At 40.2% G+C, this 72,089-nt stretch overlaps 2 protein-coding genes and 1 long non-coding RNA gene across 3 annotated transcripts; 2 read left to right on the top strand and 1 right to left on the bottom strand.

Annotated features, from left to right (window-relative positions):
* Positions 1-1,457: 1,457 nt before the first annotated feature.
* LOC113017449 (butyrophilin subfamily 3 member A2-like) lies at positions 1,458-6,341 on the top strand. Its single transcript, XM_026160601.2, has 6 exons — positions 1,458-1,605; positions 1,820-2,161; positions 2,924-3,202; positions 3,292-3,411; positions 4,451-4,888; positions 5,030-6,341. Exons 1-5 carry the CDS (start codon positions 1,500-1,502, stop codon positions 4,882-4,884), a joined length of 1,281 nt encoding a protein of 426 aa, XP_026016386.2. The 5' UTR covers positions 1,458-1,499; the 3' UTR covers positions 4,885-4,888; positions 5,030-6,341.
* Positions 6,342-41,033: 34,692 nt separating this feature from the next.
* Positions 41,034-43,657, bottom strand: LOC113017462 (low affinity immunoglobulin gamma Fc region receptor II-b-like). Its single transcript, XM_080293491.1, has 4 exons — positions 43,407-43,657; positions 42,790-43,228; positions 42,466-42,711; positions 41,034-41,930 (listed from the first exon to the last, which is right to left on the bottom strand). Exons 2-4 carry the CDS (start codon positions 42,932-42,934, stop codon positions 41,788-41,790), a joined length of 534 nt encoding a protein of 177 aa, XP_080149617.1. The 5' UTR covers positions 42,935-43,228; positions 43,407-43,657; the 3' UTR covers positions 41,034-41,787.
* Positions 43,658-63,532: 19,875 nt separating this feature from the next.
* LOC145422301 (uncharacterized) lies at positions 63,533-70,083 on the top strand. Its single transcript, XR_013903594.1, has 2 exons — positions 63,533-64,404; positions 64,630-70,083. It is a non-coding gene; the product is annotated as an uncharacterized LOC145422301 (long non-coding RNA).
* Positions 70,084-72,089: the final 2,006 nt, after the last annotated feature.

Here is a 72,089-nt window from a genome sequence, read left to right as displayed (position 1 = left end):
ACTGCTGAAACTATTTTGAGCTCATCTTTGTTTTACACATGATCTGTACTGATCTGATTGATGAAATATATGCAATTAAAGGTAACTGTCCCTGTGTTCATAGTGCTCAGTGTTTATCTAATAGATGGAACACTAGAAACTGATCAGACAGGAATGTCAGGTTTGCAGTGACTCATTAGTTCCTGCTTCCTGCTCAGCTTCAGTGACTCATTTCACTTCGACAGTGAAAGTTTGGATCACTGTGTCATAGTCTGGAGTCTTCATCTGTGGTAAGTCGTTATCTTTTTTTTGTTTCTTTGGTTTGTGCGGTTTGTGTGTGTGTGTTTGTTTTTGAGACAGGGAACAAACAAACAAGAACTTCATAACAAAACACTAAAATTTGTTGTCAAAAACTATGGCATTATTTTTTTGCCACTATTCTGAGCACATGTAAAAAAAAGAATGAGACCACGTAAAAAGAATTTGCAAGTACACGTGTTGCATTTTGAGGAGAAATTTATTTTGAAAGAAGAAAAGCTAAACTTGAGTGAACAAAATTCATTGCTGCATGCAAAAAAATTAATTTCAGTGTTTGCTATGTCCCTGGTAGTAACCAGACTGAAAAGCAGCGCACATTTCGGTGCTTTATTTCGGTGCTTTATTTCGGTGCTTTTTTTTCCTGAGCTGTGATACACTTTAGATTCTAGCCAATCATTTTACGTTTCCGAGGATAGTAGGCGGGGCCAGGTACGTACGTTCTTTTAGAGCAGAGCTACAGATTAAAAATGCCCAAGGCGAAGCGGTCAAAGTCTGGCTGTACTTCACAGCAAAATATGCAAACTCAGCAGCCTGCAACAAGTGCTCGGGTCCAGGGCAGATGCTGATGGCTCAACAATCCAGTGAAGGATGACACAGGTCCGCCATCATAAATAGTGCTCCAAATCAGCTGGGATTGGCTGCAGGTGTGACGGTGAGCACAGGTGCGTGGGCCAGGGACAGGAGCCCATAATGAGCACCGCCCTGGCAGAGGAGAGAGAGAGCACAAAGGAAAAAAACAAACAAAACACAGAGTCAGCCGGTGAGGAACGGGGACCATCACAAAGAAAAAGTCATAATTTTCCAGTTTGTCTTTTAACTGAATATCCATATTTCCTGCAATGCAATTGATCTGTCTTGTAACTGTTTGTCTGGAGAGGAGTACATTTTAAATGATTACCTTTTAAGAATTTTATTTTAAAATAATGGAATTTTTTAAGGGCATTTTAGCATGAGAACGGCTTAGTGCAGGGGTGTCGAACTCCAGGCCTTGAGAGCTGGTCTCCTGCAGGTTTTAGATATCACCCTGGGTCAACACACTCGACTCAAATGATTAGTTCATTACCCTGGAGAGGTTCAAGACATGTTGAGGAGGTAATTTAGCCATTTAAATAAGCTGTGTTGGATCAAGCACACATATAAAACCTGCATGACACCAGCTCTCCAGGGCTGGAGTGTGTGTGTTGTTTTTGCAGATTTGATATATGCCCTTTTTTTTGCAGACATCTAGAATGAGTGGTATAAAGGATAGACATCGCTTGGTTTTGCAACATGTTGTGATCCTCATTTTTTTAACACAATCTTGTGGTGGTAAGTTGCACACCAACATTTAGAAAATCCACAGTTTAAAGTACTTACCTTTAGTTTTTAACAGAACATGAAAACAAACACTGTAACAACAACAGTTTATGTTGATTTAGTTAAATAAATCAGTTACATATCTTACTCAGCCTGATCTTGGAAACTCATGAAGTCTCCAGAATTACAAAACTGCAGAATTTGTTTGTGTGCCTAAATTTATTAGGTCAACATCAGATGATTGGTCCAACTCAGCCAGTAGTGGCCATGATTGGTGATGACATCATTTTGCCATGCCACCTGGAACCTGCTGTGGATGCTGTTGACCTGACTGTGGATTGGTCCAGAAAGGACCTCAAACCTAGATCTGTCTATGTGAGGCGAGAGGGTGTGGAGCTTCTGACTGAGCAGAATCCTTTGTACACAGGAAGAACATCACTCTCTGTCAACAAACTGCAGTGTGGAGACGTTTCATTGAAACTCTCCACAGTGCAACTCTCTGATGCAGGAACATACAAATGCCTTGTACCTAAATTTAATGCAGAAAGTGTGGTGACGCTTGCTGTAGGTAAGTTTCATTTAATTTAGATTCATTTCTTCACTTTGCAATTTAGATGTGAAGAAAGACTTTAAGCAACATAGATATTGAGGATCAAAGGGCACTCAGAATGACAAGTAGGATAAAGGAACACTTGTGTCAGCTCCAGTAGAAAGTGGATCACAGACATGTGAGTTGAGAATAGAAGTGCATTTATTTTGGGTAACCAAACCAGCTCTGATTTGGGCTAAAAAATGCTTCTTGAACATATATTTGGACTGAGCATACCGACACAAACTGACAAGAGGGAATCCCTACTGAATCATTGGCAATCTAGTATTCTGGCCATAGGGGTACACAACCTGACCAGTGTAGCACATGGAACAGCTGGACAAATAAGAGAGGTGCATAACAAAAACCAACAGTATTTATAATTGGAGGGGATTTGTGCACCCACTAAATGGGCGTTTAGCCAACCGAGGGGGAGTTGGCCCCATGATAAAAACACTACAGCCAAGGAGGCCCTTTTAACGACCAAGAGGGACCAGAGGAACGTTGATTTGACAAAGGAAATACTTGGATAGGTACAGAGTAATTTCAGCCTATATACAGGAATTTTGACAGGAGCAAATGGAATAAATAAGAATATTCGAATTTTGTCCTGCCAGATTGGCAATGTTGATTTCACATATCATTGGGCCAATCTATAAGTCTCTCAGGACAAGAACAATGTGAGTTAAGATTGATCAGAGATAAATTTGGGCGAACAGTAACTATTTCTTTTCTTTGCAGGTTCAGTTTCCTCACCAGTCATAGAACTCACTAATGTCAAAAATAAAATGGTGTTAGAGTGTAAATCTAATGGCTGGTATCCAGAGCCTCAGATGTTGTGGGTGTACAGTGAGGGAAAACCCATTTCTGTTGAACCTACAAAGATTGTCAGAGGTTCTGATGGCCTCTATGCTGTCAGCAGTAAAGTGACTGTGGAGAAAGGACAGAGCTACAGCTTCAACTGCAAAGTTCAACAGAAGAATATCAGTCAAATCAAAGAGACACACATCCATGTTTCAGGTAGAAATGCCTTTTTTTTTATATCACTCACATTAATTTTCAGTTACAGAAAGTAGAATCTAGAACATTTTGTCTCCTTATATTCACAGGTGATCTCTTCATGGTCCAGTCTAATACTGCTGTTCACATTACCATCAACTTGACTGTCTGTTTAATAAGCGTCGGGACAGCAGTAATCCTAATATGGAAGTGTGGACAAAATAAAACCAGTAAGTTCAAACTTCATGGTACTTTTTACCCCAACCTCAAATTATCATCAGACCTTTTTAATGTCTTGTTTTAGTGTAACTGCCTTTAAAATAAAGGGCTAAGAAGTACAAACGTGATTCAAATAAAAATGACACAAACACATAAACAACAATGTTAAAGGCACCCTAGGGAAAACAGTGGATGGAGATTGCAGCATGACCAAAATTATTACAGCAGTGATCTTGTAATCTCATTGCCTTTGTAATTGTTGCTTTGAAGATGCAGTTCATGTAATTGCTGCAGGGCAGCGGTTTACCAGCAAAATTGAAGGCTCTCAACAACTTTACTTTTATAAAAGAATATAACCAGCAACCTGCTGAATGTGTAAAACTTTTCCTATATTGTGACTGAGACATTTGGGGGGGGATAGGTAAAGATATTTGAGGAAATCACCCACTGTAAAATTATTGTTATAGCAACAATAATAATAAAAAAAAAAACTTTTTGTGCTTCATCCTGATTGTAAGTATTGCCATCAAAATATCATGTTCGCACTCATTTACTTCTATAAACAACAAAGTGAAAGGAAATTAAAATGTGAGAAATATGTATAAATATGTATGAATAGATATGTGATTTTGAATAAAATTGGCAGCACTTCTCTAATGTAATAGTAATGCTTCAAACTATCTTTATTTACATTTTAATACTGGTATAGTAATTTAGAAGTGCCAGCACATGTGTAATACATAGAAATTACCAAAATTTTATCCCTATGATCTACATACTTGTAGATAAATACAGTTAAATACAGGGTATTTATGTTAACCCTTATATTGATATGTATGTGGATATAGATTCCACTCAAGATTGTTTCATGTTTTTATTCATTTTTTAATTTAAATTAGTATTATATTATACAGTAATTAATCGTCTTGAAGAGTCTAAATATTTTGGTTTGTTTGTTTTGTTTTGTTTTAAGAAGCATCCAAGTATGTGTTTTAGCTCTCAGCGATATTAGGTTTAAACATTTTTTTTCCTGCAATTTTATTCTAACAGAAAACAAAAGCCTTGAAGATGAGTTTCAGAACAATGAGGAAGACTTAGAACATGTCCAACAAACCATTAAAAAACTCAAGGAGCAGAAGACATCTCTGAAGAACCAGAGAGAAAAACTCATCACACTGATTCAGGAGGACAAGACAGAGAAGAAAGAAATCATGAATATGTTGGAGACTTTTGTCTTTACCAAACAAAGGCAAAAGCTTACAAATAAAGAAAAGGACCTGGAAAAGAGAACAGAAGTTCATGATGAACTGTTAAAGATGACAGAAAAGCTAATGGAGGAAATAGAGAACATTATAATCCAGATCACAGAAAGAAAGGGAAAGTTAGAAAAAGACAAGGAACAAATTATTAAACACTTGAGAGAGAAACAAAGAAATGAAAAAGATTTTGAAGAAACTGTCAGAGAAACAAGCGAGAAACAATGAACAGGTGTGTAAGAACCCAGGATGAGTTTTTCTTTAATATGTCTCATGCTAAAATCACACATACAAACTGTCATGTTGTGTTCAGTTTATGTTCCCAGTGTCTTCAGTAGTGAACCTAACCCTATTTTTTTTCTTTTTTCCTCAGCAAGCAACAGAGTAACACGATAAATAAAACGTGGATTTTGCATTGCTGTCATTTTGCGATGCGATACCTGATATGTCTTTATTTATTTGCTTTAAATACACTTAAACAAGACATTTTGACTGTATTTTATCATAGGAGATTTTGTTATGATAAAATGTATCAATATTTTTGTAATCTTTTTAATCTTCTGTCTGTGTGAAAGTAAGAATTACACTGTGAGAGAAAGAAGAAAATATGAAAATATGCTGTATGTATTGTATTGTTGTGAGATCGCAACTTTTTCTCTCCGTTTTGGCCTTCAGTCCACACTGAGACGGCGTTTTCAGTCAAGAAAAATGGAGCGTTTTGAAGATGTTCTTCAAAGTGGATACATTTAAAAATGGTGTTTTCGCATCGCAGTGTGGACAGCGTACCTGGAGCCTTTTTGAAAACCATGATGCATTTTAACCATGTGATGCAGTCATGTGACCAATTAAACTAAGACAGCGGAGGGCAGTTGTTACAGCAGTTGTTTTGTTTGCTCTCAATTTTGAGAGCTCTATTAAAGATTAATATCAGTTTGTACATGCTCCAGATAGCTTTTCTTCAAATTCTTTAATTCTCACTCGCTTTTGCAACTTTGTACTTTTGTGTTACTCGCAGCAAAAACTCCACCTAATTGTTAGTCCATTTAAAAAACTTGGTGCTTTTCCTCAACATTTTGCCGCAACAATTTTTGGACGTTTCAATGTGCACTCACAGCTCTGTGAAAACGACTGAAAATGGTAGTGTGGACGCGGAGCGTTTTAAGATGAAAACGCCATTTTCAAATTTATCCGGACTAGTGTAGACTAAAAGCCTAAAAAAGTTATCAAAGTCAAAGTTCTAAAACGGAGCTTTCCCTCTATTTCCTTCAATGAAGCTTTTTTAATTTTAATCAAAGATGAATCAAAATATAAGTTTGATCAATATTAGATCACTATTTCAATGAGAAACAAAGTTTGATTAATGGAAATAACTGTTTTAATGTCTGAGTTTTGTGGTGGTGTGTAAGTGCTCATGAGCAACTTCAACCTTTACAGTTTTGTGTCTAATTCCTCACCAAGAGTCTGACCTTGGTGTGTGTGTGTGGGTGTGTGGTGCAGGATGGGGGGTGAAAGTGACAGCCTGGGGCCACTAATTTAAGAAAATGTCTGACTACAAAATGTATGATTTAATAAAAGAAGTTTAATAAAATAAATCATTTTTAAAAAGTGAATTAACAGAGTTTAAAGATGTGAAAGTATTCCTCTGTGTTTGAATTATGTTACAATAAATTTTCATGTGAAAATGTGCTAAAGAATGTTAAGAAAAACAAAGGATGTAATGAATTGATTTTAAAGTTTAAAAGTACAAACTTTGTGTTAAATCATATTATAATTCAGAGAGACAGAGAGTGACAGATAAGGTGGACATAGGGTGATAAAATATCAACCACTTGATTGGATGTCCAAAATGTGAAGATGTGACGCCCAGTATGAGAAAGGGGAGAAAGGGTGAGCAGGTAAAAAATGGGGTATAAACAATGTTCCCTCTAATTTTTCACGTGTCTGAGCGAACACACAAACTCCCTGAGCGGCCCCTTGGACCACTCTGAGCGACATCAGACGTGTGCACTGTGGTCATGCCAGCATTGAATCCATCCAAGTTACATGGTTTATTTAAATAATCAAATTACAGCATTTACGTTTATGTTAGACTACTTTTAATTAACTGCTTTAGCCCACTTACAATGAAAATGTAAAACAAAAATGTAGTCATTGACCTGTGTAGTATGTTAACACTATTGGAAGTAAAAATAACTTGAACTCAAATTTTGAAAACACAACTTTCTTCTTTTTTTTTTTTTTTATAAAGCTCTGACTTGTATTATGAGTCTGAGTCTGTGGTCTGGGAGCGAGTCCTGTAACTCTGTCTGCAAAATACAGCATATAAAGACCAATGTTGGGCAATTAATTATATAGTTATTTCTTCTAAAAAGTAACTCAGTTTGGCATCCCAGCTATTTTTTAAATGCAGCCAAGGTGTTTTTTTTTAAATAAACATTTCAAACTATTTACAGAACAATCAGGTGTTCTGCATCAAATATATTGCCATACAAATCATTTGTGCAACTCCAAAAATAATTTCTGTCCACATAAAGGAGAACATCACAAGCCTGATACCTGCAGGCCTGACAACAGGAGATGTATCACTCCTGTAAAACCTGTAACATTCAGCAGTCGCCTCATTTTTCTGACACACACAACAAAACTATTGACTACACTACACACTAACTACATAAGATTTGCGCTATGTTGCAAATCTCTTACATCTCAAAACACCACCGTCACTCCTAAAACTTCCCCCCGTTTCTTAACAACTAGATGCCATGTTGCCATATCATTTTTTGATTGGTCGACATGGTACTTTTTTCGACCAATAGGGAAGGGTGGGGGTGTTTTTGGTTTTGTTTTTGCTCACAGGAGGAAAGCGCTTTCGAGCGTTTTTTCTTATAGACCGTTTCTTCCCGTAGTAAATATAAACAACGACAGTACTCAGGAAGGAAACCAAACATTGCAGATATTTTTATCATAACTCTGGTTTTACGTGGCCTATCAACACAATTTAAAAACTGGTATAAAGTTCACACTTTCTCCATCAGTTGTTCCGTCTGTTCTGCTCACATCTCCAATGGTTGTACACGTTGTCATTAACGGGGCTTCACTCCACATCAGCCACGCCGCTTTGCTAGCTAAAACACCGGTGTCGGCACATAAGGACGCTGTCATAGCCTGTCAACAACGTTGATTAGCTGCGTATATACGAATGTGAATCGCATTATTGGCTGGACTATGGGATAAGGTGGCATCGTTCTAATCCCATACGGAGCAGCCACTGACTAACACTGCAAAACAGAATTGTTGAAGTTTTAATTTAAATTCAGGTTAGATTTTTTTGTGCGCAACGCAAGTTTTCTGTGCGCAGAGACCGTGCCAGCAGTGCGCAATTGCGCACGTGCGCAGCTTAGAGGGAACATTGGGTATAAAAGAGATTTTGGGTTCTTCCCCTTTGTCTTCTGTGAGATGAGCAGTTCAGAAGACTCGAGGTGAAAAGAGGGGAAAATTCTAGCAGGGACACTAAAAGGGGTAGTGGAAGTCCAAACTTTGAACCTGTGAATTGATTGTGGAATTTATATCTCTAATAAAATATTCTGCAATTAAAGTCTAAATTGTGGACATTTTAACTTTAAACAGTAAAGATAATGGTCTGAGTATTACTCTTTATTAGTGCAAATATCTCTTACATGTTACCCTGCCAATCAAAACAGTAGTTGGTGATGACATGGCATTTTTTTTTTTCGAATCTGCCATCAGTGTTGTTTCTAAGGCTGAGAAGTGGACCAGATCTAAGCACAAATAGCACAAGATGATAGAAATTACTTTGTGAAACACAGTGGACTTTGAATGTGTTGGATGCATTTTGTATAACAGTCTGGATAAAACAATATTCAATACACTGTTGCTGTCTTTGTTCACCATGATTAATTATCCCAAAAGGTTGATTCTGTTTAATGAGGAAACTTATGACACTCACCAACTTTTTGATCATGTGAACACAGCAGGATCATGAGTCATCACTGAAGAAATCAAAAACAGCTACAACTTACAAAAATTCCTACAGCTGCTGACAAATGTATTATAAAATCTCGTAATTGGTACAAAAATTTGTTGAGAAAAATTAACTATTAAGTCTTTGGAATTTAATAATTGCTATTATTGAATTGTGACTATAATGATTAATAAATAAGCTGAAGCTTATTTTTCATGTGGAAATAGACACTTACACAGTCTGATGCACGGAGCTGTGACATCCATGATGTAGTGTGGACAACTGACAGTGAGCATGGGATGTTCTACTGTGTGGTTTCTTTCTGCAGCTAAAGCGATGCTAAACAAAAACAGTTTTCAAAGAAGCTGCGTTGCATTCAAGTTACCCACAGTGTTTCAGAGAAACTATCTAAGAGAAGAAGGGAAAAAAAGCTTCAATTTTCCCACAGTGAAGGACTCCCACTAGATGCAGAAGAATAATCACCATCACCATGATGCAAGAGAAAATATGGTTTAAGAAGGAAACTCATTGACTCTGTGTAAAAAAAAGAAAAAGAAAAATGGAATCAAGGTAGCAACAAGAGAAAATTGAAGGGAGCAGTGGGCATCTTTGACATTAATCTCAATGCCATCATTAAAATGCTTTTTAACCCTCTGGGGTCCAGGGTATAATTGACCGTTTTTGACTACTTTTGATTTTACCTCCATATTTCACCTTTAAAAACTTGGAGTTATTTTTTCATTTTGGCATACTATATTAGAACAAATTGATCTAAATTCATACAAAAAAATTAAAAAAGTGGAAAAAAGTTTTACAATAAAATTCAATAAATAAAATAAATAGAATACTTGAAGTGCTGAGTGGCGTGATGGACATTTTTTTGTAGCAGCATTCAGGCATGTTATTACAGTTGGATAAAAGCTGTGTTTGAGTCTAAGAGCTGTGTTTGAGTCTATTTGTCCTTACACTGAGTGCCTGAGGGCAACAGTTTAAACAGGGAGTGGCCAGGATGTGAGATATATTTTATAATGTTTTGGGCTTTTTTAAGACAGTGAGTATTGTGTAGATCTTCCAGTGTGGGGAGAGGGCAGCCAGTGATCTTTTGGGCGGTGTTAATGATCCTTTGGAGTGCTTTCCTCTGGTCCACTGTGCAGCAGATGCATATGCAATAGGTTAGTACACTCTCGATGTTGGCTCTGTAGAAGGACACCAGCAGTCTCTGTGTGAAGACAGGATGTCCAAAATACTCGCTGAAAAGCCTTCAGCTGACCCAAAATGCTGCAGCAAGAGTCCTGACAGGGACTAGAAAGCATATTTCTCCTGTTTTGGCTTCCCTTCATTGGCTTCCTGTTAAATCCAGAATCGAATTCAAAATCCTGCTCCTCACATACAAGGTCTTAAATAGGCCCCATCTTATCTTAATGACCTTGTAGTACCATATCACCCTATTAGAGCACTTCGCTCTCGCTCTGCAGGCCTACTTGTTGTTCCTAGAGTATTTAAAAGTAGAATGGGAGGGAGAGCCTTCAGTTTTCAGGCCCCTCTTCTGTGGAACCAGCTTCCAGTTTGGATTCGGGAGACAGACACTATCTCTACTTTTAAGATTAGGCTTGTAGTTGCCCTGATGCTTATCTAGAGCATAAATTATCTAGAGCAAAAAGAAGAACAATAAGTACTGGAAGTTATGGTATGGCCCCAACAGAGCTCTGATCTCAACATCATCAAGTGTGTCTGGGATTACATGAAGACACCGAAGGATGTGAGAAAGCATCCATCCACAGAAGATCTGTCGTAAGTTCTCCAAGATGTTTGGAACAACCTACCAGTCGAGTTCCTTCAAAGACTGGGTGCAAGTGTGCCTAGAAGAATAGATGCTGTTTTGAAGGCAAAGGGTGGTCACACCAAATATTCATTTGTTTTAGATTTATCTTTTGTTCATTCACTGCATTTTGTTGATTGATGAAAATAAACAATTAACACTTCCATTTTTGAAAGCATTCTTTGTTTACGGCATTTTTTCTCACCTGTCTTAAACTTTTGCACAGTACTGTAAATTTAAATAATATACTGATAATGAAATGATTTTTAACTGGCATCATGGAGATGCTGCACATCTCAGCTAAACCTAATGAACCTAATCAACATAGTCAAACATACAAACAAACTTGTTGCTATAACTTTTTACTATATTACAAAATCTGAATGTGAACAGAAATATATAGGAGCTACACCCTATTAATTATGCAAAAGGTTAATAACATGAACAATTAATGCCAATTTCATTTTGTCATGTATGTGTTCTTACAGTTCAGCTAAAATTCCCTAAAGGACCTTTTTCTGTCCTGACTAAGTGTTGTCCTCATGAACATAGACTCAGCTATACAGACAGCTAAACACTCTCCTCATCAAAATCAAAGGAACAGGCCGATGTGTTGAGTTGGATGATTTAATAAGGAAAAAGTGTGAAACTGTTGACAAAACCAGAAATAAACCAATAAAAATGTTGCATCAATATAAAATATAACAAACACATATTCAAAAATATAAGAACACTATATTTATCTGCTTAGTGAGTGCCCGAATAAAACATCAAATGAAATCACGCTCATGATCAAAATGTTAAAGAAACCTCATGGCATATGAGCTAGCTTAAACTTACTAGCTTAGGTTATACATGCATTCAAATTAAATACAAACTACAAACTATATCACGCCTTCACAACAAATAATAATGCACACAAGTCGTCTCAGTGATAACAAACAATATTACTTACAGATGATGCCGTTTATCAACTTGTGAAGGCATGGATGGCAACAGGTTAACAGGGGTGAAACTGCCTCTGGCTAGATCTTGCAGTGTAAAAAATACACAATAACAACCACTAGAGGGCAATCTGCTGCAGAACAGAAAATACCTAATGCCAGCATAGACCTAAAATAACTACAACCTGTCTTGATTATCTCTAGCTGGCGATTATGATACAATTGTGTACCATTCTGTTAATGATGAAGTAAAAGTTCAGTCATATTAGTTTTCAAACTTATGAATACTACAGAGATTAACTGAATGATTACTGCCTGCTAGACCTAACATGAGCATACACTTTAACTTTAAAGCATCCTGCCGACTACAATTGGACAACAATGAATTGTACGTACGTACACACAAAGCACATACAAGAATTGTACAAACAATAAAGGTGATTTGTGCTGTCATTTGCATGGCCAGCAACCGTTATTCTGTAAGGGAAATGAAACATTTGGAAGGCAAATAATTTTGTCCATTTTCCCCAATTCAAATAAGAATGAAAGCAATGTGCTTAACAATCACTTCAATCCACAATCTTTATCAAAAGGGTGAGATAACTATAAGAGCTGAGGATGTCTATGATTTCACATCTAGTAAAATAACAAGTGATGGACCCAACATGTATCTTATAATCTCTTTCTTTTGTGAGCAGCTGTTGAAATAGAGCTTCAAAATTTAGGTTCATCTTCTCCAAGACTCTGTTTTACATGGAAGTTACTCTGCTGCACTTTTCAGTGGTCCATAACTCTCAAATGTTGGATTAACAAAACAATGAAAGTAGCACTGCTACATCAAACTTAATTAGTGTGCACAAATGCAGAACAACCTTTTGTGTTCTGCAAATAAGCTTTTCTTTTAGAAAAGGAAACGTAAAAATTTTATGATCATGTATGATCCATCCATCCATCCAAACTGAAACATTTCCAAACATTTTAGCATATTATATAAATCATTTACATCTCTCTGTTGTACTCAAATTCAACATGAGAGTTTTCCTGCTCTATGCAGAAACAGCAGAGGTAACACCAAACAATTTGGAAAATTAAACCAGATCATGTACATCAATGCTGAGCACAGGGCAGTGCTGCTCACTAGACGTGACATGTTGAGAGCATTAAATAAAAGCACCCCAACAACCCACAGCCACACAGCACAGGTTATAGCCATGATGGTGTAGAAAGCTCTCAGCTTTGATTGGTCAACCATCTCCTTTTCCCCACCCCCTTCCCCTGGCCTTGGGCGAATCAACACACACAGAACAGAGAGGCTGCAGAAAGTTATGATTATTATGGAGAGAGCCAAAACAAAGAACAATGGGGCAGGTTTGTAGTTAGAGGGTAATAAAACTTTAACACCTGACAGTCCTAAACTCAGCAGCCAAACACAGCCAATGCTGATGTTTCTGATCCTGACCCCACGGGCATTCCTTAGACTCATGTAGGTGATGGGATGAACAACAGCCAGATAACGTTCTACACAGGTCAGGAGGTGGAAAAGTATTTCTCCATAATAAGCAATGCTACAGGCATATGATCCTACAGTCTCACTCACTAAGTGATTAGTGTATGCACCACAAAACATGATCAAACATGCTAAGACCCAGATCAGCTCCATAGCAGCCATGTGGTAGGTGAAGATGTCAGAGTGGCTTGCTGTTTTAAAGGAGCGCTGCTGCCGCCATCTTTGGTGACCAATATAAAAGATGATGACAGAGAGAGTGAGAAGGAGGATGATTCTCACTGTATAGAAGGGAACCATTTGGGATGAATTTGCATTTGTGGAACAGAAATAGTCCAGAAAATTGGTGGAAGTGGTGTTAAGTGACATATCTGCTGTAGGTCTGATGGAAAAAAAAAAAAAAAAAAACAATTATAGGCACAAACAGGGGAGGGATCGACAGTTCACAATTAAAATGCATCTTATCAAGAAAATGTACTCCTAGACAGTCATAGATCAGTTACTATATCTTTGGGAGCAAAAGTGTGAGTAATAAACTGCTTCCTGAAATATTTTTTAAAAGGAATTTTACAGGACATATAATCTTAAATGTTAACTGACTTTTTAATACAAAACCAAAATGAAAAGAATTATTGACACTGGAAAAAATCTACCAACAAAGTTTGTGATAAAAACATAGAACTGATCATTATCATTGTTATCTATAATATCATTAAGTTGTTGGTTTGTTCACACTGAATAAAATTTAAATAGTCAGAGCCAGTATCTATGTTATTACAGAAGAGTGACTCTCTATATGAATATATGTTCAAACATAAAATATACTGTCTCTCTTATGATAGCATATACTTATGCAATCATAGTCAGTGTTCTTAGATTCACCTAATCAAGTCTGATTTAATCACGGAAAACCAACACAAAAACATTTGTGCAGTGGATACCATTTTTTTTTTACATGTTAGGGGTGTATAGGCAACATAGATTCATGTATGGACAAGTGTCTATTGTCTGCCTTTAGAAGGAATGAGTTAATTGCATAGCCCCTAATATTCAATTTATAATTAGTTTTAAAAAGATAAATAACAGCTTAAATAACCAAATAAGGCTTTTTAAATGAAGTTCTCACTATAATAAAAGACATTAAAAAGCACCTTTTTGGCTGAATTGTTTCCTCTGGCTCGCGTCTCCAAACTGATTGATTGCTCTTTAGACTAAATGTGCAGCGATGCTTCTGGGTACTCACACTGGGTAGTTCACACAGCAGCAGAGTGATAGGAGCTTTTTGCATGACTCAGTAGGTGGCACTTAATGCAAATCAAGCAGCAAATTATACTCTAGCCTTTGGAACACAGAGTCATATCACAGGGTACATGTGTATTATCAAACCATATTAAAACAGAATTCTTATTTTTACTAAAACTAAACTAACTAACTAACTCAACCTAAAACTAACAAAGAATTTGTGTAAAGAATGCAACTGGTTTAGACTCAGTTTTTTATATGTGACAGGTAACATGCAGTTTGGGCTGTCAACAATGTGGAAAGAGTAGTGTTAGAGTTTTTTAATGTCTACGTTTCCTTCACTCCATTACATGTGACCATATTCAAATAGCCTGTGATCAAAAGCAGGTGTTCATTCAAATTAAGCAGTGTCAGGCAGCCTCTGTAGCAGCAGCTAAGTACTAATCCTTTCCTATTAAAAAAAGGAAAGGAAGAAAAATAACAACAGCATGCTTTTTTAACTAAAGTCATATCCCTTTTACTTTCCATAAATACAAAGACAAAAAAATAAAATAAAAACACAGGTAGGAGATTTTTAAGCAGAAGTCAGCTGCACGATCACATCACTGTGTTAGAGAATGATGGACCTTTGGAGCTGACACATATAGTTAATCTCACAATTGTGGGGAGGAATAAAAGGGTCAGGGTAAGTTAAATCATTTGGACATTCAATTGCAAGAATCATTAATTACATCAACAGGTACCATTTGAATACTGCGGTCAAATGTACTAGTCCATCCATCCATTCGCTTCCGCTTATCCTTTTCAGGGTCGCGGGGGGCGCTGGAGCCTATCCCAGCTGTCATAGGGCGAGAGGCGGGGTACACCCTGGACAGGTCGCCAGTCTGTCGCAGGGCCAACACACAGGGACAGACAACCATTCGCACTCACATTCACACCTAGTAGTAATTTGGATTATCCAATTAACCTATCCCCACAAGCTGCATGTCTTTAGACGGTGGGAGGAAGCCGGAGTACCCGGAGGAACCCACGCAAACACGGGGAGAACATGCAAACTCCACACAGAAAGACCCCGGCCTGATGGTGGAATTGAACTCGGGACTTCTTGCTGTGCGGCAACAGTGCTAACCACCGTGCCACCGTGCTGCCTGGGGACTCGTCGGGGATGCAAAGCTATATGTGGAAGGAAACTGTGACCTAGGACAAGCTGATGGCATAAGATGTAAGTACAACTCCTCCGGTTTCATATGCAAAAAAAAATTATTGCGCTAGCTTACGTGGTTGCAGTGCTACCGGGATTTAAAAGTAGTTGCGCAAAACGGAGCGTGCCCGCTCCGACCGGTTTTAAAGGGTTAATGACTTTTTTTCTAAAAAAAGCAACCAGCAAGTAAGTAAGTACAATTTTATTTATATAGCATCCTTCTAGATAAAATATTGCAAAGTGCTTCACATAGAGATAACAAAGTATAAAACAAAAACAGACGAAAGTTAATAAAAATGCAATTCTAAAAACTGCATTTTTGTTTTTAGTTGTCTTTTAAAAGAAACTACTGAGTCCACAGATCTTAAGCTCAGTGGGAGAGAGTTCCACAGTCTAGGACCCTTAGTTCTCAGCCTTGTAAGCTGAATAACAAGAAGGCCCTGATCACATGACCTCAGGGACTTGCTAGGGACGTAGGGCTGTAAAGGTTTAATGATATAGGCTGGTGCTTGTCCATGAAGAGCTGGAAAGGTCAGAACCAAAATCTTAAAATGGACTGTGAATTCAATGGGCAGCTAATGCAGCTGTATTAGCAACAGTGTCACATGTGAGTACTTTGAGTATTTGGTCAGAAGTCTTGCTACTGTGTTTTAAACAATCTGCAAACGCTCCAGGGAGTTTTTGCTTAGACATGTAAACAGTGAATTACAATAGTCCAATCATGATGAAATGAATGCATGTATAACAATCTCTATTTCAGTGTGTGACACAACGGGGCTTAATTTAGAAATGTTTCTTAATTGATAAAAGCAGGACCGAACCAGAGATTTGACGTGAACATCCAGGGTAAGAGCAGAATTAAAGGTTACCCCTAGGTTCCATGAACACCCAAAGTGAGAGCCGGGTCAAAAATTAACCCTAGATTCCTGATAGACGATTTCACAAATGTTGAAAGGGGACCAAGAGCATTCCTTATCTTAGGTACATGCCTGTCAGGAGCACATAAGAGAACTTCAGTTTTTCCTTTATTAAATTGGAGGAATTTTCAGCCATCAAAAACTAAAAGAAGATGCACATTCTCTGTCATATAGGCCTGCATGAATAACCTTCGCCTTATTGGGAGCCGTGGGGTTTTCTTTTCTTCTTTCTCTCACCCTCTCTCTCGCACTTTTTTCGGCTTCACTCCGCACGTGAGCCTTGTGCTTTGCGCTGGGAAGAATGCGGAGGGGCGGTAGTTACACTCGCTGTAGCACAGGAACAGAGCGGGAGGAAAAGAGAGAGAGAGAGCCAGGGACAACAACGTCACATTAGAAAGGTATAGTAATCATCCACAACTATTTGCAGTTGCGGGTGATAAAGGATTCAAAAAGTTTATTCATGCAGGCCCATATGACAGAGAATATGCATCTTCTTTTTGTTTTCATATTTTAATTTATATTTAATTGTGTTGTGGTTTGAAGTGTTTTGTGTTGTTTCACTTTAAATATGTTTAAAAGGAAAAAGCTGAAAATTTAAATAGTTAAAAGTTGAAATGTGAATAGTTGGTTTTTGTATTATATGATTTATTTATTACATTTTATGTGGCCTGAATAAATAAAAGTATATTTACGGTGACCCCTAGAGACAAAGCACGTACAAACTCCAAAACACGTTTCGGAGTTTGTACGTGCTTTGTCTCTAGGGGCCACCATATATATTTATATATAAACATATTGTGGCGTGTTGGGGGAGCAGCTAGTTCTCTCCCATCATGCCTTGGGACACATGCTACTGTTTAGATGTTGTTTTATTGTTTATGGTTACGCTACTTTTAACTGTTATCTTGACTGTTATGTTTGTACTGCGGTTCAAAGTCACTTACAGTTATTGTTTTATAGAATGAATGCAGTACCATAAGTGAGTTCTGTTATGCTGTTAATGAGGCTCGAAGCACAGTGTAGCATCAGCAAGTGTGTTTAATAAAGAGCTCCCCCTATCAGCTTGGGGTCAAACAACAAGCTCCAACAAGCTTTCTGTAGTGCTTCTTTGCTAAGATTTCTTTGTCACAATATATAAATAAAACCATGTTTTTTTTTTGTTTTTTAACATATATTAGTAAGTCTTTTTGCAACAAAACAACCTGAAGAGCCGGTTGGGAGCCAAAAGAGCCGGTTCTCTAAAAAGAGTTGGAAATCCCATCACTAGTAACTACTGCCCCTCCCCCCTCTGTCCAGCGCAAGCACAAGGCTCACGTGCGGAGTGAAGCAGAAAAAAAATGCGAGAGAAAGAGGGTGAGAGAAAGAAAAATAAAAAGCACGACTCCCAGAGCCATTTTTGGGAGTATTTCGAGGTGTTATACATTAACACAACCATTATATCCCACATTGTAATAATATGCATGCATTAAGTCCATAGTAATTACATAAATTGCAAAAAAGTGCAATAAACTACAAAAAGAATGAAAATGATTTTTGTTTTGTTTTTTACACATATTTCTAGTTAGAGAAATTTTGGAGGTATATCCCTTAAAACTGTAAATGCAAAAAAGTTGCACAAAATAGTTTCCAACCACAGGAAATTTATTTTGAGTGTCTTCATAGTTTTATTTTTGAAATACACCAGATTTTATGTACTGCAGGAAAAAATATTTTAATGCAAATTTGCAAAGAAAAAAAGAAGAAGAAAGAAATAGCATGTGGATCAAAATAAACTATTTCCAACAGTTTAATTTGAGTTCTTAACATCACAGGAACTATACAGAAAGGCATAAACTCAAACATAAATTTAAAAAAAACACCTATCTTTGTAAATGCTCTATAGGAAAAAACTACATTTTCTGAGAAAATGACGTCACTACAGGTAAATAATTATCTGTAAAGTTTGGGATCCAAAAGCACTATAGCCTGCCTGAAAAAGCCCTAGCTTTTGAAAATATGCTAATGGTAAAGTGAAAGCTGTCATAATTCAGGCTTGTAAGTTTCCAAGCTCATGAATGATTACTACCTGGCAGGCAATATGTTTGTACACAGTCATGTGACATGTGTACTTCTGAAAGACAAATCATTTATTTTGTTTTGCATGCAGGGCAGCTGGGATATGCAGCAGCCCAGCCGTGACCCTGACAATAATAAGCGGGAAATAATGGATGGATGGAGCTCTGAAACCCTTAATAATCATCTTTGTAAACTTTGAATCTCAAGGACTAAAAGAAAAATAGTATTCTGGCGCTAGATCAAATTAGATCCAAATATTTTAGCATACTTTTTGTTTCTAGATCATGTAACTCTATATTCTCTTGTGTACTCAAATTCAATCCTTGTCTTCACTTGTTGGTATTACAGCAACAGGAGAGTTTTCCTGCCCTGTGAAGATATAACAGAGGTAACACCAAACAGCTGGGCAAGTTAAACCAGACCATATACACCAACACTGAACACTTGCTAGTGCTGCTCAGCAGAAGTGACTCCTTGAGAACATTTGATACAAAAAAGCCAACAACCCATAGCCACACAGCGCAGGTTATAGCCGTGATGGTGTAGAAAGCTCTCAGCTTTGATTGGTCAACCATCTCCCTTTTCCCACCTCCTTCCCCTGGCCCTGGGCGAATCAGAACAAAGAGTACAGAGAGGCTGCAGAAAGACATGACTATTATGGAGGGAGCCAAAATGCAGAACAGTAGGACAGTTTTGTAATTAGGAGGTAATAAAACTTTAACACATGTCATTCCTAAGCTCAGCAGCCAAACACAACCAATGCTGATGTTTCTGATCCTGACCCCACGGGCATTTCTTAAGCTCATGTAGGTGATGGGGTGAATGACAGCCAGGTAACGCTCTACACAGGTCAGGATGTGGAAAAATATCTCTCCATAATAAGTAATGCGAGAAGCATGTGATCCTACAGTCTCACTCATTAAGTGATTAGTGTATGTGCCATAATAGATGAGGAAGCACCCCAAGACCCAGATTAGCTCCATGGCGGCCACGTGGTAGGTGAAAATGTCAGAGTGGCTTGCTGTCTTAAAAGTGTGTTGCCTTCGCCATCTTTGGTGACCCACATAAAAGACAAGGACAGAAACAGTGAGTAGGAGTATGATTCTCACTGCATAGAACGGAATGAATTTAGGTGAATTGTAGGAGCAGAAATAGTCCAGAAGATAGTTGGAGGTGGAGTTAAGTGACATATCTCCTGTATGTTGTAGGTCTGAAAAGAAAAAAAAACACAATTAGAGAGACAGAAAGGGGACGGATTGAAAGTTCAGTTATGATGCATCGTTTTAAGCAACTGTACTTTAAGGCAGTCATGGACCAGTTAGTATAGCAAATATATAAAGCAAGATATATGGAATTATGTAGCAAAGGAAAATAGAAACATATCACCAAATGTTTTATATTTTAGATTCCTCAAAGTAGCCACACTTTGTTGACAGCACTGCAAACCCTTGGCCTTCTCTCAGTGAGCTTCATTATGTAGTCCCCTGTAATGGTTTCCTGTCACAAGTGTGCCTTGTTGGCGTTCATTTGTGGAATTTAACAACACAGTGTTCTAGTAGCAGACACATTTCTACAACTGTTCAGAGGAGACTGCACGAATCCAGGAATGGACATTAGACCAGTGGAAATCTGTGCTTTGGTCTGATGAGTCCAAATTTGAGATCTGTGGTTCCACACATTGTGCTTTAGTGTGATACAGAAAAGGTGAACAGATAGTTTCTACATGCATGGTTCCCACCATGAAGCATGGAGGAGGAGGTGTGTAAGGGCTACTTGTCCATTAAGTATAGTGATGGAGTGCTGCACCAGATGGCCTGGCCTCCACAGTCACCTGACCCAAACCCAAGTGAGATGATTTAGGGTGAGATGGACTGCAGAGTGAAGGCAAAAAGCCCAACAAGTGCTCAGCATCTCTGGGAACTCCTTCAAGGCTGTTGGACAATAAGGTGCCTACCTCGTGAAGCTCATAGAGACAATGAGAGAAAGAGTCTGCAAAGCAGTAAGCAAAGCAAATGGTGGTTATCTTTAAGAATATAAAATATAAAACGTTTTGAGTTATGTAGTTAACAAAAAAATTATGAAATAAATTCATGTTTTCATTCATAGTTTCCATGCTTTCAGTGAAATAAGAAAGACCATTAAATGAGAATGTGTCTCCGAACTTGACTGGTAGTGTATGTTCCAATACAAAACACACTGTGTCCCTCATCCATGATATAATATAATTATGTAATCCCAGTCAAAGTTCTTACATCTACCTAATCAACAAACAAATATTAACAAGATGTCTGCTCTAATCACACATAAAACAACACAAAAACATCTGTACAGTGGACAACATTTATAAAAAATTAGTTAACACAGAATAATTTATGGCAGAGCATCCTTTGTCTGTGCTGCTGTCAGAAGGAATCATCTAATATCCCCCAAAATCTTCAAGATTCATCTTTTTTATGCCAGTTGCATCAGTTTAAAAAGATACATAACAGCTTAAATATATTTTAAAAAGAAGGCATTTAAAAATTAAGTCACTAGAATAAAAGATATTAAAGAGCACCTTTTGGTTGAATTGTTTCCTCTAGTTCACGTCTCCAAACTGACTGACTGCTATTGACCCTAAACGTGCGCTGATGCTTCTGCTAGTGTTCAGGGTGCTCACAGTTGACACAGCAGTAGAACTATGCGAGCTTTTTGCATGAATCATTAGGTGACACTTAATGTAAATTACAGCAGCAAATTGTACTTCACAATTTGGGTCACAGAGCAGTGTAGTAGGTACATCTGCATTTTCTAACCATGTGGAGACTTTATGTAGTGAAAATAGAATTCTTATTTTCACCCAAATCAAAACTAACAAGCAGTTTGTTTAATTGATGAAACTGGTTTAGATTCAGTTTTTAAATGTGACATATAGTAACATGTACTTTGGACTGTCAACAATGTGGAAAAAGTAGTGTTAGAGATTTTTAATGTCTATGTTTTCATTCATTCATTACATCTGACAGTGTTAAAAAGGGCCTGTAATTAAAAGCAGCTGTTTATTCAAATTAGGTAGTGTCATGCCACCTGTGTGTACATAAAGAAGATTTATGGGATCTCATTTCCATTCTTTATGGAAGCGGAGAACTGCCACCCAGGCCAAAGAAAAAAAGAGCTATATTGCATTATAATGAGAAGACCTTTTTGTTTGAACAATATGCTTTTCATGATAGTACAATATACTTTTCACATTCAACATAATATCACGTTGTTACAATATACATACTCATCATGTTATAAAAAAGCCTTTCACGCTCTTACAATATAAATATTATATTGTACGAATGTGATCATGTACTCTAGAAGTATAAGTATATCCTATCCTAATCCTATATAAAAGTATAGCATTATAAGGCCCCGAAGGTAAAAAAAACGACATTTTCCTGAGGTCACTTTCAGTTTTAGGCAGGTAATGGTGGAGGAAGTGTTTTGAACAGCTGATCAGATCCTCAAAGCATGCTTCTGGAATATTATGTTTTTGTTGCTGCAAGTGCTTTTTGTGCAATTTTTGCAAAGCTATGTGTGGAAGTACAACTGCTCCAGTTTCATATGCAAAAAAAAAAAAAAAAAATCATTGCGCTAGCTTATGTGGTTGCAGTTCTACAGGGTTTTAAAAAACTACTTACTGTTCCAACCTTCTGTACCTCCTGATTCTTTTGATTCTGAACTGGTATAAAACACACGACTCGAGACATCATACTTCACTTCCCGTGTTCTTCTTTATTTACCCATGCACATGGGGAGATGTGCACAGCACGAAGCCTCCTGCAGATCTGAAGGCCGCTCCTTCAGTCATGTACATTTATAACTTTTGTCACACAATACATTTACACACTTTGACCTGACCCTCCACATGTGACTGTGATCACTGAATCCATACGCTCCATCCCATGACCATGTATGTGTGTAACTGTCGTGTCTCTTACCGCTATATGTCCTGGCTCCCTGCTCCTCCTGCTATGAAGATATCAAAATGCCCTACTTCTTTTCCCTGCTTGCTTCTTACTTAACCCTTTAAGACCTACTATAGAACCAAGTCCGCCAGAGCTTATATTATATTTTTACATGGTGTGGTGCCATTTTTGGGACCATTTCAAGTTGCTATCCATCAATACAACAATTATAGCCCAGATTTTAATGATATGTATTCATTAAGTGCATAGTAATTACATAAATTGCAAAAAAGTGCAATAAACTACAAAAGAATTGAAAATCGTTTTTGCTTTTTTAACATATATTTCTAGTTAGAGAAATTTAAGAGGCTTATCCCTCAAAACTTTAAATACAAAAAAGTTGCACACAATAGTTTCCTACCACAGGAAATTTATTTTGAGTGTCTTCATAGTTTTATTTTTGAAATACACCAATTTTTATATACTGCAGGAAAAACGAAAATAAATATTATACTGCAAATTTGCAAAAAAGCAGCATGTGCATCAAAATAAACTATTTCCAGCAGTGCAATATGAGTCCTAAGCATCCCAGAAACGACACAGAAAGTCATAAAGTCAAAGATAACTTTTAAAAACACCAGTATAGGCTCTGAGGCCCTGATGGTAAAAAAAAAAAATACATTTCCGTGAAAATGACGTCACTTCCGGTTTCGGGCAGGTCATGGCAGACATGCAAAAGTTCGCGCTGACGTCTATTCCAACGTAGGAAGTGTTATGAACAGCTGATCGGATCGGCAAAGCGTGTTTCTGGAATATTATATTTTTGTTGCTGCAAGTGCTTTTTATGCAGTTTTTGCAAAGCTTTATGTGGAAGGAAACCGTGACCGAGGACAAGCTGATGGCATAAGATGTAAGTACAACTCCTCCGGTTTCATATGCAAAAAAAATTATTGCGCTAGCTTACGTGGTTGCAGAGCTACCGGGATTTAAAAATAGTTACGCAAAACAGAGCGTGCCCGCTCCGACCGGCTCTAAAGGGTTAAGGCCAGGTCAGAAGATCATCCTGTGTACATATATAGACACATCACTGGCGTCTCCTCTCCTGCATTATCTACCCCCACAGTTACACACATGATGTTTCACATGATCTCTCCCCCTCCTCAAACTATTCATACTTTATTATTTTGCTGCATTTCTACAAACAGAGGCCTCTTGTTAGCAAGCAAACCTAATATATTTATCCACATTACGCAAAACGGAGTGTGCCCGCTCTGCTTGGTCAAGTTTGCTGTCTAAGGACAGCACTAGCAAGCACTCTCCGCTTATGTCCAAAAACTAAAAAAACAAAACAAAAAACACCCCTTTGTATTGGTGGAAAAATGTACAATGCCAACCAATGAAAAAATGGTATGGGAACATCACATTTGGTTGTTTAGGAAAAGGGGGACGTTTTAGGAGTGATGGCGAGGGAGAGCGAGACAGAGAGAGAGAGAAAGAAGGCAGAAAAGCAAGAAAGAGAGAGAGTTTTTGGAGTGTACAGTTAGTGTGTTGTCTTGTGTAGTGTAGTGGATAGTTTTGTGTTGTGGGTCAGAACAATGAGGTGATAGCTGAATGTCACAGTTGCTGCCAAAAAACCACCAAAGACAGATTACAGTGTCTCCAGGCAGAAAACAGGAGCGTTTCTGATGGCACAGATTTCTGCCCATACGATCTCTACCAAGATAAAAAAAAAGATGAGAGAGACTGGTGTCACGACACTAGTCAGTCTTTTACCTTTTCACAAAAGGTTAAAAAGTGATTGTCCACAATTTAGACTTTAATTCCAGAATAGTTTTGCACAATATTTAATTAAAACAATTTTGCAAGAGGAAAGCAAAATCAAACAATATCAATAACAAAAAAATGATCAAATAACATGTATCATATTTATCTACTTAACCTACTCTGAGCTAATGCTGATTTTGTTCTTGTCTTTAGCGGAGAGAGCCTGAAGAAAGGATGAGCATACCTGGATCCATAGATGCACTTATTGATGATAATCTCCCAGAAGGAAAGCAGCATTCTCTGGGCATTTTGTAGAAGTATGATGTAACCCAAAATCCTTCTGAATTAACCATCTAACACAGCAAAAATGAGCAGAGAGGAAAGCCAAAAATATACAACCAGTTTGCAGAGGTCGGGTTGGACTGGGTCAATAACTCTACCATCCCTCTTTGAATTTTCAACTGTGAACCTCTTATATCCAATCATCTAAACTGCTCATCTCACAGAAGACAGAGGGGAAGAACCCCAAATGTCTTTTACTGCCCACTTTTATACCACCTCTAACACCTAACCACACCTCTGGGGACATGTAGTCACATCATTAACATTTAATTACCCACACGTTACCATCCTCTCTCTGACTTACATGATCTAACACACAGTTTAAAGTTTAAAATCACTTCATTATATTTTCTTCATTATTCTAAACACAGAAATTCTAACATCGTTAAACATTCAACAGCATGTAAATGGTAAATGGCCTGTATTTGTATAGCGCTTTTACTAGTCCCTAAGGACCCCAAGGCGCTTTACACGTCCAGTCATCCACCCATTCACGCACACATTCATACACAATTCACACAGTGAATTAAATATAATTCACTTCATGTTTCATTCAATTATTCATTAGATTCATCTTTAGCAAATTTTCACATGAAAATTTTAACATAATCTCTTTTTAATTGAAGTACACAGGAATATTTTACTTTTTTAAAACGGAGTTTGTCAATCACCATCTATTTAATACAAGTTCTTTTTATTAAATCATACATTTTATAAATAAACCATTTTCTGTGATTTGCACTCCGATCATTTTAATCACTTAAAGGTGGATTCCCCCCCCCCTCTCAGCTGTGACAACAAGCAGTAGCAAAGGGGGACTTCAGTCTCTCTCTACCTCATGTCACCTGACACATCTTGATTGACACTCACTGCTTTACAGGATTGACATTAAGTTTAGAACGATGGACGCACCAACATCCTAAACTATTTATACCAAAATACAACCAACTTCTTGAATATTCTCAGAATTTTAAAGAACCCACCATTAAATCTTAACAACCATCTAAAAACAAACGCCCAATCACTCAAAAACACAACCTAACACCCCAGCAAACAGTCTACACTCCATCAATTACAAATATACGAAGTAAAACCACTGGATAAGTGCAACTGAAAAGCAATAAATAAAATTGAAGTCTTTCTTCTGATGATGCTGTCTAAGGGACGCATGCATAATGTAAACAGAAGTGGTGCTAGCATGGACCTTAGTGTGTGAAGAGGACTTTCCATTTACATGAAGAAATCAGAGTCAGTTAGATAGATATGATGCAAACCACTGCAGCGCAGTACCTGTGATACCTACAGCGTGCTCTAATCGCTCTAGTAGGATATTATGGTCAACAGTATTTTTCGAACACTGCACTGAGGTCAAGCAGGACAAGCACAGAGTTAAATCCACTGTCAGAGGCCATGAGAAGCAATGAGCTCTGAAACCTGACTGAAACTCCTCAAATAAACCATTCTAGTACAGTTAGCTGTTTTACGGCTAATGCATTTTATTTATTTTGGCACTGGCAGGTCATCTAACTAGTCAAACACATCAGTTCCTGCCATATGATAAAACCAGTGTAAGCATTACTGAAATTACATACGGGAACATTCAATTTTAAAGGAACTACAGCATTTATATTCAAGATAGCGGTCTTTTAAGTTTGCTTAAATCACTATTTTCATTCTTTTTCACTTGCAGCTCAGTTACATTTAGGAGCCAAAACTACAAGCAGACAATGACAAAACCTCTGCAATTATCTGAAAAACTCAGTACAAACCAACTATGCTGAACAGATTCTGCTTACATGACAGTGAAAGGTGTGAAGACAGGTCCCTTTTTTTTAAAGTATTTTTATGAAAACATAAAAGTTCCACTGCAACAATTGCCCTGACAACTACGATAAATACTCAACTAGAATTCATCAATAGTTTCCTAAAAGAAAAGCAACATGTGAATTTTCCTGCTCTGTGTAGATAAAGCAGAGGTAACACCAAACAGCTGGGAAGGTTAAGTCCCTCTACACTTATTTTCACCAAACACTTGACAGTCTTGCTTATTACAGGGATATTGTGCACTGGAACAGAGGCAAGCAGCCCAATGCACCACAACCAGAGCACGGATGATATAACTGTGATGGTGTAGAAGGCTCTTTGCTTTGATTGGTCAACCTGTTTCTTTTCTCCACTTGCTTCCCCTGGCCCTGGACGAATCAGAACACGGAGAACAGCGAGGTTGCAGAAAGATATGACTGTTATGGATAAAATCAAAACACATAACAATTGTATGGAGAGTTCATTATGCATAACTAGAGCTCCAAAGCTCAGTCCAAAACATAGCAGCCAAGCACAGCCAATGCTGATGTTTCTGATCTTGACCCCACGGGCGTTTCTTAGACTCATGTAGGTGATGGGATGAACAACAGCCAGGTAACGTTCTACACAGGTGAGAATGTGGAAAATGATCCTCCCATAGAAAGTCATATAATAAGCATTTAATCCAAGGTTTGTCAGTGCTGAGTTATTAATATAATTGCTACCAAGAACAAAGAAGCCCCCAAAGATCCAGATCAGTTCCATGGCAGCCATGTGGTAGGTGAAGATGTCAGAGTGACTTGCTGTTTTAAAAGAGCGCTGCTGCCGCCATTGTCTATGGCCCAGGCAGAGGACGATAGTGGAGAGAGGGAGGAGGAGGAGGATTCTCAAGGTATTGATGGTAATGCTTACATATCTGTAAACATTGTAGTTGTTGCAATCCAGAACACTGGAGGTGGATGAGGTGTTAACTGACATATCTGCCATATCTCCTGTATATTGTAGTTGTGCTGAAAAAAGGGAATTCAAGAGACAAATAAGGAGACAGAAGGTATAGAGTAGAAAAAGGAAAAAAGAAATTGAAACACTTTTACTGTTGTCCCTGGTGTTTCTTTTGTCTCGTCAGGTTAATCAGGTCCAGCTGTGTGTGATGTCCCAGTGTCCCTGGGTGTATTTATGTTGTGTGAATTGGTGTGCTGGTTACTGGACCGTCTGTGTTCGTCTCCTGGAAACTGTCTGCGAACCTCTTTGTGAATCCACTGTGTGCTCTCCCTGCTGTTCCCCTTCGTGTTCAGGTTTTCCGTTCAATAGTTTAGTTTCTCCCAGTTTAGATTATCCTAAGTTCTGTTTTTGCCATCCCCACTTTGTGTTCTTTCATTTATAATAAATCTCCCTCGCATCTCACTAAGTGCCTGCATTCGAGTCCTTTTCCCACACACCACAAGACTGTTGCCGTGACAGTCCCGTGACAGTCTCATTTTAAAAAAATGCTGGAATTGTACCCACTAGTTCACAGATTAGAAATCCAATCGGTTACATTTGTAGAACATTTATTACCAAAGATGTTTATTCAAATCAAACTTAATTTCTGGACTATAACCTGCTCTGCCATCGTGTTTTATGAATTATGCAATTTGAAGTCACAAATAAGTATTTAATCTTAATAAAAACTGCAATATCATCAGCAGTTAAAGTTTTTTTTGGTTGATTTTAATTTTGGTGTCAAATTGGGATATTTTTTATCCTATTTTCCAATTGTAGCTCTAACAGTGATCATTTCTTAGCACAGGTAACAATCATTTTCCATTTCTTATTGACTTTCAGGGACATCTGTTTTGATCATAGTGTGCTGCTGTTATATCACCTTTTACTTGTTGTCATTCTGCACCTTTTGGGGCCTTAATGCATATCATAATTCAGTCTTAGTAGAAGGCTGCTGAGTTTAAGTTCAGCATGGCCAAAATATTACAGTACATTTTGGACACACATAACAGCGTGTGTGTGTTTTTTCCACAGCTTTTATTGTGTATTTAAATTGTCTGGGTATCATTTATTTGGTTTCCAATGCAATATCAATAATTTTAATACATTATATGGCCATTAAACTAATCAAGTCCCATTTCCCAGTCAGGTATAAATACTATTTTTAATTCATGATCATCAAACTTTTTACTAACAGAGAGCTGCAATGTATTTTTTCTCTTTAAAGTGTTTAATAAGAAGCAATGAAAGTGTAACTGCAGATTTTTAATTTTCTACAAACAAAGACATAGAATGCAAACTTTTCTGCATAATATGGATTATGATAAAGAACAAGTACCTCGTCTGTCGTCTCGTTGTTGTTAATCTCAGGCGTCCAAACTGAGTGATTGCTGTTCACTGCAAATGTCCTTTGAAGCATCTGGCTTGTGCTCACCACCACAGCAGCAGGACTGTCTGAGTTGTTTGCAGCAGAGTGTTCTCTGACTCAGTTACTGTCAACTTTATCAGGCATGGAGAAACTACAATCTTGCTCTAGGGCCCATTCTAATGACCATGGACTCTTTATGTGGCAGATAATAAATAATAGAAATTCAAACATGCAGTAAATAAACACCAACTCAGAGTTGAATTAGTTCAGACTTTACAACAAAGTAAACTGTTAATGAAGTCTGAAAAAACAGTAAGCCCTATTTCATTATACTGACTCATTTCTATATGACTTGTTGTGCTTGAGGCTACCAGTCCATTACCTTTGACAGGATTCAAATGTACTGCAAAGAAAAAAACAGGTGTTAATTCAAATGAGGCATAATCTTGCAGGCAGCGTGTACAGGGAGCACTTTCTCATTCTCATTTGCATGATTCATGATTCTAGTAGTCATGAGCACAGAAGGAGTTGTTTGTTTTATGTGCTGGATTCAATTTCCATGAGTTAAAACAACTGCATTCACAAATTGTTGAAGAATTACAGAATAAGTCTTCTCAACGTAAAATTTTGAAGACTACTGCCATCATCAACAGTTCATAACATCATCAAAATAAACCATCAATCTAAAGCAATCTCAACAGGAATCCCTACAGGAGAACATTACATAATAGAGAGTAGTTATAGCTTCTCTGCTTTGATGACCTTTGGAAACTATAGGACAAGGACTGGAATTTCATCAATTTAGGACTCAAAATAACAAAAATAAACAATGGAACAATATTACATGTAACTGGTTTTTCTGTCTCTTTGTCTCATGTCCTCCAGGTGTAGGGCATCCACTTATTGGCTCATTTAAACTTGGTATACCCATATTGGCTGCTCTGAGCATAGGCGACCAACCCCTCACCATGGATCATTGCAAAAGGAGCAGCTTTCACATATATTGTTCAAGATTGGCTGGAGCAACACAAATAAATAGCATAGAATAAAATAATCCTTTAATCGTCCCACAAGGGGAAATTTGGTTGTAACAGCAGCCAGAAAGACACATATACAAACAAACAGGACACAGGACACAAACATACACAATTTTTAATAAAGAGCACACACTTCTTTTTCCAGAGTGAAATGGTTATACAACATACATCATTAAAGACTTTTAAGAACAGTTAGTGGGCACAGAAGTTTAAAAATATTTTTTTTATATTTTCTAATTCACACAGAGTCAAAAGTATACATACACCCCAACTAATTGTAGTTATTTCTCCCTTAGCTTTTCGCAGCTGACAGTTTTTGGACTGTTATGTGCTTTGTCTCTAGGGGCCACCGCATATATTTATATATAAACATATATAAATAAAACCATGCGTTTTTTACATTAGTAATTCCTTTTGTGCATAATCTTATATTGTTGTTAATAATAAATTAATTAAAGCAAGAAAACAACTTGAAGAGCCAGTTCGGAGCCGAAAGAGCCAGTTCTCTAAAAAGAGCGGGAAATCCCATCGCTAAGGCTACGTTCACACTGCAGGCGAAAGCGCATCAAATCCGATTTTTTTTTTGACCCTATGCCACCCATATCCGATCATGGTATGACAGTGTGAACAGCACAAATCCGATATTTTCATATCCGATCTGGGTCACTTTCGTATGTGGTACTGAATCCGATACATATCCGATGTTTTAGAAAGCGACTGCTGTTTGAACGGTCATGTCTCATTAAATCCGTCTTTTACGTCACTGACACAAAACAGACGCCAATTATCAGCGCCCAAGAAGACATCGCGAAAGCTTCCTTGTCCATCCCGTGTAGATGTCAGTAAAACTGTTGGGAACACAACGTTGGAGAAACGTGAACATTTTATTTGTGCTGTATAATCTGCAGATTCTGACAGAAATCTGCAACTATCCTTTGAAGCACCGCTCCTCTCTAAAACCGCAATAAGGATAATTATTAGGCCATATGTAAATAACAAAACAACTTAAAGCAAAATTGGGAAACGTAAAGTCCAAAACAAGTCTTTATATTAAGGGCCATCAGTCAAACAATACTGTTTGGTCTGGGTCTGAACAGAGCGCGTTGTGTGTGACGTCTGCTTTTGCGCATGCTGGCCACTTTGAGGATTCACACTAGAGCGCGTTTGCTGTCACATTTTATTTATAGTGTGAACAAGCAGACAAAAAAAATTGAATTTGATCAAAAATCGGAATTGAGCATTAAGACTTGCAGTGTGAACGTAGCCTAATAGTCACCCCCTGCACTCTGCCACAGTTGTTATTATGGTGGATTTGCTTTGAGTTTTTTCAGAAAAAATATGTGACTAGTGCAGTGCAGTGAATCACTGTATTTAATCACACAAACAGGAGTGCGAAAAAATAGAAAATATAAACGTGTTTATGATTGATGCATGAATCAGCAGTGATTGACCAAAATCCACTCGAAAACAGAAGAAAAAAAGTGAGATATGGCAGAGAGACAGCCAGCCAGCTCACTAGGGATTCACCACCTCCTGAAATGTTGCACTTGTAAAATCCTTCATCTGTCTTATAAACTTCGTGGATGGCCAAGTTTCCTGTTGAGCTGCTCCCTATGTGATGCCCATTTTTGAAGAAATCAGCTGTGAAGTTGGATAAAGTCATCTTGTTCATGCAGCGAAGAGTCACAGCTTCTCCCTCCATCACAGGAACAGCAGGACTCTCCAGGATCACAGAACCATCTACACAACAAGTGACTTAAAATTTTAAATGTTGAACTTGTTTTTGTTTTTGACGAAATATTACAGCCTTCATTCACTCATACCAGTGACAGTGATGTAGATAGTGTTGCTTCTATTCCCTCCTGCTGTAACACACAGATATTCTCCACTGTCACTTGCATAAAGATAATGAATGGTGCACTGTGAACCTGTTGTTGTTGCTGTTGTTTTCTTACTGGTTGTGTTGCATTGCTCTACTTCCTCTTTCATCTTATATAACACGTGTCCACGAGAGATCTCCTCACAGTAAAATAGCCATGATAGCCAATAAAATGTGCATCACAAGTTTTGTGATGATTACCCCTTTCAAACACAAAATGATAAATAAAGCTTATAGTAATAAGTAGGGATGGGTACCGGTGTCCGGTGCCATGATGGCACCGGTTCTGACATAAACGGTAGTAACCAGACCGAAAAGCAGCGCACATTTCGGTGCTTTATTTCGGTGCTTTTTTTTCCTGAGCTGTGATACACTTCTAGCCAATCATTTTACGTTTCCGAGGATAGTAGGCGGGGCCAGGTACGTACGTTCTTTTAGAGCAGAGCTACAGATTAAAAATGTCCAAGGCGAAGCGGTCAAAAGTCTGGCTGTACTTCACAGCAAAATATGCAAACTCAGCAGCCTGCAACAAGTGCTTTAAGCTGATACTGTGATACTGTCAAAGGAGGTAACACCTCAAATCCGATGAAACACCTGGCGACGCATAGCGTTTGTTTTTTTAAAAGCCGAGAAATGCACCGTATTTGATAGCTTGCTGCGAGACGTAACACCGAGCAAATCTACTGTGGGTGGGTTGCCTGTTATGCAACATCCCCCAAAAACACGAAGAGGAGAGTCCTGGCCCGTAGCCCTGCCAGTGTAGCAGAAATGATGACGGATGATGATGGCAGCAGCAGCCGTTCTTCTCTGCGTGAGTAGCTTAATGTTGTTCGTGTGTAATTTACGTTGAGTAGGCTAACCACGTTATTACATTAATGCATGTAAGGTGAACTAGCAAACATCATCATAGCTACATGCAGCTGTCTTCTTGTTTGATGGCAGATACTCCCTTCACCCTGGCCAAAAAGGCTAAAATGACCAAAGAAAAAGTGGAAAACAGCTAAACATGAGAGGTTTTTGGACAAAGTTTGTGTTTTTTCCATTGTTTAAGCACTGCTTCCAGCCAAGAGTGATACCATATATGCCCCATAGCTGCAGAAAAGGCTAACATTGTTATCTTTTTACAAAAAACAGCTGAAGATGAGAGGTTTTTGTACCAATTTTGTGTTCTCCATTCTTTAAGCACCGGTTTGAGCACCGGCACCGTTTCAAAAGTACCGATTTGGCACCGGTATCGGAAAAAACCTAAACGATACCCATCCCTAGTAATAAGCAAACAGATGGTACTCACCAACTTTCTGATCATGTGTACACAGGAGGATGATGACAGTCACTTTCACTGAGTCACTGAGACAAAAGAAAACACAATAGATAATAAAATGTGTGACTTTTCATCTTTGTTGACTCTTTTTGCTAAAATGTTATTTATCGTTACTTCTCTCACGAAGTCTCACGAAAAGGTTCACATCACATTTTAACAGCTTTATGAGACTTTGTTAAAGTTAATAGTTTAGTTTTAATGTATAAACTGAGACAATACTCACACAGTCTAAAGCAGAGTTCTCTGACCTCCATGATGTCTTGCTGCAGACTGACTATTTGGCATATTTGAAATGAATCTAAATAGTTTTCAGAGAAGCAGAGCTGCTGTTGTGGTAGGTCACCTGACACAAAAACAGCCTGATGCTGCTTTCAGTTCTATTTGTATCCATTTTATAGTTCATCTTCTTCTTGTTTTACAGTACTGATGAGAAAAACATAAAAAACATTTCAGTGCAAACTAAGTCGGAGGTGAAGTTTGTTCACAAACTACCCACAGAGTTTCTTAATAGACATGCATCAATATCAACAGGCAAGATGTGGTCTATCTCTCATCGCTGGTTGCATTGTTTTTTATATATCATGACATTTATGTTTGCGTAAGGACGAGTTAGTTATTGTTGCTCTGATTTTTCCACAGTTAAGAATTCCCACCATCACCACTACCAGCACCAAAGCAACGATCACAAAAATCAGCTGCCATGTTGGAGGAAAACATCATGTTTCTGCAGGAAAGAGTTAAATACATGTCAACTTTATCTCAGAATATTGCTTTCCTTCTGCAGATGTACCAGTGACAATGAAATTCATAATGTTGCTTCTGTTCCCTCACATGCTAAAATGTTGCTGGCTTATTCATCACAGGAACAGCAGGACTTTAGCTGAACAACATGCGTTCCAGATGCAGTTCAGGTTAGAATCATGTTTAGTGAGAAACACTGATCAACTCCTGGATATGATCAGGATTTTAAGAGAACAAAATGCAAATACCGAGAATTACAACATTTCTCCATCATTTAGAAGTTGCAAATTCCTTTGTACATGTTAGAAAAGTTTATTTTATTAAAAAAATGTTTGGTTATTGTAGAAGGACAGGACCTCCTACTTTAAGCCCTTTTTTAAAAATGTCCATTTTCCCCGTCAACCTTTCTGTGGTTTGTTTAGGTTCAGACATTATAACTACATTTATGGTGTAGTATGGAGCCCCACAAGGGATATTGGAGAAAGAAAAAACAGTTTAATTTTAGTCCATGCAGTTTCAGGTCAGCGCTGAGATGTTGGAAGCAATCATAGTGATGGAAGACGCACATCCATTGGTGGGATTCATAGATTTTCATTTTGCGCTTGGCCTGAACTATTAAGATATTACATAAGTGAGAGACATCTGAAGAGAGTTCTAAGCGTAAGAGGACAAAGTCATCTCTGACCTGACTTCGTAGTTTAGTCACAGGCAGATGAAACACCAAATTATTATGCTAACCACTTCTCCGTGTCAAACTCAAAACATGAATCCAGAATGACAAATGCCACCACCTTCTACCGTGAGTCATCAGAGTCTAATTGGCAAATGCATAAATTTCTCTATTTCAACAAATCATGTTCTATTCTTCTAAGTGATCTCTCCTTATTGAAATAATATGTTTTTCTTGAAAACCACAAAACAAAGCCCACTGTGAGACAGGCCATTATCATGTGTGGCAACAGAAAGACTGAAAAGGTTTGTTCTTAATGATAAGATCAGCAGCCACATTGCTGAATGAATGAGGGATGACTGTTATTATGGTCCCTCTCTAACTTTGAGAAAGGTTTAAGAGCTGAGAATCTCTTGTTGCCTTTTCTACATTTTTCTCACAGTGTCAACAACATTCAGATTATGACTTGTGCTTTCACAGTTTGACATAGCAAATATAGAAAGCCATGTCATTTTCTTTGGCTGTACTGAACAGATGTTGCTGTAGCATGAAACAAGACACCGCTTACTATGCCTGGGTACTAGACCACACTTCAGTTAGAGACATGCTCATGCAAAGAAATTGAGTTTTTTTTTCCACTGCTCACCACAAAAAGACCGCAGTGAATGGTAAAGGTGTGGCAGTTATTTCCTGTAGCAACATTCATACACTTTTAAAAAGACCAATCAGATGGAACAAGTTTAAGAGCATTTGGGTCTGCCTGTCAGCTGTATCTAAATGAACACACACAAGCTATAACAATTTATATACATGTATCAAACCCAACTGACAATATGTTGCTTAATTACAAAAGCAATACATGATAAGTTTTTGTTGTTTTCACTCTCACTCAGATGTGATTATGTCTTCGGTCAGCTCTCTGTAACATACATTGGAAGGAGAGAACAAAAATAAAAAACTGTTTCCAAACGAGAATGAATATCTTTGAAAAGAAACAGATTTATTATTGTCTCTGGTGGAAAAGGTGTTAATTCCACTTTTGCATTTTGGCAGTGTCATTTTGTACAGATTTTATTTAGAGTTTTGGGGTGATTACAACTCACAAACTCTATAAAGTTCATTCATGTGTCATAGCATGTAAATGTATCTAACATCCTGCTGGGGATGTAAGGATGGAAAAGATCACTGATATATGTTGGTGCTGTTTCCATGCAGGGCCCTGAATGTCAGAGTGATAAGGCATGGGAGTACTTAGAAGACTTGGGCAGAAGCTTTGCTGCAGTGTTCTGAACAACTTGCAGATGCTGCAAAGAGGTTTTACATAAACAAGTAAACAAAGAATTACAATAATCCAGACGAGATGAGACAAATGCGTGTATGACAATTTCCAATACAATGCAGCTGATACAATGGAACTCAGCTTGGCAATATTTCTCAAGTGATAAAAACAGGAGTGGACCAGAGATTTAGCACAAAGATCCAAAGTCAGAGCTGAGTCAGACGTTACACCAAGGTTCCTGATAGAAGATTTGGCAAATGTAGCAACTGGTTTTTCCATAGCCCTAGGCAAAAAAAAAAAAAAAAAAAAAAAAGTTAGGAGAACAAACAAGGACTTCAAGAAAGTCATCCAACCTCTAATGGAGTCCACATATGGAAAATCTGTAGTTTGGAAACATCTTGAGGCTTAAAGGACATATATAACTGAATATCATCTGCATAGCAGTGATAAGAAATGTCCTTAAAAGGGCTCAATACATGCAATACATACATACAATACATGAAAAAAAAACTGAATATAGCTACACACCTGCAATGAAGCTCTTTGTGGTTACCAGTGAATACACTCATTTTAAACTGAAGACAAGAATAACAACACAACTTTTTGTGGTGATGTGAATTCATGAAACAGAGGTACAAATGCAAACCAATACTTCAGAGCACGGAGCAGTCTTAAATGTTTACTTGCAGTGAACATTTTTAAACATGTTTACTTCTTGTCATGGTCCTGGGCCATGTGGGCCCAGTATTCTTAGTTTTCATGTATTTTTGTATTTTGTTCTTTATTTAGGCCATGCTTCCTGGGTTGATCTGTTACGTTGTTCCTTATGTGTTTTCCCTTCGTGACTCTTACCCCCTGTGTGCCCCTCTGTGTATTTATGAGCCCTCGTCTCTCTTTGTGCTTTATTCTATGTTTTCCCCAGCCCGTTATGTCTGCGTTCTCCCCGTGCTCTCTCTCCTCCTGTTTGAACCTCTGTGTACTTCCTGCTTTACTTTGCCCATCTCCCATCAGTGTTACGTCCACTCCTGCCGTGTCTTGTTATGATTATCAGTGTCACCTGTGTTCCCCGTGTGCATCCACTTCCCCTGATCTTCCCTCATGTGTATTTAGTCTCTGTTTCGTACAGTCTGTGTCGCGTCGTCTGTGTTCCCACCCTCCGTGTTTCCATGCCCGGTCTATTATATTCCAAGTCATAGCCTTACCTTAGTTTATTCCCAGTTTAGGTTTCTGTTTAGTTATTGCTCTTGTGCTGCCCTTATTCTGGTTTGCTTCTGTTGTATTCATCAGCCACAATAAAAGGCTCGCTTTTGTTTAAGTCCACTTCCTTATCACTCGTGTCTGCACCTGAGTCCTCCACGCACTTTCCACTCGGTCCGTCACAGCGGACCGTGACAGTACGACGCGACCATGTCGGACTCAGCGGACATTTCGGAGGAGGTGGGAGAGGAGCTGAACAGGCTCTGCCGCGTAATGGATCGCATCATCGGATGCACGGATCCGAGAGTGGTTTCCACGGGATTGGCGGCCGTGGACGCCATTATGTTGCGGGAGCCGCGGTTGCGACAGCTCCCCCGCCTCGTCGAGGCATTTGACTCCCTGGGCCCCCTGAAGGAGGAGCTTCGTGCCCGTGCGCTGGCCCAGAGGGTCCTGGATGCCGCCTCAGCACCCACACCTCCACCCCGTAAACGGGTGTCGGCGCCGCTGCCTCATGAGCCAGAGGCTGCGACAGGGGGAACGCTGAGGCCCACTTCCACTCAGCCATCGCCTCACCGTGGATCGGCTTCCTCGTTTCCGCCACCGTCATGCTGCACTAACCGGCACACGGAGGCGGTGGAGGCCGTAGACTTCGGGGACGATGAGCGTCAGCAGGTGTTACGGGCTTATCGGGAGGACGAGCTCCGGTGGAAACCCTGGCTCATCCCAGAGGAGGAACTCTCACCTGCTGCAACGCCTACCAGCCGCTCGCCGTCTCCAACCCGCTCAGACTTCGCTTCCCCTGCCTCGCCGTTAGCGAGGATATGGGCAGAGGAGGATGTTGCCGCTACGCCACCCTCTGCAGTGGTGGCATCAGCGCCCATCGCGCCAGCTACCAGAAGGGGGCGGCGCCGGCGCCGCCGTTGCACCGCACTAACTCCGGTGAGTGACTGCGTTTTTGCGCCTCACGTCCCTTCTATGAAGCAGGGTGAGATGAGTGTTGATTCGCCGGGACCGGAGACTATAACGGAATTGGGCTCCAGAGCTGAAGGAACTGTGTGTGACTGCTTTGAAGGAGCACGCAACGAAATCACAGACCATGTTTTTGACTCTGTAAGATCTGGGACTTTTTCTAGCATTGCTCTCTTAGTCGTACCACATGAAGCCCAGGTTCATGAGACGGCGAAAGGGGTCCACACGTCGGCAGTACAGGTTGCTTCTGAGCCTGCTAGGAATGGCGTGAGCTTTCTCTCCGCCTCAGACTGCCTTCTACCTCAGCCGTCTGTTCCCGCTGGAGGGTCCGAGGGGCCCGTTCAGCCACCTGTCTCAGCTGGAGGGTCCGAGGGGCCCGTTCAGCAACCTTCCTCATCAGCTGGGGGTTCTGGAGAACCGCACCAGCCTCATGCCACGTCAGCTGGGGGGTCCGAGGGGCCCGTTCAGCCTTCTGTCTCCGCTGGAGGGTCCGAGGGGCCCGTTCAGCAACCTTCCTCGTCAGCTGGGGGTTCTGGAGAACCGCACCAGCCTCATGCCACGTCAGCTGGAGGGTCCGAGGGGCCCGTTCAGCCTCCTGTCTCCGCTGGAGGGTCCGAGGGGCCCGTTCAGCAACCTTCCTCGTCAGCTGGGGGTTCTGGAGAACCGCACCAGCCTCATGCCACGTCAGCTGGAGGGTCCGAGGGGCCCGTTCAGCAACCTTCCTCGTCAGCTGGGGGTTCTGGAGAACCGCACCAGCCTCATGCCACGTCAGCTGGAGGGTCCGAGGGGCCCGTTCAGCCTTCTGTCTCCGCTGGAGGGTCCGAGGAGCCCGTTCAGCAACCTTCCTCGTCAGCTGGGGGTTCTGGAGAACCGCACCAGCCTCATGCCACGTCAGCTGGAGGGTCCGAGGGGCCCGTTCAGCCTCACGCCTCGTCTGCTGGAGGGCCCGAGGAGCCCATCCAGCCACCTTCTGCTACGCCGGCTCCAGCCTGTGCTTCGCCTGCTGCGGCTTCATCAGAGTCTCCGTCAGCCGCAGCTCCAGAGCCTTCGCCAGCAGCAGCCTCCGAGCCTTCGTCAGCTGCAGCAGCCTCAGAGCCTTCGTCCGCTGCAGCCTCAGAGCCTTCGTCCGCTGCAGCCTCAGAGCCTTCGTCCGCTGCAGCCTCAGAGCCTTCGTCCGCTGCAGCCTCAGAGCCTTCGTCCGCTGCAGCCTCAGAGCCTTCGTCCGCTGCAGCCTCAGAGCCTTCGTCCGCTGCAGCCTCAGAGCCTTCGTCCGCTGCAGCCTCAGAGCCTTCGTCCGCTGCAGCCTCAGAGCCTTCGTCCGCTGCAGCCTCAGAGCCTTCGTCCGCTGCAGCCTCAGAGCCTTCGTCCGCTGCAGCCTCAGAGCCTTCGTCCGCTGCAGCCTCAGAGCCTTCGTCCGCTGCAGCCTCAGAGCCTTCGTCCGCTGCAGCCTCAGAGCCTTCGTCCGCTGCAGCCTCAGAGCCTTCGTCCGCTGCAGCCTCAGAGCCTTCGTCCGCTGCAGCCTCAGAGCCTTCGTCCGCTGCAGCCTCAGAGCCTTCGTCCGCTGCAGCCTCAGAGCCTTCGTCCGCTGCAGCCTCAGAGCCTTCGTCCGCTGCAGCCTCAGAGCCTTCGTCCGCTGCAGCCGCCTCTGAGCCTTCGTCCGCTGCAGCCGCCTCTGAGCCTTCGTCCGCTGCAGCCGCCTCTGAGCCTTCGTCCGCTGCAGCCGCCTCTGAGCCTTCGTCAGCTGCAGCAGCCTCTGAGCCTTCGTCAGCTGCAGCAGCCTCCGAGCCTTCGTCAGCTGCAGCAGCCTCCGAGCCTTCGTCAGCTGCAGCAGCCTCCGAGCCTTCGTCAGCTGCAGCAGCCTCCGAGCCTTCGTCAGCTGCAGCAGCCTCCGAGCCTTCGTCAGCTGCAGCAGCCTCCGAGCCTTCGTCAGCTGCAGCAGCCTCCGAGCCTTCGTCAGCTGCAGCAGCCTCCGAGCCTTCGTCAGCTGCAGCAGCCTCCGAGCCTTCGTCAGCTGCAGCAGCCTCCGAGCCTTCGTCAGCTGCAGCAGCCTCCGAGCCTTCGTCAGCTGCAGCAGCCTCCGAGCCTTCGTCAGCTGCAGCAGCCTCCGAGCCTTCGTCAGCTGCAGCAGCCTCCGAGCCTTCGTCAGCTGCAGCAGCCTCCGAGCCTTCGTCAGCTGCAGCAGCCTCCGAGCCTTCAGCCTCGTCTGTCGCGGCTTCGGCCTGTGCTTCGTCTGGTCCTGTGCCCACCAGGCCATGGCCAGCACGCCTGACACTGGAGAGCCGCCGCTGCCTTCCGCGCGGCCGGCCCCCTGAACTGCTCCGTCGTCTCCTTCGCCGCCGCCGCTGCCTTCCCCGCGGCCGGCCCCCGGAACTGCTCCGTCGTCTCCTTCGCCGCCGCCGCTGCCTTCCGCGCGGCCGGCCTCCTGAACTGCTCCGTCTCCTTCGCCGCCGCCGCTGCCTTCCGCACGGCCGGCCTCCGGACCAGCTCTGCCACCTGTGCCACCCGCCTGGTCGGCCCCCCGACCGTGTGACCCGTGAACTCTTGTGCCTGTGGGCTCTGGGTCGGCCCCCTGAACTTTATTTTGACTACAGTCATGTGCTCCTGTGTTTTCTGTTGTTTGTTTTGTTTCCCGTTCTGGTCCCTCCGTCCTGGTCCCCCGCCTCCCGCCCTGGGTGGGTTGTTTTCTGTTTTTGTTTTTGTTTCTCGGGTTTGGGCTGTCAGGAGCCAGCCCTTTAGGGGGGGGTGGTGTCATGGTCCTGGGCCATGTGGGCCCAGTATTCTTAGTTTTCATGTATTTTTGTATTTTGTTCTTTATTTAGGCCATGCTTCCTGGGTTGATCTGTTACGTTGTTCCTTATGTGTTTTCCCTTCGTGACTCTTACCCCCTGTGTGCCCCTCTGTGTATTTATGAGCCCTCGTCTCTCTTTGTGCTTTATTCTATGTTTTCCCCAGCCCGTTATGTCTGCGTTCTCCCCGTGCTCTCTCTCCTCCTGTTTGAACCTCTGTGTACTTCCTGCTTTACTTTGCCCATCTCCCATCAGTGTTACGTCCACTCCTGCCGTGTCTTGTTATGATTATCAGTGTCACCTGTGTTCCCCGTGTGCATCCACTTCCCCTGATCTTCCCTCATGTGTATTTAGTCTCTGTTTCGTACAGTCTGTGTCGCGTCGTCTGTGTTCCCACCCTCCGTGTTTCCATGCCCGGTCTATTATATTCCAAGTCATAGCCTTACCTTAGTTTATTCCCAGTTTAGGTTTCTGTTTAGTTATTGCTCTTGTGCTGCCCTTATTCTGGTTTGCTTCTGTTGTATTCATCAGCCACAATAAAAGGCTCGCTTTTGTTTAAGTCCACTTCCTTATCACTCGTGTCTGCACCTGAGTCCTCCACGCACTTTCCACTCGGTCCGTCACAGCGGACCGTGACACTTCTTTTCAAACGTTTACTGTCCTACGGATAGTGATTTTTTACAGGAGACAAATAACAGGAAATTTAAGAGATGAATAGCTTTGCAGTCTGTGATTATTTAATAATAATACTTACAACACATATCATGCTCACCACAACAGGAAATATGTAAGAAATAGATTATAATAAAAAAAGAACACTTATATTGCATTGAAATATTTCAATGCAATTAAGTTGCAGGTCACCTACAACCACACATGCAATAGAAAGTGGTGGAATTTGCAGGTGTTTGCAGATATTTACAATGTTTTTTTCCTTCAAATACATCACAGTCTTGTGATGTATTTGAACATCACTGAAGTACCCACAGTGTTGTGGGTCCTTCAGAGATGTTTATCAGCATTATGGTGGGATTTTACAGGCATTTTTTCCAAAATGACTATTTTTTAAAACTATTGTTTATTTGTGCTACACATATGCTGTGGGTCCCACACCCAGTTTCACACCTTGGCTCAGGCGATTAGAGGATCATCAGGGGGTCCTTTTGTCCCTCTGTGGGGGGTCACTCCCACTAGGTTTATATCTGGGACTCTCCACCATTTGACCTTAGAACTGAAGAAGCTTCTCGGATGAGAGGTGAAACGTCTTCAAGCAACTTAAAGAAGTCCAGACGCTTTTCTTTGCAAGCTCCTTAGACTACGATGACCTGGATGACTGAGAACCTTCACAGACATGTTGCACAGTTTCCAGTATCATGACAGTTACATTTACATCTGGGTTAACAATTAGTTGCTCTGATTTTCCCACAGTGAAGAAGTCCCACGAGCAGCAGTAGAAGAGCCACCATAATGATGGTGAACACGATCCGTAAGATGAGGTAAATATGATATCCAGGCTCTGAGGAGGGGTCTGTCTCAGTTTCTGTGTGATTGCCAGCATAGATGAAAATTAATTAGATGTGTTCACCTTGGTTAATTACTTAATTCATTAATATCTACATTTCATACAGGCAAAGGCCTCAACAATTGCCAGAACCTGCAGTTCCTCTATTGCCCCCACAGACTGTCAAACTGTTAAAATGCTCAACAATTGGCCAACTAAAGAAATATGTTTATGGACTTGAATAAAAATGTTGTTTCTAGATCTTTCTTTCTTTCTTTTTTATTTTTTAGCTTTTCCTTCTCTTTACGATATTAACTCTGGTTATTTTATATATTTTCATAATCCACAAGTCAGAGGGGGATGTAATCATGTTGTTAGCCTGTTTGATGTTTACTATCCATGACAGAATTGGGGTGTTTTTGGTGGTTTTTGGTGTCTGATGTGAAAAGAAAATTGTGTGAATGAGAAAAATACAGTGAATTATTTTGCAATGAAAGAGTGTGTTTAGTGATGCAGCTTTAATACTCCTGGCATTAAAAAAGGGGGGAAAGTGTTGACTTCCTCAGTGTCTCACCTGTGACATTCAGCCAGCTCACTGGTGACTCTCCAGCTCCTGAAATGCTGCATTTGTAATGTCCTTCATGAAAATTTAAAACTCTGCCGATGGTCATGTATCCTGTGGAGCTCTTCCTGATGAGGATTCCATCTTTGTAGAAATCAGCTGTGAAGTTGGAGGAAGTTGTCTTGTTCCTGCAGCTCAGAGTCACAGCTTCTCCCTCCATCACAGGAACAGCAGGACTCTCCAGGATCACAGGACCAGCTGAAAACCAACATGTATAAATCTATTCAATGATGTGTTTGATTATTACAGCATATTGCTTACTAAATGGAAACTTACCAGTAACAGTGATGTTGATAATGTTGCTTTTCTCCCCTCCTCCAGTCTCACATATGAACTCTCCACTGTCGTCTGTATAAACATTTTTTATAAAGCAGGACGATGCTGCTGCTGTTTTCTCATTAGTGTAGCTGCATAATTTCATTTTCCCTCTCAGCTTATGTACAATATTATAATGAGAGACGCCCTCACAGTAAAAAGTTACTGACTCATATTCAAAGAACTGTGATCTGTTTGGAACAACACGAAGAAAAACTGCATCTGAGACAAAATAAAAGGTTCACATTAGTTTTATTTTTCAATAACTGAAATGTGGGAGCACAGGGTAAAATAAAATATCTCAAACTGATATAACTGATAAATGTTAATGTCAGTTTAACTAGCCAGTACTTACCAACTCTCTGATCATGTGCACAAAATGGGATCATCACACTCATTACTGAAAAGACAAAAAGGGCTAAACTTGTAAACCTACTGATAAATGTATTTGCTGTTTGGCAGTTTGTTATGGTTCCTCAACATGAAACTTTTAAACAACACAGTAGTTTAACAATGATACTATCTTAAACAGATTCCTTATATTTTAGTTTTAATGCGGGAATAAAAAAAATACTCACTGAGCTTGATGCAGAAGGCTCTGACCTCCATAACGTCTTGCAGATTGTGAACAACAGTCTCTTCCTGTGCGGCTCATTTCTGCTGCTGAAACAATATTTAGCATTTAAAAATAGCGTTCAAAGAAGCAGAGACACTCCTGTTGTTGTCACGCATCAGTGTTTCAGTTCACACTCACTGAAGGGAAAAAACAAGCTAATGCTTCGCTAAACCCAGAGTGACACTACTGTCTGAACACTGGAAAAAAAAATTGCACTGCTAATGGGTTCATTGTATATGATGAAGGTGCTTGCACTTATCAGTGAATTAACTTGTTTTAAACTGAAGCTAAGATTTGCAAGTATGAGACTGTGAGTACATCAAACAGAGATACAAATGTAAACCAGAACTTTATAGCAGAATACATTCTGGACTTTTATTTCAAACAATGATTTTTATGCAGATTTACCCCTTATTATGAAACCCTAACGATATACACTTAGGTGGATATAGGTTTTGACACGGACACAAGTTGTTTTTTTGTTTTTTAACCTGTTCACTTAAACATATTCCAGTCATAGTTATATAATAGACATAGACATAATGTGTAGACTCTCAGCTTTCATTTGAATATGATATCCCCATTCAAACTGGATGAAGGGTTTAGCAGTTTCAGCTCCTTAACATGTGCCACCCTCTTTTTAATGGGATCAAAAGTAATCGACCTGCTTACTCAAAGGCTATTTCATGGGCAGGTGTGAACAGTTCCTTCATTACGTCATTTTCTTTTAAGCTGATGAAAGGCCTGGAGTTGATTTGAGGTGTAGTCCTTGCATTTGGAAGATTTGGCTGTGAACCGAAAATATGCGGAGCTCTCCATGCAGGTGAAATAAGTCATCCTTAAGCTGTGAAAAAATCCATCCAAAAAATGCTACAGTATCAGGAGGAGCAAAATCTACAGTTAGGTACATCCTGAGGAACCTGAGCACTGGTGAACTTAATAAGAGAAAAAGACCTCACAGTAGGTCTAATCACAGAATAATTTCCATGGTGCAGAGAAACCTCTTTTCAAGGGCGAACCAAGTGAACAACACTCTTCAGGAGGTGTACTGATATCCAAGTGGACAATAAAGAGAAGACTACATGAAGATAAATGTAAAGGATTCACTGCGAGGCGCAAGCTACAGAAACGATTAACCTAGATGTAAATGTGTTCGTAGTGTCTCTTTAAACGTTTGTTTTCATGTTGGTTTGAAATAAAATATTGCCCGTTGTTGGTACTGCACCTTACAAACAAAGTGTGACAACACTATGTAGGGAAGGTTTCAAGGATGAGCTGAAAGTATAGACCCACGTGATTTGCTGTAAAATATTGTCTTGTCTCTGTGTTTTGTCAGCTCGTATCTAAGACATGAGCAAACAGCGGCACTTCACACTTCACTTCACAGAAAGTGGCATGGGCATCTGACTCAGCTGCTCTCTCTGAATGAGATTAAACCACTTCAAAAAAGGTTCATTGACGGTTTGCCGTTCATTTAAAACTTCCACAACAATATAAATGACAGACTGCCTCAGACTGCAGTTTCTCTAGTGTCCACTAGAGGGTAACTCCAGAAATGAGCCAGTGTAAATCATTGTTGGTCTTCTGCTAAGTCTCTCACCAGTGACCCATGAATCATCCAAGCAACAAAAACCAGATAATTCAAGGAATGATCCAGTTCTGTGGAGACATAATAGACAGCTTAGTAAAAAAAAAAAAAAAAGCACATTGTAGTCATGTTTTGTTAGCACTTTTTACTAGCATCCCGTCACAAAACCACATAATTTATTCCCATTTGTTTAGTTTCATTTATCCGTTTAATCTCCACCACAGTTTTATACCTGTTCACTCTTTCTCCACCCTCTCAGACTGAATGTTACATCTTCTGAGATGATAGCTGACATCATCTCTTGTAGTATCCAATCACGCTGTTAAATATAATCTTCATTTACTGTATAAATTGAACAGTCACTGTATTGTAAACATTTATTGTCCCAGTCAGTCCCTTTGCATTGATGGCAGCATGTGTTCATTTCAGTCCAACTCTGGCACCTGCAGTGACTCATGAACATTGCAGCATTTATTTTCATCAGCCCAAAAAACAATACATGTTTGTTGATGTTGAGTACATGAGTGTAATACTGCCATTAAAATCATTAAATTATGGATTTACTCATAATTTTTGTCACATGTTTAAATGAATAATGTTCTAAAATACAGCTTGAATTTTATTAGGTCATCAAATTCATTTATTTACAATTTTTTTATCTGCCTGATAGAGAAACTGGGGAGACCGCTGTTTAAATTTATTTGCAGCAAACATGGTTTGTATTATTATACAGACCAAGAGAGTGAACACAGCAATTATAATCAGACTGAATCTATGATGATTGTTATGATGCAATGTGTGAATGTGTGTCTGAACTGCACACAAAGAAATTGGCGTGAAAGAACAATTTCAATAAGTTTGCGTCATGTGAATTTTTGTATTTTTTTTTTTTTAAATTGGGTTCCAGAAGACGTTCATGTGCTTTTGGGTGTTTCTGTTTATTTCTGACTTTCATACTTCCCCTTTCTCATGGTGTACTATACTATAACTGATTATGTTGTCAAGGTGAATTAGTGTATACTCAAGAAAAATTATAATTTTAACATACAGTCTTAATCCTCTTAACTGATATTTTTACAGCCACATGCTGACTGTAGGTTTGTTTTAATAAGTTGTGTTGTTGTCTGACTCTTTATTGTACATTTTTGGAAGTGCATTAAGACAGCGGTCCCCAACCCCCGGGCCTCGGACGGGTACCGGTCCGTGAGTTGTTTGGTACCAGGCCGCGAGAGTGAGACTCAGGTGTGAAATGCATGGTTTTCAGGGTTTTTATCGGTTTTTAGCGTTATTTTGTTATCGTTTACTCTGTTTTCCTGGGTCTTTTCACGTGTGTTATGAATAAATCTTCTTTTTTTCGGTATCGGTACTAGTTTTATTTTGTTGTATTTATCCGCGACACCTTAAAGGCCGTTCGGTGAAAATATTGTCGGGCACAAACCGGTCCGTGACGCAAAAAAGGTTGGGGACCGCTGCATTAAGAGACTGAACTATATATTCAATATTCAGTAATGCAACATAATAATACAATTTAATAAAATAATTTCAATGTAAACTACATCAGATATTGACTATAAGTCATGTATGTTTTAATGTTGTTTTAATGTTTTAATAATCGATTTATTCTTCCTTATAGCAAAGTGTATGATCTCGGTGGTCTTTCAGTGTTCAAACAAACATACAGCCTCTTTTCACAGAGCTTTATAGAGATTTTGGTTATGCTGCAAATAGTTTGTCAGTCTTAAATAAAGGCCTAACCAACAATAGCAATAGAAATACTGAGGGATGGTTTAGAAACCAAACAGATATCTTACTTGAATTCACCACTGTACATGACAGATAGTTTTATTGTACTTTTTTTTTCCTCAATGTGCAGAACCACGGAAACACACATGCAGAAAAAGACAAAAGACATGCTGTGGAAGAGAGATTAATAAGAAGTGTGATTCAATGCAGAGAGATCTATTAACACATACTGAGTGAGAAAGGTGATTGAAGAAGAAACACTCAATGCATCAGGGAAATCTCCCAGCAGCCTACACCTATTTCAATGTAACTAAGGGAGGATTCAGGGTCACCTGGTCCAGCCCTAACTATATGCTTTAGCAAAGAGGAAAGTTTTAAGCCTAATCCTAAAAGTAGAGATAGTGTCTGTCTCCCGAATCCAAACTGGAAGCTGGTTCCACAGAAGAGGGGCCTGAAAACTGAAGGCTCTCCCTCCCATTCTACTTTTAAATACTCTAGGAACAACAAGTAGGCCTGCAGAGCGAGAGTGAAGTGCTCTAATAGGGTGATATGGTACTACAAGGTCATTAAGATAAGATGGGGCCTGATTATTTAAGACCTTGTATGTGAGGAGCAGGGTTTTGAGTTCAATTCTGGATTTAACAGGAAGCCAATGAAGGGAAGCCAATACAGGAGAAATCTGCTCTCTCTTTCTATCCCTGTCAGGACTCTTGCTGCAGCATTTTGGATCAGCTGAAGGCTTTTCAGCAAGTTTTTGGACATCCTGATAATAATGAATTACAGTAGTCCAGCCTGGAAGTAATAAATGCATGAACTAGTTTTTCAGCGTCACTCTGAGACAGGATATTTCTAATTTTAGAGATTTGTTTGACAACTACTCTTTCAAGGATTTTTGATATGAAAAGAAGGTTGGAGATTGGCCTATAATTAGCTAAGACTGCTGGGTCTAGAGATGCTTTTTAAGTAAAGGTTTAACTACAGCCAGCTTGAAGGCCTGTGGTACATAGCCGATTATTTAGAGATAGGTTGATCATATTTAAGATCGAAGAATTAATTAATGGCAGGACTTCTTTGAGCAGTTTTGTAGGAATGGGGTCTAAAAGACACGTTGATGGTTTGGAGGAAGTAATTATTGAAGTTAACTCAGAAAGATCAATTGGAGAAAAAGAGTCTAACTTAACATCAATGGTACTAAGAGTAGCTGTAGATAATATTACATCTGTGGGATGATTACTGGTAATTTTTTCTCTAATGATTAAAATTTTATTTGTGAAGAAGTTCATGAAGTCATTACTAGTTAACGTTAAAGGGATGGTTGGCTCAAAAGAGCTCTGACTTTTTGTCAGCCTGGCTACAGTGCTGAAGAGAAACCTGGGGTTGTTCTTATTTTCTTCAATCAGTGATGAATAGTAAGATGTTCTGGCTTTGTGGAGGGCTTTCTTATAAAGCAGCAAACAATTTCTCCAGGCTAAATGATGATCCTCTAAATTTGTGACACACCATTTCCTCTCCAGGTTACGAGTCATCTGCTTTAGGGTACATGTTTGAGAATTATACCACGGAGTCAGGTACTTCTGATTAGAGACCTTAGTTTTCACAGGAGCTACAGTATCCAGAGTCGTACGTAGTGAGGAGGTGAAATTATTAACAAGATAATCGACCTCTGTTGGGGTAGCGTTCAGATAGCTGCTCTGCTCTATGTTGGTACAGGGCATTGAAGATGATAACAGTGGGTGGAACTGAACCACCTGAACTGTTAGAACCCACTGTTCAATACAAGATTTTTCAGTACATTTATTTCTGTTAAAATATTTTTTTTCGGTTTCGTTTCAAGGTGGCATCATTCTGATTCCATAGTTTTTGTGATGTGGTTAAAACGATAATGATTACAAAATAGTGCTTGACATTAATGGCCATAGTTAACCCTTTAAGACCTACCATAGAACCAAGTCCGCCAGAGCTTATATTATATTTTTAAATGCTGTGGAGCCATTTTTGGGAGCATTTCAAGTTGCTATACATCAATACAACCATTATAGCCCAAACTTTAATAATATGTCTTTTCTTTTTTTTTTTTTTTTTTTTTTCTTTTTCTAAATGACATCAGAAACAGCAGTATGCGACATTACGTGATGGCAGAGCTTCAGTTCATCCTTTGTCATTTTTTTTTTTTTTTTTTTTTTTTTAATAAATAGGACAGGGGGAATGAATGAGAGAGAGAGGGGGAGAGAAAGAAAGAAAACCAAAGGGGAGAAGAGACGGTGAGAAGGGGGGGGGAAGAGAGACAAAAAAAACAAAAAACAAAAAACTCCTGGGTCACCTGTATGGAGAAAAAAAACAAACAAACAAACAAACAAAAACAAACAGAGGAGACAGCAAACAACAAAGAGCAACATAATAATAGAAAAACAAAGCACCATCACAATAAACTAGCTAGTCATAGATATCAGTATTTACTAAGTAATAAACGATATTGTGCAGCACGCAAGATAGACAGCGCACAGTGTGCTTTGAGGCAGCAGCCAAGAAAGCTGTAGTCCGCGTCTGTGAATACCCATGTGTGCATACCTGTGTGGATCAGCATGCTTGCATTCCAAAGGTTTCTCCATGTAATGATCTGCTAGGGAGTGTGGGGGGGCCACAGCCCCGTCCTCCAGGGTGTGAAGCGGGTATGGAGGAGATCAAAACTCCAGACATCCAGAGGCCCCCAGAACACAAGAGACCATGGAAGACCAACAGAGGGGCAGCCGCGCCACTGTCCCAGTAAGAGCTGAGGAGAGTCCCAGATGAGGGCTCACTCAGCAGCCGCGGAGCAGAAGTCAGGGGGAGTTGCAGTGACGCGCCCGTGAGCTCCGCCGGCCCCCAGCTGCGCCTGAGTGACCGAGCCCTAGGCCGAGAGGCCGGGGGCACCCCACCTCCAAAGGGGCCCGAGCGAGCCCCAGGCCCCAGGCCCCAACAAGCGGCCGCCAAGGAGTGAGCCGGTGTGTACCCGGACGCCCACCCCCAGACACAAAGAACCACCAACACACCGACACCTGAGGGAGTCCGCCACCGGCAGGGGAAGTGGTGGTGGGTGGAGATAGGCCTCCAAACCTTGGAGGGCCTGAGGTGTCCCCAGAGAGGTGGCGTCTGATACCCAACCTGACATATAGACACAGACATACAGGCACACACAGACACAAACATCCATTCCCACCCTCATGCTCTCATATGCACTCACTCCACACTCAACCAACGTGGAGACAGACATAAAGAGACGCTGTACACACAATCACACTCCCCAAGCGTACTCTACAAACCGGGTCTAGGTACCCTTGCCCCTGGAGGGGGGAATTGCACCCAGACCCAGGTGGTGTTACCCTTTTCCCTGCGGTGGGGAGAGGCAGACCACCCCGACTCCGCAGCAGCAGGGAGGCCCCACACCCCAGACCGCAGTCGGACGGCCAACTCCTCCTACTAGCCCTCCCGCTCCAGCAGGCCGCAGAGAATGGGGGTGGGAGAAGACTCCAAACCTCCCTCCACCCGCTCATTGTAGTGTTGATGCATATGTGTTCTAAGGTGCAATTAAAACCCAGGAGGGCATGGAGCTACCTGCCAAGGAGCAGCAGGTGAGCGCATAGTCCCTCCTGCTAACCCTCAATGACTAAGTGTATTTAAAATTGAGAGGTGGGCAACGACGTCAGGGGTGAGGTATACACCCTGATGGTGATTTGGACTCCGTGATTGTGCCCACCCCCAAGATCCTATATGTATGTGTAATGAGAGTGTGAATAATGTGAATGTCTAAGTTGTGGGATAAAATTGAGGCAGAGGCAGCCAGAAGGGGACAGGGGGGGGCCGGGCCCCCATGCACCCACCCGCCCACAACCCCGGCAACACACCAACCAGGACCCGAGCCCCCGAGGCCCGGCCCGGGCCCCAGCCCAGAGACGGAGCGCCCCCAGAACCTCACGCCCATCCCGGACCCACCCAGGGGCAGCCAGGTTGCCAGGTCAGTAACCCGCGTCCGTCAGCACAGACCCTCCCCTAGCCCCGCTGCACGCAGCCGCGAGGAAACAGTCACCTGAGAGCCAACAGAGCCCTCAACCGGACGTGACCGCTACCCCGGGTTGAGCCCCCCAAGGAAGATGCCTCCGGGGAACCCCCCGACGCCCTAAGCCTGTCCCTACCCCCTCACCAATCACAACAGTGAAGGCGGGACCAAACTATGACCCCCCACCCCCACTAGGTGATGGAGCTGATAAAAGGGGCCCAGAGCAATTGATCTAATGTGGTGGCAGAGGCTGTGTCAAGACTAATGTAATCTAATAGATAATTTCTATATTGGTTAGAATTAAGATTATTTTTATTTTTCCAGTTCATGAGGACTGTTTTCTTGGCTATGCATAGGGCAGTGAAGATCATATGGGCTATATTCTTTTCTGAAGTGACATTATCTAAGCTGCCCAACAAACACACTAAGGGGGAGGTTGGAATGTTACATTTCAGACATTTTGATAAGTCTTCACATATCTCGCGCCAAAACTTTTGCACTGGTGGACAGAACCAAAGAGCGTGGATGTAATTGTCTGGTGTATTTCTTTGACAGTGTGAGCAGTTGTTGGAAGATGTAAAGCCCATCTTGAACATCCGATGACCTGTATAGTGCACTCTATGAAGTATTTTGTATTGTATTAATTGCAGACTGGGATTTTTAATTAATTTAAAAGTTTTTAAGCAAATCTGAGACCAGAAGTTTTGGTCTAGGTTGACTGATAAATCTGCTTCCCACTTTGCAGTAGGAAGGGATATTGATTCATCTAATTTAGAAAGTGTTCTGTATATTTTAGATAATAATTTGGGGGATTTAAGAGTAAGAAAATGTGCCGCACTTAGTGGTGTTTGTAATTCAACTTGACTGAGGTTAAATTTCTTTTTTACTATGGATTTAATTTGTTGATATTCTAAAAACCTTGTCTTGTTGATCCCATATTGTTCAACTAGTCTGTCAAATGGAATAAATTCTGTTCCCTCTAATATATGTTCTAAGTATTTAATTCCTTTACAACTCCATTCTGGGAAATTAATCATATTATTGTTTTGTAATATGTCAGGGTTATTCCAGATAGGTGTACGTTTGCATGGGATTAATGAAGACTCCGTTATTTTTAGAAACTCCCACCATGCTGTTAGAGAAAAGCTGATGTTGATACTTTTAAAGCATTCATGTCTTTTGATGTTTGAGCTAATAAATGGTAGGTCTGAAATCTCTAGATCCTTGCATAGTGCCTGTTCAACATCTAGCCAGGGCTCAACTAAGAAGGTATGTTTTAACCATTCTGAGATGAACTGAAGCCTGTTGGCTAAGAAGTATTGGTGAAAATTAGGCAGATCTAATCCTCCTCTATCCTTGGTTCTTTGTAGCGTTTTTAAGCTAATACGCGGGGGTTTATCTTTCCAAAGGAATTTGGAAATATATGAATCCAGAGATCTGAACCAATCTTGTGATGGTTTGTTAGGGATCATCAAAAATAAGTAATTTATTTTTGGCAAGATCATCATTTTTATAGTGGCGACCCTTCTCATGAGTGATATGGGTAAAGATTTCCATCTAGTCAGATCGCCTTCTACTTTCTTTAGAAGTGGGATGTGGTTTAGTTTAGTTAAGTCTGAAAGCTTAGGAGAGATATTAATACCTAAATATTTAATATTTCCGGATTGCAGTGGGGCAGAGGAAGAATTATGGAAGGAGCAGTTAATGGGGAGAACTGTAGATTTTGGCCAGTTAATTGAATAATCTGAAACTCTTGAAAACCAGTTTATTAAAGTAATTACCTCAGAGAGGTTGGTTTGTGTGTTTTGCAGAAAAAGCAACACATCATCCGCATAGAGACTGATTTTATGTTCTATGTTCTTACATTTTATGCCCTTAATTGTTGTAGCCTGTCTAAATGCTGCTGCTAGAGGTTCGATAAAAATTGCAAAAAGTGAGGGGGAGAGTGGGCATCCCTGTCTGGTGCCCCTCAGGAGACAGAAGCTGGAGGATGTCTGGTCATTCGTTCTGATACGAGCCGTTGGGGAATTGTATAATATTCTTATCCAGTTTATGAAAGAGTTTCCAAAACCAAATTTGTGTAAAGTTGCGAATAAAAATTTCCAATTAACTCTGTCAAATGCTTTTTCTGCATCTAGAGATAATATTATGGCTTCGATGTTTTTATCGTATGAGTAGTCTATTAAATTAAGTAATCTACGAGTGTTTGTTGAGGAGTGCCGACCTTTTATGAAACCAGTTTGGTCAGGATGAATTAAGAGGGGGGTCATTTTCTCTAATCTCTTTGAGAGAGCTTTGCAGATTATTTTAAGGTCTACATTTAAAAGAGAAATTGGACGATAGCTTGAGGGAAATAAAGGGTCTTTGCCTGGTTTTAGCAGGAGACTAATGTTGGCAGAATTCATATTTGGTGGTAGTCTGCCCTTTTCCTCGATTTCCTGCAACATGCTGTGGAATACTGGTGCCAAAATTGTCCAGAATTCTTTGTAGAATTCTGCAGGGAAGCCGTCTGGACCTGGAGCCTTATTATTGGGCATACTTATCAGGGCTTCCTGGAGTTCACTTGGCGTCAGTGGCGAATCCAGTTCCATTGCTTGACTGTCTAGTAATTTTGGGAGATTTACGTTGTCAAGAAACAGATCAATTTCATTTTTAGATGGGTTTATTTGTGGTGAGTATAAAGTTTCATAGAAATCCCTAAAAATGTTGTTTATTCTTCCAGGATCATATATTGTGTTCCCCGATAAATCTTTAGCAGCACATATAGTTGTTTTTTCTTTATTTATTTTTAGCTGGTTAGCTAGAAATCGACCTGATTTGTTACTGTGTTCAAAATTCTGCAAGCGAAGTCTTTGTATAAGGAATTGTGTTTTTTTATTAATAGTTTCATTTAATTCTAGTTTTGTTTTGCATATTTTGTTCAATGTTTCCTGATCTTGGTGGGACGCGTAGGCTTCTTCTAGTGATTTGATGTTTTTTTCTAATTCCTGAATATTTTTGTTTTCTTCTTTCTTTTTGTGTGATGAGAAAGATAATATGTTTAATAATATGTCTGCATTAGGTGCATAGTAATTACATAAATTGCAAAAAAGTGCAATAAACTACAAAAAAATTGAAAATCGTTTTTGTTTTTTTAACATATATTTCTAGTTAGAGAAATTTAAGAGGCTTATCCCTGTTAGATTATAATATTATTTTATGCCATGTTATACCCCTAATTAAAGATTGTGAATTATTATGTAGTTTTAGTTTGCATTATTCTCCTGAATTAGAAGAAGCTGATAGCTATTGCATTAGTTAAACTGATGTGCATTATATTAAACTGTTGACTTATTGTGAATGAATGATATTGTTTATGATGCATTATACTGCTGAGTTATAAGAAATACTGTTTGCAGAAAAGTCATTGCCTTATTTGTCTGATTAGAAGAGAACAGAATATGCTGGAGTTTTCTGCCCCATCTCAGCAGGAGCAGATAAACAGGGAGCCAAGGTCGTAGCTTAGGCGCTGTGTGAGAGAAAGCATGTGAATGTTTAGGCTTTTTATGATAAGGTGGAGGCACCAGAGGCTATAAAAGTTTGAGCAATGCTCCACCATTTTGAGATCTGAGGCTGTCTGCATCAGTGTCCATCTCCCACGCGTGTGATCATTAAAATCATCGTTTGACTCAACCCGACCGGACCAGTGTTGTTATTGTGGTTTATCTCTTGTCTCCATCCCCAATATTTTTGAACCTTAACATCCCTCAAAACTGTAAATACAAAAAAGTTGCACAAACTAGTTTCCCACCACAGGAAATTTATTTTAATTGTCTTCATAGTTTTATTTTTGAAATACACCAATTTTTATATACTGCAGGAAAAACAAAAATAAATATTATAGTGCAAATTTGCAAAATAACAGCATATGCATCAAAATAAACTATTTCCAGCAGTGCAGTATGAGTCCTAAGCATCCCAGAAACGACACAGAAAGTCATGAAGTCAAACATAACTTTTAAAAACACAAGTATAAGCTCTTGAGGCCACGATGGTAAAAAAATCTACATTTCCGCAAAATGACGTCACTTCCGGTTTCGGGCAGGTCATGCGGTCATGTGATAGTTCGCGCTCATGGACGTAGGAAGTTTTGCAAACAGCTGATCGGATCGGCGAAGCGTGTTTCTGGAATATCATGTTTTTGTTGCTGCAAGTGATTTTTATGCAGTTTTTGCAAAGCTATATGTGGAAGGAAACTGTGACCTAGGACAAGCTGATGGCATAAGCTGTAAGTACAACTCCTCCAGTTTCATATGCAAAAAAAATGATTGCGCTAGCTTACGTGGTTGCAGAGCTACCGGGATTTAAAAATAGTTACGCAAAACAGAGCGTGCCCGCTCCGATCACCTGTAAAGGGTTAAAGTCCCTTATTCACATTTTTTCATTTGTCTGATAGAAAAAGGGAAATTGTGTAAATTCACTAAATTAATTTCAAATTAATTTCAGTTTCCCCCTTTTTGTACAAATAATTGTTGTGGTGCAGTGAAACAGTTAACTTTCTGTCTGAAAGGTGATGTAAGAACTGAATGGAATTTTTAAATCACTTCATGACTCAACCTGTAACCCATAAAAACTTAAATTGTGTTTTTTTTTCCTTTTATTGTTTTTCCAAGTCTTAATCCTGCTGACAGACATTGAATATATTGGCGGTGCCCAGTGCTATCCTTCACTCTCCTAGTACCTATGGTAAGGATTTGAAAAGCCTACATCGCTTCATTCTCATGTTATTTAGCTCACAAGATTTTCAGGAAACATGTCCGCTGACTTTGACCTTGAAGCCAAATTTGTCTGAAATATTAAAAAAAAAATACACTTATGGTATCAATAGAAAAGACTAGGTGACATCTGTCTAGGTCACTAAGATTTGGACAAATTCAAATCTCAGTGACCTCGACCTCAAGGTCAGAGGTCACTGAGATTTGAACTTGTACAATTGTTTTAGTAGATGTGCCTATAATATCAATTTGAAAATCCTACATCGGCTCATTTTCAATAATGTTCATAAACTTGAGTGTCCATGCTCTCTGCCAGTCCTGCCTGGTGACAGCAATAGTCCATCAACCTTTTTCACTGAGGGTAAAAACTATTCACATTCACAAATGCCGGTTTTGCCTTTCTCCAAAATACTTGTGAAGTGAAAGTGTTTAAAATCGTTGAAGTAAATTCAAAATAAGTATTAATTGTTTACCTGTCAAGGTACACAACATACAGTAGTGCATTTTTTCATGTTTAGTCAGCTGAGAGTTAAATGATACTTTTAGTGTAAGTAATTTTATGTTAATGTTAAATGTTAAGCTGAAGGATGCTTTGAGAGGATTTTCAATAATAAATCTTTCTCATTATTTCTCTAGTCTCCCATTAATGTCCAGTGGACATCATTGTAACTCACTGGGGCAACAGCAGAATACAGGTAAAACACTGATGTGTAGGGCTTTCATATATAAAAAATAAACATGTTTGAAAATGACATCAATTACATACACTCTCCCTGATGAAACATTTGTAGGCATTTAAGGCAGTGACTCCTTCCTGTCTAAAATCAAAGCATCATCAGACCCTCTGTATGGAGCCCAAGGTCTGGCTCTTACGTCAGATGGACATGTTGCAGTGGATGACCGGCAATCATTGCTTTAAAGTTTACTGCTACCTGCAGTGATGGAGGCTTAAATGACGATAGGGGGTGGTGACGTGGAGGCAGTAGAGTGGTGAATAACAGAGCAGTGGTTGAATTGAAGTCATACAGTGAGAACCGTCAAATAATATGACAACTTTGTGAGCCTCTATTGGTGCCTGTAAATTTGGAAAAGGGGATAAATAGCAGAGATAAACAAGCCAGTGAAAAAGTTCCAATGATAAGAGACCTCATTTGGGAAGTAGATATTTTTGATTATTTTAATTTGGTAACAGCATAAAAAAAATCAAAAGATGGATACCAGACAACTCTCAGTAGTGTTTAAGATAGGCTCATGTGAGGTGCAATGGAAAATCTCAATAATTTGCAGCCTTCCTACAGATATTACTTAATGGGATGCAGGTGTGATGCATGGGAAGGCAAAACTCATGACACATTGGTTCAGAGATGTCAAATTTAAGAGATCCACTGTCTACCACCTTACATCTACCAGCTCTGTCAACAGAAGTCTATTTACAATATTTACTGTAAATACAAAAAACAACTAATCTGGCCACAGAATCTTCATCACATACAGTACAGAGCTAAACACAATCTGCTTTAAAGCTGGAATTAGGCAAAGCTTTCATTAGCATGGGTAATAATTTATAGCCAGGCCCATTTTCTAACAATATGCTTTCCTACAACCCTCAATAACAATAACTACATAATTAGAAACTTCCCCTATGGATTTGAGTTTCATTCTGCCATTTGGACGCAGACATTAGCTATCAGTTCCCAGAACTAGCAAATGAGCTTTTGGAAAAAAGCATTGACGAATAAGATGCATTAAATTATTATTTTTTTTTTTATTCTCTGTCTTTCATGATTTCAGCTGGTTACTTATTTTCAGAAAAGTATTCTACACTGCAGTACTGTTTAAAATACAAATATATATACAGTATATTACACTATAATGTATAATTAATTTCTTAGAACATGTGCTGGTAAAAACCTGCCTTAAACAGCCCTATCTAGGGAATTTGGTACAATCATGTGTTTTCAACAATATACTAATTGGGAAGAGAATGTTCTTTCATATTTCAGGCCCGCAAGTTTCCAGGCTTATGAATGATTTCTACATGGCAGGCCTTATGCGAGTACACAGTTCGATAATATCACATCAATGTGTGTGGTTAAAGCTTAATTTCACTTCTCGGCAAGTTATATAATAAATCATATAAGCAAACACAAAGCACCAACAAGCACTGTACAAACAGTAAAGATGATTTGTGCTGTCATTTACATAGAGAGCAGCCATTATTCTGTATGTGACTTTGGAAGACATCATTTATTTTGTTTTGCATTTTTCCCCATTCAAACAAAGAATTAAATCAATATGGCAAACTGATCCATCAACCCAGAACCTTCTTCAAAGTTTTAACATAATTATGTGATGCCACACTTTATAACGACACATGATCAACCCAGTATGTACCTTATAATCACTTTCTTTTGTATGCAGCTGATGAAATATGGCTTTTCTTCCCAAAAAGATTAAGATGGAAGTTTCCCTTCTTTAAAGAGCAGCCCAAAACACACTGATATAAACACATTACACCACACACTAAGACTGTGGTTGTCTTTACTTGTTGGTATAACTACAACATGAGAGTTTTCCTGCCCTATGCAGATATAACAGAGGTAACACCAAACTGCTGGGCAAGTTAAACCAAACCGTATACATCAACATTGAACACTTGCCAGTGCTGCTCAGCAGAAGTGACTGCTTGAGAGAATTTGATACAAGAAAACCAACAACCCATAGCCACACAGTGCAGGTTATAGCCAGGATGGTGTAGAAAACTCTCAGCTTTGATTGGTGCAACGTCTCCCTTTCCCTAGCTGCTTCCCCTGGCCCTGGGCGAATCAGAACACAGAGTACAGAGAGGCTGCAGAAAGATATGATTATTATGGAGGGAGCCAAAATACAGAACAGTGGGGCAGTTTGGTAATTAGGAGGTAATAAAACTTTAAGACATGTCAGTCCAAAGCTCAGCACCCAAACACAGCCAATGCAGTTGTTTCTGATCCTGACCCCACGGGCATTTCTTAAACTCATGTAGGTGATGGGGTGAACAACAGCCAGATAACGCTCTATACAGGTCAGGATGTGGAAAAATATCTCTCCGTAATAAGCAATACGAGAAGCGTGTGATCCTACAGTCTCACTCATTAAGTGATTAGTGTATGTGCCATAATAGATGAGGAAGCACCCCAAGACCCAGATTAGCTCCATGGCAGCCACGTGGTAGGTGAAGATGTCAGAGTGACTTGCTGTTTTAAAGGAGCGCTGCCTTCGCCATCTTTGATGACCCACATAAAAAACAAGAACAGAAATAGTGAGTATGAGGATGAATCTCACTGCATAGAACGGAATGAATTTTGGTGACTTGTAGGAGCAAAAATAGTCCAGAAAATTGTTTGAGGTGGAGTTAAGTGACATATCTCCTGTATGTTGTAGGTCTGAAAAGAAAAAAAAAATGATTAGAGAGACAGACGGGACAGATTGAAAGTTCAGTTATGATGCATCGTATTAAGGAACTGTACTTTAAGGCAGTCATGGACCAGTTAGTATAGCAAATACATAAAGCAAGATATATGGAATTATGTAGCAAAGAAAAATAGAGACATATCACCAAATGTTTTATATTTTAGATTCCTCAAAATAGCCACACTTTGCTTCGTTGACACCACTGCAAACCCTTGGCCTTCTCTCAATGAGCTTCATTATGTAGTCACCTGTAATGGTTTGCATAAGATGTGGCCTTCTTCATATAGTGAATCATATAAGGCTTATATGATTTACTCATGAAAGTGGCCACTTTCTCATTACTTTCATATATTTTTAGTAAGTATCCAAAACATACAAGTTTTATTTATATAATTTTTCAAGGGATCTTATATCTGTTTTCACTCTTGTAAGCTTTTCATACAAGTTTCACACAAGACAGATAAAAACTTTATAAGATTTATATATATATTTTCCATATGGGTATGGTCAACTACCTGCTAAGAAATCACTACTTAGGAAAAGCAGAAGAGATTTCTTTGGGCCAAGAAACACAAGGAACGGACATTAGACCAGTGAAAATCTGTGCTTTGGTCTGATGAGTCCAAATTTGAGATCTGTGGTTCCACCCGTTGTGCTTTTGTGTGATACAGAAAAGGTGAACAGAGTTTCCACATGCGTGGTTCCCACCATAAAGCATGGAGGAGGTGTGTAAGGGCTACTTGTCCAATAAGTATAAGTATAGTGATGGAGTGCTGCACCAGATGGCCTGGCCTCCACAGTCACCTGACTCAGGGCTCGCAAAATTGCTAGCCCGACGTCCCGGGGCTAGTGATATTTCCAGTTGGGCTACCAAAATCTATCTCAGCCCTGCCCGTCGGGCTATCATAGGAAGTAAAAATATATGACAATGCCTTTGCTTTCTTTCGCAAATGTAGCTGAGTAATTAGCTGAGTCCTCATCAAAGAACAGTGCTCTTTAATGAATGCAGCACATAACTTTACATTGTAGAGGTAACAGGGAGACATATCGAGTTATCAGATAGCCGTCTTAACTATATTCTAACTCTACAATTTCCCAACTGCACTTTCCTCTTATTTCATGACACCACCCTCTAGTGGTGCAATATGGTATAGTCAGACAGGACACAACATCACTCACTAGCTTACTCTTCAAACGTGGCACGTGAAATCTCCCGCAGCAAGCTTAAACGTGCTAGAGGTTGACTGCGCAGAGAATTTAAAAAAAAAATCTCTGGCATGTGTAAAGACAGATGGATTTACGCAGGTATTTTAGTTCTGCTGAGCCAAAAAAGACAGGTCAGGATGAAGAAGGGACAGGCAAAGAAAGGCCTACCACAAAGCGGAAAAGTTATGATAAATCAGATTACGAGGCAAAAGAAAGCGCAGTTTTTTGGATTCATGGACAAAAGAATTTCTGTGGCTGGAATATGACAAGGTAAATAACATGATGTTCTGCCGGGTGTGTCGTGAGTTTCCCTCTATTGCTGAGTCGACACGCACCTTTGTTACTGGGACCAGTAATTTTAGGAAAGACCCCATCAGAACTCATGAGAAATCTCTGCATCACAAGAAATGCATTGGTGCTCAGTCTGCAGCATCTGTCCCAGAACAAACACCAATTGCAAAAACCATACTAAAAATAAACCAAGCACAACAAGAAGTCCTGAAAAAGCTGTTTAGAACTGCGTACTATGTTGCAAAGAGTGAACTACCACTGGCAAAATTTAGCAGTCTTTGCAAACTTCAGAAAGCAAATGGCCTAGATCTTGGTTCCACTTACCACAATGACCATGCTTGCAGAGAGTTTATTGGAGCAATAGCACAAACTTCAAGAGACCAGATTGAAAAGGAAATTCAAGAAAGCAGGTTCTTATCTGGCAGCACGGTGGTTAGCACTGTTGCCTCACAGCAAGACGGTCCTGAGTTCAATTCCACCATCAGGCCAGGGTCTTTCTGTGTGGAGTTTGCATGTTCTCCCCGTGTCTGCGTGGGTTCCCTCCGGGTATTCCGGCTTCCTCCCACCGTCCAAAGACATGTAGTTTGTGGGGATAGGTTAATTGGATAATCCAAATTGCCACTAGGTGTGAATGTGAGTGTGAATGGTTGTCTGTCCTTGTGTGTTAGCCCTACGACAGACTGGCGACCTGTCCAGGGTGTACCCCGCATCTCGCCCTATGACAGCTGGGATTGGCTCCAGCACCCCCCGCGACCCTGAAAAGGATAAGCGGAAGCGAATGGATGGATGGAGGTTCTTATCCATTCTTGCAGATGGCAGTACAGACACTGGTATAATAGAACAGGAGTTGGTTCACGTCAGGTATGTGAGGGATAATGGTGACATAGCCACATACATGATCAAATGTCAGCCAGTCAAGAGTGCAAATGCTGCAGGTATTTTAGAGGCTATTGATGAAGCAGTGAACACCATGGGTATCAGAGAGGACACATGGAAAAAGAAAGTAGTGTGTGCAAATTTTGATGGTGCTGCAGTGATGATGGGTCAGAAAACAGGAGTAGCTGGGAGACTGAAACAGAGGATACCCCACACTGTGTGGCACACAAACTAGAGCTAGCCGTGCTGGATAGCGTGAAAGGCTGTGAGTACCTGGTGAAATTTGAAGATACACTGAAAACCATCTTTAAGATGTACTACTATTCCCCAAAGAAGCGAAGAGAGCTGACAGAAATAAGTGAACTGCTAAATGAGAGGCTGGCACATTTCAGTGGGCTGAAGAGCACACGGTGGCTTCCAAGCTGGCTGAGATGTCTAAAGGCTGTGGAAAAAAATTACACTCCCACTGTTGTTCATATGGAGAACATGGCAGAAGGAAGTGATGTCAAAGCCGAGGATGCAGCCAAGGGGGTGGTGCAGGAGATGAAGACTGAGAAATTTGTTCGCTTCCTGCATTTCATGTTGGACTACAGTACCATCTTATCCAAGTGCTCTACTGATTTTCAGCATGATAACCTAAACATCACACGAACAAATCAGTTAGTTGAGAGCACAACATCACGCTTACTCAGCCTAAAAACAAAACCAGGAGAATATCAGAAAACCTTGGACACAAAGTTCACAGCGAACCAGGATGGTAGCATTTGCTCAGCTAACAAAAAGTCAGCGACCTGCTAGAAGAGGTGAGGGAACAGACAAAGACACCTTTGGTGCAGAGATCCAGAAGATTATTGACAACACAGTCAAGTACATGGACAACAGATTTAAAAATCTCCATGAAAAGCCTCTCTTGTTTCAAGGTTTTTGACCCTTCCACTCTTCCCTACCCCAGAGAAGAACTAGCAAATTATGGGGATGAAGAGGTGGATTATCTTGTCACACATTTTGCCTGTTTGCTAGATGCAGAAGAGAAAGAGAAAATTCCACAAGAATGGATGGATCTAAAAGTGTGGCTTGCAGAACGCCGGGGTCGCAAAGTAGATTGCTTGTACAGAGATCTCCTCTCAGAGAATCCAGAACATCTCTCTCATATCTTGTTGCTGGTGAAATTAATGCTGACACTTAGTCCATCGACAGCCATCTGTGAGAGAGGATTTTCTTGCATGAACCGAGTGAAGACAACACATCGTAACTCTCTACACCCTGAAACACTGAATGACTGCATGCAACTCTCCATTAATGGGGAAACAGTTGAATCTTTTTGCCCTGACAAGTCGATTCGTTTCTGGATGTTTTCTGGAAAAGGTTCAAGACACCTGGATCATAAAACCCCAACAAGAACAAAGAGCAGTGAAATGGAGGGCAATGCACAGGAAGAGAAAGCTGATGAAGGAGATGCTATGCCCTCAACGTCGAGTGGCATTTTCTCATCCGAGACTTCAGTGGAAATTTCAGATTCAGGATCTGACACAGACTAATTCATGTTCTACACAGTTCTAACAAGTTCACAGAAAATTCTGTTTAATTAGAACCAGATATTTGAGTTGATTGTAATGTTTACACAGTCGTTGTAATTTGTGTTTTAACAATTTTTTGATTGATGTTTTGTTTCCTTTACAATATTATACAATAAAAATAATCTTTTTTTATTCGGGCTACTCAAATTTATTTCGGGCTACCAAAAACTAAAGAGTGCCTGCCCGAAGGGCTACCAGGGATTTTAAAATTTTGCAAGCCCTGTGACCTAAACCTAATTGAGATGATTTAGGGTGAGGTGAACTGCAGAGTGAAGGCAAAAAGCCCAACAAGTGCTCAGCATCTCTGGGAACTCCTTCAAGGCTGTTGGAAAATAAGGTGCCTACCTCATGAAGCTCATTGAGAGAATCCCAAGAGTGTGCAAAGCAGTAAGCAAAGAAAAGGGTGGTCATTTTTAAGAATACAAAATATAAAACGTGTTTTGAGTTAACAAAAAAATTATGAAATAAATTCATGTTTTCATTCATAGTTTTCATGCTTTCAGTGAAGATCTACAATATAAAATAAAGAAAAACCATTAAATGAGAAGGTGTCTCCAAACTTGACTGGCAGTTGTGAAACTCCTGCTAAAAAACTTCCTCTCTACAACTCTTTTCTCTTCTCTCCCTCTTTCTCTCAGTTGGGATTCTGTGTGTGTATGTGTGCTGGAGAAATAAAAAAAGGAAAAGGGTCTCTCTCTCTGTCTCTGTGAGGGAAAAAAGGTGGGGGCCGAGTGAGCCCGCGGGGCCGAGCGGGTCCGCGGGAGCGAGCGTGTATGCTGTATGAGGAAGAAGGGAGTGAGAGGGCGCGAGTGAAAAGAGTAACCGAGTATTTGGTGATTTTTTATTATTTCAGAGGCACTGGGTAAGAGTTTTGACTTTAGCTGTGAGAGTTGTGAAAAGAGCAGGTTTTTCTTTTGTTGTAGACTGTGAGTAATCGGTGTTTTTCTGCCTATTGTGCTGCGTGGAAGACACAGAAGTGTAGAAATGTTTGTGGTTTATCTTTGTTTGACGTTTTATATAGAGTTGGTTGAATTAGGGTGATTTCTCCCATTTAAGGGAGGAGTTGCATTGTGGTTATGTTAAAGCTTTGCTGTAGGGGTAGGTGTGTGATTTTGTGCTGGCTTCGCATGATTAAATGGATGCACAGAAGTTTGTGAGTGAGAAATTGTTATGGTGGGGTTTAATGTTAGTATAGGGTCAAACAACGCCCACTGTTTTAGAAAGGCCCAAAACATCATGAAAGACACCTCACATCCTGGCCACTCCCTGTTCGAACTGTTGCCCTAAGACAGACGGTACAGGGCAATCAGAGCAAGGACTAATAGACTCAAACACAGCTGTTACCCAACTGCAATAACACATCTGAATACTACAAAAATGTCCACCATGCCACTCTGGTGTTAATCTATGCACGGTCTGGAGCATGATTGTGGGAATACTTAGTATGTTAAGTATTCTATCTATTTTATTTATTGAATTTTATTGTTTTGTTTATATTTTTATATTGCTAGGGATGATGCAATGATCGGGGACCATTCTTAATTTCGTTGGTCTCATGACAATGACAATAGAGTTTTTGATTTTGATTCTGATTCTGAAATCCACCCTCCTCAAGAGTTCAATGATTTAGGCAGTTATGTTTATACAAATATTAAATGTATGTTTAGTGTCTTCATACAGGTGTTTTTTCTTAACCTGGAAACCTGAGTACGGCAGCAGAAGACAGGCCAAGCTTTGGCTAAAATTCACGGCTGGACACCAGAGTTGTCCTCACCCCTCCCGGAAAAACAAAAAAAGAGAGAATGTAGTTTGAGGCAGGTTTTTCTCGCTGAACTGCTCTGGGTGCTGTCTCCCTGAATCTCACCAGTGTTAACCTCTGGCGGAAGACATGGAGAAAAGGAAAAGATGTTCCTGGTAAATCACTGAAACAAGTAAAACCACACACAACCAGAGAAAGGTATGAGAAGTGTGTGGAACAGACACATGTGCGTGTTAGAGAGATGCCTCGTTTGAGAAAAAGTTAAATTAACCCATATACAGACGCACCCATACATGCAATGAAGAAACAGCTTACATACATGTGCACGTACATGCAAGGTTAAGGTAGCGACACTTAACATACACCTGTTTTTAAATGATATAGTTTATACATTACTGACAAATGAACCCTTTGGGTTGCAGGACAACAACGTAACGTCAAAAGACAAAGACACTGGTCTGATGATTAAGTGAGGACACGACAAATTTAGTGGTTAAAAGGGTCGACTTGGGACATGTTTTTGTTGATTGTTTAAGACAAATGACTACTGAATGATAGGAAATTCCTTTTTTAGGTTTCTAAACAGGATCTTAAGAATTTTAACACGTACCTGTGTTGTCCTGTCAACTTGAGGGGTTATGAGTTGATTATATGGTGAAAAAAAAAAAAAAAAAAAGGGGGGAGACGAGATCTCAGCCAACACAGCACAGCCAACACAACATCATTTTCCTGTTCGCCTGTTTTGTTTTTGTTTTTGTTTTTTCTGAAAGCCGAAGCTGACCTGGACTCCTACCCTCCCCTCTACCATCGTTGCCCTCTCCGCGACCATTTTTGACCCTTTGACCCCTGAAGGCCACAGCAGCTGGACTCACAACAACAACTTGAGGATGTCAACAGTGCTGCAAAAGAGTGATCTCATGCAGCAGAGACGGAGAGCACTAAACCTAAAGCCCGTTTCACTACACGGGGGAAATTCCCAGGCTGCGTCAGCTGACAGAGCTGTGACGAGACGCGCATTAAGCCCGGAGGAAAAGGGAGGGTGAGCAAAAGAATGCTGACCTCTGAGAAGAGCCGAACGGAAGAGCTGCAGAAGGCCGTGGAGCAGAGTAAGGACAACATAAACAGACTCCAATCTGACGTGGAAGGAAAGACTCTGAGGTGTTTGCCCTCAGTAAGAGCTCAAGGCATCAGAACAGAAATTGAGCATGGCTCCGGAGGAGCTGGCTGCTAATTGAACTCATCAGTCAGACTTGGAGTTTCACGTACAGGACTTGTAATCAGGCGGAAGCTTGCTGGAGCAGGAGGTCGTCAGACTTGACGCAAAGCTCCAACAGCAGGAGTAAACCATGAAAGACCATACAGAAGCAAAAGGGTCAAGTTACAAGGAGAAGATGCAGGCAGCTGCAACAACGGATGAAAACAGACCCAAAGAGGAGGGGAGGACTCTAGGCCATGCGTCAGGCCGCTGGTTTACCTAAACTACAGAACAGGAAGGTGATGAACACAAACATACACCAACACACGAATACACACTTCTGCATGCGCCGACTTAGAATGAAGAGAAACACACACATGAACACTTATGCACTCGCTAAGGGAGTAAAAACTGATACATACCCATGCACTAAAATCAAAATGTTGATTGAATTTACTAAGAAGTGACACACAATGCTCCAGCTGCTGCAATGAAGAATGCTTTACTGACAAAGGCTCAATGCTGCACACGACAACGTAAAATACAGAATTTGCTATAATAATAAGCCCAGAGGGCATTTGTGTGGTCTGGGGAGCGGAGTCCGGAGCGGTTTGGTTATGAAAACGATGCCCGTGCGAGATATCTGGGGCTTAAGGCCTCGACTTAATTGTTTACTGTACACTAAAAAGAAAAGAAAACACTCTGAGCAGTGGTGCAGAGTGAAAACGAGGAATTAACAGTGTGAGTTTTATTTCAGAGCGCCACGTCATTGTGATGGAGATTTAATAAAGGAGGAACACACGGACAAAGAAGAAGAGAAGGGGGGACAGCCTTTGAGCACGATTGCCTGAGGCATTAAAGTTCTGTACTGAATTCGGGTTTCCAGTGGGAGAAAAGTCACGCAGTGCCAGTAGTAGAGCTAGGTTGAGTGATGATTCTAAATTACTGTAAGGAAATCATCGTACACCCGTTCAAGTTTCATGATAACGGGGATCTAGACTTTGTTGAACCCTAGGCAATTTGAACAGGTAAAATTCGAGTGACCAAGTAGCAGTTGAATAAAAGTCATTGAATAAGTGTTGAAATAAACTGGCAGAATTAAGAGAATTAAAACATTTCAAGAGCTCAACTTACTTAATGGTTCAATTTTGTTTCACGAACGCAAAACATATAGGTTTATGAATATGAAAAGGTTGCAGTGGTGTTGATTTGACTCTGTGTAGGTTTAGGTTTGGTATTTTTATTGATGGGAAGAATATTCAGTGACAAGTCCTAAGACCCGGGCGTCTGCATTTTGTTTTTGTTATTTTTCATTTTATTTTGTTTCATATTTTGAACAGTGCACTGATTTTTGTTTGTGAATCTTTTCTTTAAGCAGATCTGCACAACGGAAATTACAAGCATTACACGTCGGCGAGAAAATTGTTGTAAGTGAGTTTCTCCGCATTGAAATGGGTTCTGGAGGAAACACTTGTGGGGACAATTAGAAACGAGAGTCCCTGTTTAAAAAAGGATTCAGCGAGGTAATCCAAACTCAAGTTCTTGTTTTCTTTTTGAGATGACGTCATTTTGCTGAGTGTGGAAACTAAATGCGACGACAGGTTTCACTATCAGCAAAGAAAGAAAGAATGGATGAATGGATGAAAGACTGGAAATAAAAACAAACGGACTGACTGGTAAAAGATGACCAGACTTGACCATGACTCAAGGTTAACCACCTCCACCTAGATAGGATAAAAGGGTGGATGAATTTATGTGTGTTTCTTTTTACAGGAGTAGAAGGATGACAAAATATTCGAGGATGAGTGAACCTGTAAATGCCATTTTTGTGTCTTGTGTTGCTTACAGAGGTAACTGCGCAGCGTTACCATTTACATTTTCTTCCCTACAGGGTTACAGTTTTAATGTTTTTCTATTACAGGATTTCTGGGCGGATGTGCGAAGAGACGGTGTTTATGGGTTAGGAGTGGGGGATGCTATTACACTGTATTCTGGTGAGAGTGTTGGGGGAGACACACCCTGTCTTGAAAACTGTGATTCTTGTACAGGAAATGTTTTATAGCACCTATGGAATGAGGATGCCTGACTACGGTCAATGTGCTGCTGATGTTTGCTTTGCTTTGGTGAGAAGGGTGCAGTAGAAAACAGACAAGTGACATGAAAACAAGTAATAATAACAAATAACAAATTTGGGGACAGTTTGACCTAGAGCCCACTAACTGGCCATTAGGGGCTCTCTCTCTTGGAATAACATTGCCCAAAGGGTGAATAAAGCAAATTCTGGCAATAATAGTGGTTTAATGATTGGGGAAACCTGAACATGATACTTGTCTGTTGTGCTGAACCGTTTATTACTCTTATGAGTTGCAGGTGGTTGTAAATAAGCTGTTTACTTTAACAGGTTTGCTTTTTAGCTGAATTGCAAAATACAACTAGAACGATTGATTGAGACTAATCGCTACTAACCTGAAACTGAGGAGGTTCTATATAAGGAGGAATTAAAACAGGTATAAAATGCATCTGATCTTTAATTGCAGGTGGGACCATGAAGATTTTTTGGTACAGATTGCAGGTTGTTGCTCATTATTGAAGTGTGCTCATAAAGGCCAAAAGCTATATAGGGGGTCTATCATTTGGTCTGTGTTTTAATAATTTAGGTATGGCAAAATTAAAGGTTTCTAGACAATTTAGGGAACGAGTGAGAAGCATAATTAGATGATCAGAAACTGAGTACTACACTCATGTTAGAATTGAGAATGCCCAATTTGTTTGAGGTCTGTTGTTCGTTTTTATACACACCTTGCAAATGTGCTTATAAGGAGCTGGCACTTAGTCTGTGAAGGTCAAAAGCTTCGTCCGACAACGGATCGGATTGATATATTGGAGCTATTGACTTCACGTGCAGAGGGTTAAATGCATGCACGCTTACACACATAAGCAGGGCATAGGATTGGAATAAACAAAGTCAACGACATTAGGTTAGGAGAGCCAGCGCAGGAGAGGTGTTGGCTTTCTGTCTCTTGCAGAGAAGGGAACAGACGCCAGACGGGGACACGGAGATATGGGGACCCTTCACAGCAACTGGGGTCAAGTGTCATGGCCTTGGGGCTCCTTGAGAAGATGGATCCCATAACCACAGCGATAACCAGGAAGGGGTTGGCGAAACCTAGGAACACCAGAGACCAACGTGGTTCGAGAGGCTTTTGGCAAAAAGGGGGACACGGCGGTCACAACGGACAACAAACACACAGATCTGTGTAGCGACTGAAGGGTGGTCTAACCCCGGAAGTCGAAGAAAGAAGAATCCGAGGGCGTTTCTTCACTCCAAGAGGAGGTGGTAAAGGGGCCTGAAGCGTGTCAGGCTGAAACTCGAGTCCGAAGCTAAAAGAACAGCTGGGTTGTGGGAAAATTGGAAAACAACGGAGGCGTTGGGATTGATAAGTGTCATAACCTGTTTGTTTGGTTTGGAAATAAATCCTGGTGTGAGTTGGGCTGGCAAGCCAGCCCAAAGAGGAGGAATGTGACCAGGAGATATTTTATTTTGTATTCTTATGATCACAGTTATAATCAGAAGTATCAATCATTAATCATTTACCATTGTTGAACCAGTTGACAGAATAATCTTTGAACCATATCTAGGTTAACATTAATCTACACAGATTATCAGTACTCTAATCAGTCTATTGTTGTTCTGTACTATTCATGTTATTTGCTTAAAGCTGTTTCACAGTTCTGTAATTACTCAGAAGCCTGTGGGGCCTGCTGGACCCTGCCTTGGTTCCATGTTCCGTTCTGCACGTACACAGGCCTTGAAAGTACATGCACGCTCTTATACAACACATGAATGTGTACACACACCCTTAGTAAGAATAGGAGGGTTGTCTGAGGACAGTTTTCTGACAGATATACTTTCACAAAAGGCACGAATGTAATACACACTTGTTTTCCCTAACAACTAGCAGTTGATGTCCATATTAGGTAAACTCTCTGAACAGGCCCAAAACTGTTATCATTTCCAGTAAGGTCTGACTGTGTTACGTCATCATGGGATCATGGGTTATATAAGGATGGGGAGCGGTCCACTCTTTGGAGATCTGTGGCTGTACGCTTGTCTTCCCATGCTTCTGTCTTAGAAGTGTGCAATAAAATCACTATGTTTGTCACCTACACGGACTCGGCTGTTTTTCCGTCTTACCCAAACCGAACCAGACGTAACACAGTGTATGTTCCAATACAAAACACATTGTGTCCCTCATCCATGATATAATATAATTATATAATCCCAGTCAAAGTTCTTACATCTACCTAATCAACAAGCAAGTATTAAGAAGATGTCTGATCTGATCACACATAAAGCAGCACAAAAACATCTGTACAGTGGACAACATTTATAAAAAATGTAAGTAATTTATAGTTAACACAGAGCAACCTTTGTCTGTGCTGCTGTCAGAAGGAATCATCTAAAATCCCCTAGTTGCATTAGTTTAAAAAGATACAAAAGTTTAAATATGTATGAAAAAGAAGGCATTTAAAAATTAAGTTGTCACTATAATAAATTATATTAAAGAGCACCTTTTGGTTGAATTGTTTCCTCTAGTTCACGTCTCCAAACTGACTGACTGCTATTTACCCTAAACATGCGCTGATGCTTCTGCTAGTGTTCAGGGTGCTCACAGTTGACACAGCAGTAGAACCATGTGAGCTTTTTGCATGAATCATTAGGTGGCACTTAATGTAAATTACAGCAGCAAATTGTACTTCACAATTTGGGTCACAGAGCAGTGTAGTAGGTACATCTGCATTTTCTAACCATGTGGAGACTTTATGTAGTGAAAATAGAATTCTTATTTTCACCCAAACCAAAACTAACAAGCAGTTTGTTTAATTGATGCAACTGGTTTAGATTCAGTTTTTAAATGTGACATATAGTAACATGTACTTTGAACTGTCAACAATGTGGAAAAAGTAGTGTTAGAGATTTTTAATGTCTATGTTTTCATTCACTTCATTAGATCTCATAGTGTTCAAAGGGCCTGTAATTAAAAGCAGCTGTTTATTCAAATTAGGCAGTGTCATGCCACCTGTGTGTACATAGAGACGATTTATGGGATCTCATTTCCATTCTTTATGGAAGCGGAGAGCTGCCACCCAGGCCAAAGAAAAAAAGAGCTATATTGCATTATAATGAGAAGACCTTTTCATTCTAACAATATGCTTTTCATTTTTGTACAATATATTTTTCACATTCAACAACATAATATCTATAAATATAAATAAATACAATAAATACAATATAAATATTATATTGTACGAATGTACGAAATATACTGTACAAACATAAAAAAGATTAGATTATTATTTTTTTATTGCACGAACATTAAACGTGTTGTGTTCAGAAATCCAAATGCATGGTAGGTGTGGAGAGCCCACGCTCTTGAGAACTGGCAGTGGCAACTTGCAACATGCTGCTTTCAACTTGGACACAAACCAGAATAACCCACTTCCAAGATTTCTTCGGGAATCACGATGTACCTGAAGACTGTCTCTTGTAAATGCTACAAGAACACAGAACTACTCTCTCTATGGGTAAATTTGTAAAACTCACTTTATGCGAAGTTGCAGCATCTAAAAATGTGACATATTGCTAAGTTAGCAATCATAGCAGTTTTACAACTTCTGTCTCTTACTGCTTAAGGACGTAATGGTAGGCTGCATCTGCCTGTATAAGATGGATAATGTAAAACAAGGAAACCAGCTATAGAAAACTGGGCCGTTGTTATGAGAAGAGTTATTAAATGTTGCTAATTAATCTATTAGCTGTATGTAGGGTCCAGGTTTATTGAATAGGTCACTATATTATTTGACGACTTTACCAATAAAGCACAATGTTTCCTTGCTTATCTAAAAATAAATGAATTAAACCGTGTTTATATTGATATTTGGCTTCAATTTAAAGCAAGGATAAGAATAAATTCTCAAGACTGATGGCTGACACTAAAATAATAACAGATTTCATAGAATGACATAAACAATTATCAAAACACATGTGAAAAGCATATACATTTTTATTCTGATGTACCATTAATATATGTAATAACATGTGACGTGAAAGCAGTAATTTGTTTTTCTGTACAGTAATAAATATCTCTGTTATTACAGCTTGATGCCACAGT

This window comes from Astatotilapia calliptera, chromosome 3 (assembly GCF_964374335.1).
Source record: "Astatotilapia calliptera chromosome 3, fAstCal68.1, whole genome shotgun sequence".
Taxonomy (NCBI): Eukaryota; Metazoa; Chordata; class Actinopteri; order Cichliformes; family Cichlidae; genus Astatotilapia; species Astatotilapia calliptera.
The sequence above is the reverse complement of the archived record's forward strand: the minus strand, read 5'-3'. Positions and strand labels throughout refer to the sequence as shown.

Bases quoted from the DNA above. Each gene is read 5' to 3' on its own strand.
- LOC113017462 (XM_080293491.1), bottom strand. From the start codon at position 42,934: ATGAAATTATGCAGCTACACTAATGAGAAAACAGCAGCAGCATCGTCC. The intron at 42,712-42,789 runs GTAAGTTTCCAT...GTTGGTTTTCAG, and splicing joins TATCAACATCACTGTTACTG to CTGGTCCTGTGATCCTGGAG. The intron at 41,931-42,465 runs GTGAGACACTGA...GCAATCACACAG, and splicing joins GAGCTGGCTGAATGTCACAG to AAACTGAGACAGACCCCTCC.
- LOC113017449 (XM_026160601.2), top strand. From the start codon at position 1,500: ATGCCCTTTTTTTTGCAGACATCTAGAATGAGTGGTATAAAGGATAGA. The intron at 2,162-2,923 runs GTAAGTTTCATT...TTTTCTTTGCAG, and splicing joins TGTGGTGACGCTTGCTGTAG to GTTCAGTTTCCTCACCAGTC. The intron at 3,203-3,291 runs GTAGAAATGCCT...TTATATTCACAG, and splicing joins GACACACATCCATGTTTCAG to GTGATCTCTTCATGGTCCAG.